The 72,089-nt window shown below is 38.2% G+C and overlaps 2 protein-coding genes and 4 long non-coding RNA genes across 11 annotated transcripts in view; 2 read left to right on the forward strand and 4 right to left on the reverse strand.

The window, feature by feature from the left end:
- Positions 1-13,920: 13,920 nt before the first annotated feature.
- On the forward strand, positions 13,921-14,865 carry LOC147517378 (uncharacterized). The gene has a single exon (XM_086593576.1). It carries the CDS (start codon positions 13,921-13,923, stop codon positions 14,863-14,865), a length of 945 nt encoding a protein of 314 aa, XP_086449702.1.
- A 5,432-nt stretch (positions 14,866-20,297) lies between these two features.
- Positions 20,298-21,710, forward strand: LOC147517379 (uncharacterized). Its single transcript, XR_015213851.1, has 4 exons — positions 20,298-20,539; positions 20,603-20,703; positions 20,785-20,871; positions 20,957-21,710. It is a non-coding gene; the product is annotated as an uncharacterized LOC147517379 (long non-coding RNA).
- A 1,022-nt stretch (positions 21,711-22,732) lies between these two features.
- Positions 22,733-24,114, reverse strand: LOC147517380 (uncharacterized). 2 transcript variants are annotated; one of them, XR_015213853.1, is made up of 5 exons: positions 23,871-24,114; positions 23,689-23,807; positions 23,506-23,583; positions 23,353-23,425; positions 22,733-22,951 (listed from the first exon to the last, which is right to left on the reverse strand). It is a non-coding gene; the product is annotated as an uncharacterized LOC147517380 (long non-coding RNA). The 2 variants fall into 2 exon arrangements; XR_015213852.1 differs by lacking the exon at positions 23,353-23,425.
- Positions 24,115-30,583: 6,469 nt separating this feature from the next.
- Positions 30,584-31,153, reverse strand: LOC147517381 (uncharacterized). Its single transcript, XR_015213854.1, has 2 exons — positions 31,015-31,153; positions 30,584-30,925 (listed from the first exon to the last, which is right to left on the reverse strand). It is a non-coding gene; the product is annotated as an uncharacterized LOC147517381 (long non-coding RNA).
- A 1,575-nt stretch (positions 31,154-32,728) lies between these two features.
- On the reverse strand, positions 32,729-37,227 carry LOC147517382 (uncharacterized). The gene is made up of 3 exons (XR_015213855.1): positions 36,968-37,227; positions 33,659-33,724; positions 32,729-33,144 (listed from the first exon to the last, which is right to left on the reverse strand). It is a non-coding gene; the product is annotated as an uncharacterized LOC147517382 (long non-coding RNA).
- Positions 37,228-65,799: 28,572 nt separating this feature from the next.
- Positions 65,800-72,089, reverse strand: part of LOC147517383 (protein ALWAYS EARLY 3-like) — a 15,859-nt gene continuing 9,569 nt past the window's right edge. For all 5 annotated transcript variants that reach the window (XM_086589601.1, XM_086589604.1, XM_086589603.1 and 2 more), the window contains exons 15-21: positions 71,794-72,076; positions 71,026-71,265; positions 70,194-70,256; positions 68,894-69,037; positions 68,174-68,389; positions 67,007-67,306; positions 65,800-66,477 (exon numbers count right to left, since the gene is read on the reverse strand). In XM_086589601.1, the coding sequence (XP_086445727.1) occupies positions 66,313-66,477; positions 67,007-67,306; positions 68,174-68,389; positions 68,894-69,037; positions 70,194-70,256; positions 71,026-71,265; positions 71,794-72,076 (1,411 nt within the window). In that variant the 3' untranslated portion in view covers positions 65,800-66,312. The remainder of the gene's footprint in view (positions 66,478-67,006; positions 67,307-68,173; positions 68,390-68,893; positions 69,038-70,193; positions 70,257-71,025; positions 71,266-71,793; positions 72,077-72,089) is intronic.

Raw genomic sequence — 72,089 nt, forward strand, 5'->3', positions numbered from 1 at the left:
ATTTGGAAGGTACGGGGGCATTACAAAGGCCAAAAGGCATTCGTTTATAGGCATATGTTAGAAGGGACATGTGAAGGTTGTCTTTTCTTGGTCATCAATATCAATAATAATCTGAAAATAGCCGAGTAGCCATCTAGAAAACAATAAAAGGCATGACCAGCCTAGACGTTCTAGCATCCGATCTATAAATGGTAAGGAAAGTGATCATTTTCGTGTCATAGCATTTAAACGTCTCGTAATCAATACTGATTCTCCATTTAAGTAGGACCTCGAGTGACAACATAGTCACCCTTCCCGTTACGTACCATGGTAACTCCCGATTATTTAGGAACTACATGAATGGGACTTACCCATTCACTATCGGAGATTGGGTATATAATACCCGCATCGAGTAATCGCAAGACTTCTTCCCTAACCACCTCTTTCATGGCAGGGTTCAAGCTTATTTGAGGTTCGGGCGAGAAGTCTTTGCGTTATCCTCCAAATAGATACGATGAGTGCAAACATTAGGGTCAATTCCCTTAATGTCGGCTAGGGACCAACCAATCGCAAACCGATGTTCCCTAATCACCCTTATTAAACATGTCTCTTCCTCCTTAGTTAACAGAGAAGATATAATTATCGGGTGACTACCATCCGGATCAAGTTGAATATATTTTAACTCCGGGGGAAGAGGTTTAAGCACTGGTGTGGACGGAATGTCCGTTGATGTTTCATAAGTGTCCTTATCTTGTGTAATGAAGACTTGCTTAGGTAGCAAGTCTTCGTAATCAGTATATGGAGCAACCGACGGGTCTACAATTGGTGTGGACTCCAGGATGGTGTTGACTTCCTCTAAGTAGGAGTCATTTACAAAATCTGAAGTTCCAAAAGAAAGGAATTTGTACATATTGTTTTCAGGAAACGTGTTGTTAAAATAATCTTGAGCTAAACTCTCGATCATGCTAACCTCCCCATCTACAGACGAATTTGGTAACTGTTTCATCATTTTAAAAACATTTACCTCGACAGAAAGATGGCCAAAAGATAAGGACATCTTTCCATCGCGACAATTTATAAGCGCATTGGCAGTTGCCAAGAAAGGGCCCTAAGATGATGATGAGTCATTAAGCGACTTACGTATCGAGGATAACAAAATCAGCAGGATAGTAGAAATCCACGAACCTTAACAAGCACGTTTTCCACTACACCTTTAGGATACTTAATTGACTCGGTCCGCTAATTGCAACGCGTTATTTTTGTAGGTTGCATTTTTGTAGACCTATTTGTTTTATACAAGTAATACGGGAGTAAGTTAACACTCGCCCCGTGTCTAATAAAGGCGTCGTCGTGTGGGAATCTCCTAAGGTGCATTTTACTGATGGGGCGACCGGGGTCCTTGTACTTAACAATTCCATTATTTTTCGGATAAAGTTGGGAACCTGCTCGGTAAAAAGGCGTCTTTAGGTATGTTGGTCTTACGCCTAGTAGTGCACAACTCTTTAAGAAACTTAAGCGTGGTTAGGTAGCTTTTTAATAGCTTCGAGAAAAGGAAGGTTTATCATTAGATTCTTGAAAACGTTCCTAATTTCCTCAAAGTTTGTATCCCCGGTTAGCATGGCTAATTTTTTAGGAACGGTGGTTTCGCTTCTATATTTCGTGATATGGCTCTACTTGTCGTGTAACCTTTGCTTTTCGGTTTCTTTGGTTGTGATTTAACCGGTACCTCTACCGTGGTAGGCTCCTCGGTTTCTATTGCGGTATCTAGTTCGATATCCGGTGTAGAGAGTCTTGATGGGGTAACTATAGCGTAGTTACTTTGTTATCAACCACTCTTCCGAGCGGAGAGTGGTGATGGCATTTAGGTCACCTACGATTGTAGTTTCCGTACTAGAATTACCGTTTACCTCAAAGGCTGTGTTTGCTGTTTTAGGGTTTGGTATCGCTTGTCCTGGAAACACGCCTTTTGGTTGGGCTTTCGCTTGGGCTAACTGTTGTATGCCCTGATTTATGGATTGTAAAATCTGTTGGTTTGATTGAGTCATTGTCTGGAAAAGTTGTTGGGTAACTTGTATAAAGGTGTCGATACGATCCGGTTGTGTAGGTGTAGTAGTCACGGGTGGTGCGACTGGAACTATCTCTCGTTGATTATTTATGGGTGGGTTGTGATAGATATTATTATTAACCGGAACGATACCTCTATTGGTATTATAATTATTATAATTATTCTGACCTTGTGCTTGACCTTGTCGTGGTTGCGCTTGGTTGTTATAATTATTATAATTCCCTTGACCTTGTCCTTGTCCTTGTCCTTGCCTAGGTGGAGCTTGGTTATAATTGTTTGCTTGCCTAACGTTTTGATTATTGTACCCTAGAGGTAGGGGTGGGCAATGGGCCGGGTCGGGCTAGCCCGGCCCTAAACATTTAAAGCCCTTCAGATATTAGGGTCGGGGTAGGCCCGCCCTAAAGTCGACATCGACATAGGGTCGGTCGGTCGGGTCACAAGTCTAAATCTCAAGCCACGACCGACCAGCCCTCTTTAAGGGCTTTAGGGCCGGGCCTATATATTTTCTTTTTTTTTACTACATCAGTTTTAAAACTCATTTATATTACAAAAATGTACAATAATCTACAAACTCAAAGTCCAACCAATCTAGTAATAATCCTGTATAAGTCCAAAAATTTAAAATGCACATCCACAATCTAATGAACTGAAGTACATCGAGAGTTCGGAATTTGTTCTTCCTTGTACTCAAACCTCACTAAAATTACATTTAACATTGAAATACATAGACAAATAATTATATTATCATTTTAAAGGAAGAAGTAATAGATATAAAGAAGAAACATAATAGTTTTGGTTAAGGGTCATGGAAGTTGTTAAACTATTTGTAATATCATAAATTATTTCTATAATAGATTCAAACAAATATAATATTACCTTTCTTCTAATTTAAAAGTTATTCAAGCTTTGTATATGGAAATGAAAATATTGGCTTTTGAACAAGTGATGGAGAAAAGTTTGAGATTATAAATGTCATTTTTCTGACAAAGGGTGTTTTTTGGTTTCTATGTTACAAATGTCTGCTTTGTATTTTGCTTTAATGGTGTGGAAGGAAACCTTTAGTTTTAGACTTGGCTTGGATGTGAATAAAAATATAATTTATAAGAAATAAGTGAGAAAAGAAATTGAGAATAATAAGTTATGGACTTTGACTTGATGATCAAAGGAATAAAGTCTTATTTTTTATTAGGCTAGTGCTCATTGTTCTTCATGGCTGCTAAGTTGACAAGTTTTTGTTATATAAAACAAGTTATTGGAAGTACCCTTGGGTGTAAGTGATAAATTACAAAGGACAATGTTATTTTAATTGAAAATATTTAACAAAGAGTTGGACAATTATGGTATGTGTATTTATAGTGAAAGTATGAAACAGGGCCGGTTAGGGCTTGGTTAGGGCTTGGTTAGGGTCGGGCCTATGTTTTAGAATCTTAGCCCTAGCCCTGCCCTAGAAAGCATTAGGGCCGGGCCGGCCCGGCCCTAAACTCTGTGAGGGCTTTTATAGGGCTTTAGGGTCGGTCGGTCGTAGGCGGGTTAGGGTCGTTAGGGCCAAATTCCCACCCCACCCGGAGGTGTTACTTGTTGATTATTTCTCCAACTGAAGTTGGGATGTTGTCTCCAAAGGCGTTAGGAATAGGATAGTTATTAATAGAGTAAACATTATCTTGTTCGGTGGTTGTTGTTCATAAGCTAGAGGACAATAATCGTCGTGGTGCTCTAGACTCAAACAGAAATTACATGGGTTGGAGTTTACATTCATGACGGGATAGGCTTTTGTTGAGCGAAATAGCCTCTACTTTTTAGTTAGAGATTCGAGTAAATTTTTAAGTTCGGATCGGTTTTCTTCTCAAACATACCGTGACCTTGGTGTTGAAGAAGAACGAGGCGGGGATATCATCACTACCCCCAATTATTATTCCGTTTAGTTTGGTCTTCTAAAAATTTGTAAGCCTCCAGGGCTCCTTTACTTAGGAAACTACCCCATTCATTATGTCAAGGACTTCTTTATGGTGGTGTAGAAGACCTTTGAAAAGGCACGAACTAACGTGTCTTTCGCTAAGTTATGATGTGGACACTCTATAAGGAGATCGGTGAAACGATTCCATGCCTCAAGAAAATGATTCATGAGGATTCCGCCGGAAAAAATGAATCTTGGAAAGCATCTCATCCGTCTTTAGGGGTGGGTAAAAATGTTCCATAAACGGTGAACAAGTTTAGCCCACGAGTCCACGTAATTAGGGCAGGGCGTTAACCAAGACGCCGCCTTATCGGCTAATGTGAAAGGGAATACCCTCAGTTTAATTTGTTCCGCACCTACCGTAGGATGATGGAATGTTGTAAGGACTTGTTCAATCCTACGCATGTGCTGATAAGGTTTTTCATGGTCTAACCCATGAAAAACGGGTAACAAATTAAATATGTTTGGGGATTGAAAATCCCCAATCGGTCCGCTAGAACGATGCAAGATTTAGGGCTATCGCTCAAGGCTTTGTAAAAGTCGGAGAGAGGAGTCTCTCTTTCTTCAGCCATTATGTCAGGTATGGTGTGTGTGATAGTAGCTAGAGGTGTCGTGGGTGGTGTACTAGATAGACTTGTTTGTTGCCGTGTAATTACGTTTGTTGTTTTTGTTCGACCAGACCTTAATCTCATGCAAGACTAAGTTGAGCTTAACTAAACATGCAACACTCCAAACAATTCCGATATACTAGTAGAAAACCTCTAACCGGAAATGCGAGGTATGGAAGAAAGGAATACCCGATAAGCGTCCTTGCTTCGCTTTACGAATAGCGTCTTGTGCGGCGTGTTGGTGCATATAAGAGATTAGAACATTGAAAAACTTGACAACTCGAAGTTCGAATCAAACTGTGGAAACCGGAAATTTCAGCTAAGGGCTGGCGCGCTGCTCCGTGCTGGTGTGGTCGCTTCGGTAAAAGTCGAGTTCATGTTTTAGCTGGTCGGTCGGCGCTTTGGTATGTAGCGCTGGCGATTGGTAGTAGATGAAATTCCAGTAACTTAGCGCTGGTCGCTCTCCTTGTATGCTGGCGTAGGCCCGCGTATTTTTTCGCGAATTTGTCAAAGCTGAAATGGGCAACCACGATGAAACAACCAAGGGTGGGTGGGTTTAATGGGACTTAAAAATGACTACTTCTACAAAGAAAACAATGCTAAAGTGCAACTAAGATGGCAGCGGCGCCATTTGATGAATGTAAAATGAATAGTTTACCTACGAAATGAACGATGAATTCAATCCGTAAGTAAACTAAAACTTATCTTTTAAATCTCAATTATCAAAGCTTCTACTCTCGATGCGAATTGCACTAAGTGGAGTAGGAAGTTCGTTCCACTCCTAGTTCCCTAGCATGGATTGTTTTCTAAGTCTAAGAAATCAGTCTTAAGTCAATGAGAGCTTTTACTTAAAATGTTATGCTAACAAGACGCGTTAATTTAAATAACAAGATATAATAAATAACAAGATAAAATATAAACTAAAGTCAATCTACGAAAACTACGGAATTACGATTGTTTGAATCTAGATAGAGAAATAGAGGGGAATTAAATCCACCTCGATTCCAACTTAATAACCTAGTATAGATTTTCGTATCTCGATTCTTACGTTTTCACGGCAAGAACTTCGAGTTCTAATCCCTAGTGTTCATGGCATTCCTACCGGATACTAACTAGCATGTGAGGTCGTCCACCCATTCTCATGGCGAAACACGACCTTCTAGAGTGGAATAGATTCTACAACCAATTCTATACTAACCACTAAGTTTTCCTCAAGGCTTCATCAACCCCTCTAATGGAGGTTTTAGCCTTGAGTCATCAAAACATCATTTCCCATATTATTATAACTAAACATAATATCAAGATTCGAAATTTACTTAATCTAACAATAATGAATCTAATTTAATGGCTGGAATGAAATAAGAACAAGAATTGAAATTAGATCTAGAATGGAAATAACCAAATTCGAAATTGACAAACTAACTATTTTATTTATCTAATCAATCAAGAACAATGATTCAAGAATTTAATCTAGAACAGGAATTGAAATGGAACTAACACTTAATTAATTAATAAAACTAGATCTAGAATTCTATATATTAATTTAGGTCTAACTAGCTACCATTAACAAAGAGTGAAGCTTTGGTTTTTATACATTCAGATCTAAAAAATCGTGCATGGGCTTGGAGCCATGTTTTGGGCCAGAGAATCAGGCCCAAAACTCAATTCTTTCAGTCCAAAAAGGCCTCTTCAGCTGCAGTTGGCTTCAGTAGACTTTTCGTCCACTTTTACTCCTCTGATTGGGTCAAGGCTTGGTCCATTGGAAAGCTCTTTCCGAGCCGGTCGTTTTGACATAAGGTAGGTCCAATTCCAAGGTCTGAGTCCAAAGATATGGTCTTGAAGTTCATTGTCTTTGTGCATTTGTTTACTTTGCGTGGACTTTGACTTTTCATCTTTTGACCAGGCTTTACAAAGGCTTTGTCTTCTTGAATCTTGGCCTTTAATCACCGAACTCCTTAGTAACCAACCATTGCTCCTTTATCTCATCAAAGTGGCACATTCCTGCACATAATTGACTTTGAAGCCTGAAATACATAAAAACACGTAATCAGTCTTAACTCTTACTTATTACTCACATAATTGGTCTAAAAGTATGACTGCTAAGGGGTTAAAACTACAGTTTTGGGCTCTTATCACCTCTGGAATGTTTTATGCATTGTAGTCTCGTCCCTCGAGGCATCATACATTGTAACGTTGGTTTTTTCTCTTGATCTCCGTTCGCCCGTTTTCTTGTGGCACATCTTCTTTTGTACAATTCACTTTTTTTGCTTGGCAAACTCAACACTAGTTCTCGCGGTGTTAACTCCGTTCCATCTTCTTTTTTCACTATCGCTATCGCCAAATATTGCATTTTTGAGACTCTTACTCTTCTTCGCCATTTCACTATGTGCCTCCTTGGACCTATCGGGCCGTTGTTCGATACCCCCATAATGTCGAAAATCAACGATATCATCAAAGTAGCTCGAGATCTACCAATCTTTCATCGAGCATTCATGAAAGAAGAAACGAAGATTGTTCTCCACTTCCTTGTCCAATTCAATGTGCGGTAGTGTACTTCTTCGTTTTTTCGTTAGACAAAAATAACTTCGTGTTAGTCAACGGTTTACTCGTAGTACAATTTTCAATACTTATGTTTTGGCTTACCTCGAAATTTGTTCGGCACTTTAAACTCGTCGGATTCCACTTCCCTCGCCAAAGTATGATAAATCTATCCCATCCGGTGTATACTTTTTGAAACCCTTTAAAACTTCGTTTGAATCCTTAAATTCAACTTCAAATTTTATGTACCCTTTTCGTCCAAGTATGGCTTTCGGTCGTATCAACGCGAAGATTTCTTGAGCCCGAACCTTCCCGTTAAATTCATTTTGTAAGCGGTGCGCTCTCGTAAAGATTAACGAATGATATTGGCGGTTGTCCCGGTGCAATTTGTCACCACTCCAAGTAATTGCGCTTATTTCTTTTGCTTTCAACGGAATTGCATTCCCGCAATTTAATTGTGTGTAAGCCATTACTCTTCTTCATCGTCTTCGACTTTTCGTTTCAAATTCGTGACACTTCATCCATCTCAAATTTTCGAGTCCTAGTATTTTACGTATTTCCTTTAGCGACCATCGACAGCGGTTCGGTAGTCGATGTACTGTCACCTTCTTTCCACCTCACCAAGTCGCAATCGTCATTGAGTTTTTCTTCGGTTATTTTTCGCCCGTATAGTGCGGTAGTTCTAAAAAAAAAAACAAAAAACGGGTCAGAAAGCAGAAAAACCGGGTTCACTGAGTCCACAAGGACGAACTAGGCCAACTCATTGGGACATAGGTACGGTGCCCCTCCTTGGAGGGAGTTTCACCGTATCTTGTTTGGTATTCACTCTTCCGCATGCACCGGACCAGGTTATTAAGTGTGGTTATGATTCCCTTCCTTAGAAGGCGTTGCACCATAGCATGTCTATTCAAATTGTTTTGCTTCAGCGCCATCTTCGTCTTCCCTCTTCAGCAGCTAATGCCGAAGTCGCGCACCACACCACACCGTCTTCCTTTTGTATCGCCACCACATGTTGAATACAGCCGACGTCCTAAGGAAGGGAATTCAACAGTTCAACGCCCATGCAAACAAAAACTAAAAAAAAAAAAACCACAGAACACAAAACAGCTTAACGCACAAAGTGTGCTTACCTCGTCATCCAAGTTGCGCTGAAGGGTGAGTATTACGCTCTCAAATCTTTCTGGAGCGAAAGATACAACCAAATCTTTTGACGCGCCAGTAACAGGATGGCTTTGTGGATGAGCCGTTTTTCGTGATCTTTCACATCACTTTTTACTGGTGCGTTCGTAAGAATAGATGAAGACAATGAGGAGCGGAGTTACCTGGAACAATAAGAATGTATATATAACCGGCAAAAACAATACTAACCTTTTCTGCGTCTCACGCAGCTTTTCTTCAGCGAGACTACCGCCGGCACAGTACGGAAACTCACTATAACAATGGTGTCGTACTGTTGTGAACACGGTGGTGTTTACTGTTTTTTATCGTTTCTCAGTGCTGGATCATGACTTCTCTCTAAGCTTTGTGCTCAACATGGACGCCTCTCTATTCTCTGTTTATATATTCTTTGCGCTGGTCCCGTATTTGAGTCCATGTGTAATTCTCTTAGCCAAACCGACTTCATGTGCAAGACTTGATGATAAGCATTATCCAATCCGGATTTGATTTTGGAGTCCTAGTTTCTGTAGTATTTTCATGTGACATCTTCTCGTTATTTCGGACATATATCGAATTCCTATTATTTCGTTCACCGTAATTCGCCGATTTATGTCCGTTCCGTCGGATAATTCGCGGATTTTTCTCCATAGTTTTCAACGGTCTAATCCTAGTATTGCTATTCCGCTGGTACGCATCATCGACATCACTTTCGCTTTGTTACGAAATGCGTTCGGTACAGTATTAATCACTCAATTTCTTTTTGATATTTTCGCTCGTATTTTATTTATGTGCATCTTTTATTTTATCTGTGCATTTTTTGCCATTTTTTCTTTAACTACGTCATTGCGTCCAGTACACGTTAATTTAACATTATTTCGTTTCCGATAATTCACGACTTCTGCCCGATTGTCCATTTTTCTTATCGTTTACGTTCACACGACACTTTGTTATACACTCTGCTTACTCTTTTGTTATTTCACGTTTTCCGTAATTTATCTTCTCTTCTTTGCCATGTGAACTTTGTTCGCCTGACAAAGAGGGGGCGGTGTTTCGACCCCCACCTACGTAGCAAACGTCCATTAGTAGGGGTCTCTATTTTATTCATTTAATCAACAGGGCTAAAGCCCAATTCGCAATATCATGGATCAATGTATGCGGGCCTATTAACTCATGTAATGCGAGGTGAACCTTAGCCACATGGCTTGCCACTAATATACGTTGATTTATGTCCAGATTCATTTCTTATCAAAGAGATAGTTATCAGTTGACAGTTATACTCTATCACAATTACTCAAGATACAAGATTACTTGAGCTACAAGGACTCTCTACTCTACCTCTATAAATATCAAACTATTTTTCATAAGGAACTACGTGGAAACTTGATCACTAGAAAACAGATCTTGGGTACGTAGGCAGCCATTATTTGGTTCAGTTTCATCTCCCCCAACATCAAATTCCTCTGTTTCTTAGTGCGTTCTTTACCATTTCTCTCGTTGTATTGTAGCGGTTCTTTGCCATTAAACAGACAAAGATTCTGTGGCTCTATCCCTCCCCATATATATATATATATATATATATATATATATATATATATATATATATATATATATATATATCCATCCATATTGAATTGTGGATGCATCAATGATAGAATCATTTTTTAGTGGACTGAATACAAATATAGGTCCTCTAATATATGAAATGCAATAAAATAGAAAAGAAATCAAACAAACAATGGAGACAGATGACTATGGATTTTTCTCATTTTATATGAATTGAAGAAGATTTTGCTCAACATGTTTTATTCGATACGGGTAGGAGAAGAACCCAACTCGGTAGTTATACAAATTGGTTGATGATTTTGAAGAACTGGAAACTAAAAAAGAGTCAACCGAGGATTGTGGTAGATCGTTCACGAAAAGCCAAACTTTTAATCATTTTTAATGATAACTAAGTTATAAAGTCAGTTGTTGAATTGGACTCCTTATGAACATTACCTTGTGTATCAATTCCCAAACCAATCTTTTGCAACACCTTCTCACTCAATGCATCAAAATATTGTCATGCAACCATTTGGTAAGTTTACTGTTATTTCGAAACAAAAAACAAAGTTAATATATAACACCTGACCACCACATCAAGACATAAATAGTACTATATACCTACTACAACATACATAATTTTGATGTCTAGAAATTACAGATTAATTTTATGAACAACACCACCAAAAGCACATCCAAACAAGTAGAAGACGAATCAATAAGCACAAGTGAATAACTAACATGTTGGGATCCTATTTTCTGAATAATAAGAAATAATAAATGGCTTCATATGCATAAGTGGACAACATGCAATGATTGATTAAGTGTAGTCAGAGCACGCAAAAAACAAAATCTACCTACAATTCCAGAAAAGTATTACAAGAGATTAGTTATTGCCTGTTCAATTTCAGAGAACTTTACAAAATAGTCCTCAGGAATCGACCAATCAAAGCAGTAAAGATTCTCCATCATCCATGCCTCTAAGGCAGCACACTGTTACCCATTTGGAGTCCCTAACTAAGAGCAATTTGTGCAGGAGTTTTCAACAATTTCTCTGACACCATACTTAATCTTAGATACTTATGCACACTACTCTTTAGCTATGCTGAACTAGGGGAACCTAATGGTAAATATCCCTGCAAAGGGAAGGCCATGAGATATGGAAAAAAGCTCTACAAAGAGGGGTATAATATTAAATTTAGAAGCTTAAGTTCCTTAAAACTTATAACTCCCGGATAGATGTACTTCGTTCAATTGGCAAAAGGCACGCAACTGAGATTGTTGCCAAGCTGGGTGGCATTCCACCTGATTGACAGCAGCAAGGACACTTGAAACTTCCAAAAGCTCTCCGATCCCAACTTTTTTGACAAAAAAATTCTAATACCAATAGCACGAGACTTGCCGAAATCATAAAGACCCTCCACTGCTTTCCAAGGTACTAGGAAATTTAGGTTGGAAATTCATGTGAATCTATTATAGTTTTCATACATGACCAATTGTATGTGGCGATTTTAAGAACAACATCTAGACAGGGATTGAGATATATATCTAAATTATCTGGACAATGTAGTTGAATCATTAAAATATGAGAATAAGACCTCATTAATGATTTGACCTTATTTTGGATGTAGAAACTGGAGCATATATACTGATTACTCAAAACAACATACATGCACATATACAATGATATACACTAATACAGTGATACACGTACAATTACACATGACCAAGTATAATAAAGATTGGAGAACAAAATTTTCTTTCTTTAGAACATAAACAACTTATCTAGCCTATTAGTTTAAAAATATCAACAAAAAAGAATGGGCTTCTCAGAACATCCATAGCATCAGTGTTACTTAAACAATTCAACAACCGAACCGTTACCTATATCACATTACTGTGAACTAAAATACTGGACAAGTTAAAGAGGTTCTAAGGTGGGATAGTCAATGAAGTAGTATATTTCCAAGGAAATAATAAACAATACAACAATATACTATACATTACTACAGATTTAATCAATTACCAATTCTCTAGAACGGATTTACTCATTGCACTAAAAAAATGTATTTAAAAACAAATATATCAAATAAATACATGTAATAACACTGTCAAGAACGAAAAAGAACTGTTGAAGGAGAGGAATGCAACTGATGAAGAACATAAAAGGAATTTAAAAATCCAAAAAGAATATAATAACTTAAAATTAATCCAAAGAGAAATGAAGTAATAACTTCATTCTAATAGTAAACCTAATAGTAAACCTAATCAAAGTTCATTCTTTTTTAGGTAAAATCCTTCACTAATTACAGTGAGAGTTCTTAAAAGCTTGATTTTCAATCTTCGTTTGTTCTTAGTGTGTTCTCAGTCTTTGGGTAAAATCCTTCACTTTCAAAAAGTGAGAGTTCCAAAGAGGGAGTTGCCTTCTGAAGTGAGTTTAGATCACTTTTGCTCTCTTCAGTTTTCTGTCGGTCTTGCTTTTAGATTCAGTTCTTCGCAGAAGTTGTTATGGGTTCTGTTCCCTTGGGGTTTGGAATGGATAGACACCATGTCACCTTCCCTAATCGCAATGATGCAGAAACATCCAGGCAGAAGGAGTGTAGAAATAGTGGAGATGATAATACAAACAAAGAGACTTATGCCAGCAAAACAAGAGGACGGATGAAACAAACTGTTGACGTTGCTTCTCTTCCTATTCCAACAAGAAAGGATGACAAACCTGCCATTAAGATTCCTTTAGCAGCTCTGGAAAGAGGTATTGATTCTTGTAAGCTTGCTCTGATTACAAGAATGGATACCAATATAGTGAACATTGATACAATCAGATCGGTAGCCAGAGCCGACTGGGGCCTTGAAGGAAAAGTAAAGATTTCACCTCTGGGTAAAGGGTTCATCATTTTCCGTTTCACTACTGAGGAGGAGCTTAACAAGATGTATTTCGGTGGTCCTTGGTATGTACAAGGTCAAATGGCAAGATTTTTTAAGTGGACTCCAAATTTCAATATAGATACTCACAGACAAACATCTGGTTTAGTGTGGGTTAAATTTCCAGGTTTACCTTTCGAGTACTGGGAAGTAGATATTCTTATGAGCATGGGAAGAGGGCTTGGTTGTCCTATTCGAGTGGATGTGAATTCGCTAGAAAGAACTAATGGTTATTATGCCAGTGTGCTGGTAGACATAGATTTGTCAAAGCCTCTTCCAGACCATATATCTGTTGAAGTGCCAGAACTGGGTATTGAGTTTTGGCAAAAAATTCAGTATGGTAATATCCCAAAGTTTTGTAATCAGTGCAACATTGTCGGACATTTAGTGGAAGAGTGTAGACAAGGTACTAAGAATAAGGAACAAGATACAGTGGTTCAAGAGAATTCAGTAGGAACAACTCAGTGCAATGTTACAAGAAAGGAACCAATGGTATCTAAAACACAAGGGGAAGGTGTTAGACTGTCTAAGAGTCAAAAAAGAAGATTAAAAAGAAGGAATAGAGAAACTGTCTGGAAGCCTATAAATGCTCTACCCACAGCAGAGGTTAGACTGGAAAGTAGGCAGGATCAGACACCAGTAAGGGAGTCACTTGTTGGTCCCAACCTAAGGGGAACTGAGGGAAGTCCTAGTGGTTGTGGGGTAGGTGAAGTCGAAGCAGTTATGAATATGGATGCATTAGAGAATGGTAATGAAGAGGAGAATATACTGGCAATTGTTCCTCATGAACAAATGTCGGATGAGATTCTGAATGCTAGATTGGAAGAAGACGGACTTATGAGGTATAATATGGAAACGAGATTTCATCTCTTAACAGATAGAGAAGAAGTAGAAGAGAATTCAGTGGAGGAATACTCTGACAAGGAAACAGAATACTTTCATGATCGTATCACGGAGGTAGAAGAGGAAGTGCATGTCCCTAGTACCCCAGATCCTATGAGAACAACGGGAATTGTTACAAGATCGGGTAAACAGTGTGGAGAGGGAAGCAATTTCTATAAAAGTAAACAGAAAACAGCAGCAGCTAAAAGTAAATCCAGCAGCAAGAAAGGGAGGGGCAGACCTAGAGGCTCCAAAAACAAGGGACATCGATGAGTACACCCATGTGCTTTTGGAATGTTAGAGGTGCGAATGAGGTAGAGAAAGCTAGAGAAATAAACAAGTTTCGATTGGAGAAGAAACTTGGTGTTTTTTGTCTTTTGGAAACTAAAGTGAGGCTGAATAAGTATGATCTTCTTAGAAACATTTGTTGTCCATCTTGGGAGCATACAAATAACTATGGGAAGGATCCTACAGGGCGTATATGGATTTGTTGGGATTCATACAAGATAGACATCAGCAAGCTACAAGATACTGATCAATTTATCCATTGCAGAGTAAGGTTCAAGCCTTCTAATGAAGAGATCCTCTTAACAGTTGTATATGCTAGAAATGTGAAGTCTCTCAGATTAGAGCTTTGGCAAGATCTTGTGAATATTCATAGTTCAGCTAATATACCGTGGTGTGTAGTAGGGGATTTTAACAATATAACAAAAGCTGATGAGAGAGTGGGGGGAAGACCTATGCATCCCAGCGAAGCAGAGGACTTTGTGGATTGCTTGCATATATCAGGATTATCAGATTTGAGCTATAATGGATTCTTCCACACATGGAACAATAAAGTGGAAGGAAAAGGTAGAATAATGTCCAAGATTGACAGGTGCTTAGTTAATAGCCACTGGAATGATGTTCTTTCAAATTCTAAGGTTGAATTTTTACCTCAAGGAGTATCCGATCATTCACCTATATTACTCCAATGGAATGATTTCAGTAGCAAGGCTATACCTTTTCGATTTAAGAACTACTGGGTAGAACAAGAGGAGTTCCAGAATATTTTGCAGGAAGTTTGGAATGTTGAGATCCTCGCTAACCCTATGTATGTGCTGATGCAAAAACTGAAAATGCTCAAAGTGAGAGTTAAGCCATGGGCAAGTAGTAACTTCTCTGATATTCATGGAAGGGTAACGCAAGCAAGAGAAAGATTGTATGACATCTGAGAGGCTAATCCATAATGCTCGATGGATCCATTCCCCGGGTCGAAAAGAGAAAGAGGCTTTGCAGAGGTATAGTGAACTAGTACGAATAGAGTTTTCTGAGATCAAGGGAAAGCAAGATAGTGATTGGATGCTTGAGGGTGATAAGTGTACAACCTTTTTCTTCAAATCTCTTAAAGAAAAGAAAGCGAGAAAAGGTATCTGGGCTCTAAAGGATACACAAGGCGGAAATATCACTGGACAGGCAGCTGTTATCAAGTCCATCTTGGATTACTACACTGAATTGCTTGGAGCAGATGCGGGTGAGATCTATGATGAGGAGTTTTTTAATAATTTGCAAGTCAGAGGCAAAGTAACTGATCAGATGGAACTTATTCTTGATAAAGAGATCTCAACAGAGGAAATCAAAGTAACTCTCTTCGAAATGAAGGATAACAAAACACCGGGACCAGATGGCTTTACTCCATTTTTCTTTAAGAGATGCTGATCTATTGTTGGTCATGACTTCATTGCTGCAATTTCAAATGCATTTGCTTATTGTAGATTTCCTCGAGGTGTTAATGCGACTTTTCTATGTCTTATACCAAAAGTCAGTAATCCCTCAAAGGTTGAGGATTTCAGGCCTATAGCACTGTGTAACACTACATACAAATGCCTTTCTAAAGTCATTTCAAATAGGCTAAAGCTTGTTATCAATGAATTGGTGCGGACTAATCAATCTGCTTTTATTCTTGGCAGATCAATACAAGATAACATTCTCCTTTCACACGAGCTACTCAGGGGTTATGAAAGGAAGAATGGTACTCCGAGATGTACCATCAAGGTGGACATTAGGAAGGCATATGACATGATCAGTTGGGAGGCTATCAAATCCATGTTAAAGATTTTCAGATTCCCTCCTAACATATGTAAATGGATTGAAATGTGTATATCAACTCCTTCCTACTCGGTATTGATAAATGGATCACCAGAAGGCTTTTTTGCTGGAAGACGAGGAGTTCGTCAAGGAGATCCCTTATCTCCATATATCTTTGTGCTTGTCATGGAGATCCTCAGTTGTATACTTAAGCAAAAGTTCGAGGAAAAAGCCATACAATATCATTCAAAATGCAAGCAGGTGAAGCTGTCCCATTTGGCATTTGCTGACGATGTTCTTATGTTCTGTAAAGGGGAGTCATCCTCTGTCCAAGCAGTCAAGGAATCTCTTGATATGTTTGGAAAAGCTACAGGGTTACAGATCAATAAGGCCAAGACATCTCTCTTAGTTGGAGGGCTAAATGAGCAAGATTCTGTATCCTTGGCCTCTATCATGGGGGTGGAGTTAGTTAAACCACCAGTGAGATATCTTGGTTTACCACTTATCTCGGCTCGGTTAGGTATAAGGGAATGTCAGCCTCTTGTGGAGAAGGTAACTAGCAAGATTACGAACTGGAAATCGAGATTGCTTTCTTATTCAGGAAGAGTACAACTAATCCAATCAGTGTTGTTATCTTTCCATACCTTTTGGGCTAGAACTTTCATCTTACCCAAGACTGTTCTGGAGCAAGTAGAAAGGATATGTGCCAAGTTCTTATGGGCTGGAAGCTCTACCCAGAAAGGCTATTATCAAGCAAGCTGGAGCACGGTGTGTCAGCCAAAAGAAGCAGGTGGATTAGGATTTATGAACTTACATAGATGGAATATTGGTGCGTATTGTGGTTTGATCTTTAGATTGGTGACTAAAGTAGACACCATATGGGTTGATTGGATGTGGAAGCAACATATCAAGTCAAGTCACTTTTGGACTATGAAGATGCCACAAGATTGCTCGTGGACATGGCGCAGTATTCTAAAGACACGAGCAGTGGCCAAAAAATTCATAAAATACACCGTTGCCAATGGGAATGACATCCTATTGTGGCATGATATATGGTGTGATCGATCACCTTTGATAGAAGATGAAGAAGCAAAAGCCGAGTGGGAGTTTCCTGATGACACAAAATTGAGTGCCATCATTGAAAATGGGAGGTGGAATGGAGAAGTTCATAGGTTACAATCTCTGTCGCTGAGAGAAACTATAAGGAAAGTGGAGATAAACCAGCATCTGTCAGCTGATAAAATAGTATGGACGCCACATCAGAGTGGTCTTTTCACATCACATAGTGCCTACGATGCTCTAACTCCGAGGAGAGAAAAGAAAGGCTGGCATAAACTGGTGTGGGGACAATGGGTACTGCCAAGACATTCATTCACTACCTGGCAATTGTTCTCAAATAGCATTCCTACTCAAGACAGGTTGGTACAAAGAAAAATCATTACTTCTTCAGTCTGTTGCCTCTGTAGTAACAGCAGAGAGTTCTCTGAACACTTGTTCTTTGAGTGCTCTTACTCGAGGGAGATTATTACCAGAGTCAAGCATTTGCTGGGTATAGTTACGGATAATAGAACAGCTAACAGAGAATGGTCCTCAATCCAAAGACTCTGTAAGAATGCGGAGGTGGGGGAAATCTACAAAGTATTCTTTTGTGCAGCTGTTGATAGTATATGGAAGGAAAGAAACTCTCGAAGATTCCGGCAAAGCTGTAAATCAGCTAGGATGCTATTTGACAAGATGGTATGTGAGATACGAAACTACTTGCAAGTTCTGAAACCGGAAATTAAAGAGTCCATCATAGCTAGGAACCTTGTCCACCGGCTGAATATAGACATTCAACTGAAGGCTTCAAGGTACACGGACTGTTGCTGGACTCCTCCAACTGAAAATCGTATAAAGGCAAATGCTGATGGGGCGTTGAGTTCTAATGGGCCAGGGTACGGTGGCATGATAAGGAATCAAGATGGCAGTGTTCTAGCTTGTTTTAGTGGAAGTGGAGGAATGCAATCGGTGCTCTTTCAAGAACTAAAAGCTATCGATGTTTGTCTACAGAGATGCTTGTCAGAGGGATACAAGGAAGTAGAGTTGGAAACGGACTCCTTGAGGGCAGTGAAGGCTATCAATAAGCTGGAGAAGCCACCTTGGTATTGCTGGGATATCCTGGAAGCTATTGATCAGAAAAAAGACAAGTTGCGCTTTGTCTCTTGCTCGCATGTGTTCAGAGAAGTAAACAGAGCGGCAGATTATCTAGCATCTCTAAAACAGGGTAGTTGTAATCTTTCCATTCATTTTGTCCCTCCATTAGATTATGTATTGCAGAGAATTGTAAATGAAGATGCGTGTGGACAAATGTATGTAAGAAAAGGTTAATCAATACAGGTGGAGGTCTGCCTAACCTCAGCTTAATTTTTTATAAAAAAAATAAATAAAAAAATAAAAAAAAAAAATAATAATAACTTCATTCTCAATTTCAAGTTTCAACTAAAAAATTGGACACGGGTTTCACGAAAAAAAATGTCGAAATAGGAGACATCAGGACACATGCTCTAACTCAAGAGACACGTATAGTACTCTTCACTCTAATAACAACTAAGTTTGGACCAATTACAATAGCTGATAATATAAGAAAATACGTTTCTACCCTAACGAATAGTGATTTTGCTAGGCATAAGGAAACTAAATTATTCTAGGTTTAGATCAAATTTCTACTCTCGATTATCATATAATAAACTTGAGTCAGAATTCGTTCCACTCCTAATTGCTTAGAACGTAAATAATTCTACTAGTGATTAACAATTCCACAAACATGATGAGAGTAATAATTCTAATATAACTAATATGGCAAAAACTATGATTTAATATATTGTAATTTTAAACTATGACAATTTAATAATAATATTGAATATGAGAAGGAATTAGCGAGATTTGATATCCACCTTGATTAATCCCTAACATGATAGTATAGATTTTTATTACAACCCTAATATTTATGTTTTCACACAAGGTTTAACAATAAGATTAGGTATTTTTATCCTTAATTATTCATGACATATCTAACCAACTAATAATTAGCATGAGAGGAAGTTTAAACTCATTCTCATGGTGAATGAACTACCCTCTAGATTCAAACTCTTAAAAGCAATTATTCTACACTAACACATCAAGTCTTCATCAAAGCTTCAATCAAATTCCTCTAATTGAGGTTTAGCTATGAATCATGGGACTATTATAAATAAAAGAATAAGAATAAGAAGACATGATAAAAGAATATAATGAACTTATTAATGGTGGCTATGCTAAATAACATAAACTAGATTTACTAAAAGAAAAACTAAGAGACAAGAGACTAATTAACTAATGGGTGAGAGTTTTTGAGTTTTGCCTTAGTCCTCTTTTTATAGGAGAGAACTAGGTTTACAATTTCGTGCATGGGCTTTGGAGCCATGTTTTGGGCCACTAAATCAAGCCCAAAACCTAATTACTTAAGTCCAGAAAAGGTTTCTCTGCTAGAAATTACTGCAATAGCCTTTTCGTCCATCTTTACTCCTTTGATTTGATCAAGGCCTAAACCATTAGAAAGCTCTTGCCGAGACGATCGTTTTGACATATAATAGGCCCAATTCCGAGGTATGAGTCCAAAGATACAACCTTTGGAAATTTTGTTGACTTTTATACTCTATTTCTACCTGCGTTGACTTTGACTTTTCAACTTTGACTGGGCTTTAAAAAGACTTTTTTCTCCTTGAAACTTGGGTTTTAACCATTGAACTTCTTAGCAGCCAACTTTTGTTCCTTTCTCTTGTAAAAGTGACGTATTTCTTCACATAATTGATTCAAAAACTTGAAATACACAAAAGTACGTAAACCGTCCTAACTCTTATTTATTATAAACATAATTGGTCTATATATAATGTTATTAAAGGGTTAAAACTACAGTTTTGGGCTCTTATCAATAGTCAAGCCCAAAACCCATTAAAGTACCAACTATTAAAGTCGGTTTATATGTAAGTCGAATCTGGTATGACTCTCAATAGTCTCAATTCAAACATATGAAATAAGTTGGTAGTACTAAAAAACTGCAATTGGAACAATATATACGTGCAATATTTTTGGGTTTGGAGGGATGGCATATCTGGCTACAGACTATCTTTCCAAGCAATGCAAGTCACAAGAATAAGCATAATTGTTTTGAAAGTTTTTTTTTTGTAAACTCTACTTCAACTTGGAAACTTCAAGTGATTATAGTAAAATTAGTAGTGGGTCACTGCCTCATGCCTCATTGGTTGGGTTAGTTGTTTATACTCTTAGGACTCTTACGCTAAGCAGTTAAAATTGGTTTTCGAAAATAATCGGTCTAGAAGCGATAGGCGATTAATCGGTGATTTAATCAGTTTTATATTATTATATACAATTATATAATAAAAAATTAGATATATAGAATAGCAACAACATTAAGTCCAATAAGTAAGAATTAAGAATCAATTTAGTAAAACATTGGTAATAAATTCTAATATATATCGCATTCCAAGTAAATGTTGCAAATACCAAGTACAAAATGACAAAGGGCGCGACTACAACACATGACCCAGCACAGAATTTTTTTACGAAGTCATCTCTTCTCTTCTCGTTTATCTCTCAAATTTCAAACCCAAAAATCAAAAATTGAAATAACTTAAAAATGAAACCCAAAATTTCCACCCCAAAATCAAACCCAGCTAAGTTGACACCAAGCGAAACCCATCTCCCATTCGATGTTCCCCGTCTTCAAAACGAGTCAAATGTGATAAAGATCAAGTCTTTGAACTCTCAAAGACGTGTCACCAGGTAAATTGATTTGTTGAGGTTTCGTTTTTTAATTTGATCTAATTGATTGATTGGTTGATGTAGTGTCGACAAAGAACATCCCGTTTGTTGGCTAACTGTAAGAACTAGAGAAATAATAAGAAGTCTTGTTGTATCAAATATTGCCAACAATGTCGCTTGAATAGGTTTGATTCCAACTTCATTGTTTTTAATTTCATTTCCTTGTTGCGAGATTTGTTTCGATTTATTTACATTCTGTCTTAAAGATATGGAGAGGAAGCAGAAGAAGTGGTGTGGTTGAATGAATGGAAATGTCCTAAATGTAGAGACATCTGTAATTGTAGTTGTTGCATGTAAGTAGTCCTTGTTTTTTTTTTTTACCCAAGCAGAATTAAATTTTAATATGTAGTGACAATGTATGTGTTTCTTCTTATATAGGAAGAAGAAAGGACAAAAACCTACTAGAATACTTGTGCATACTGCAAAGGCCACTGGCTTTTCTTCGGTTTCGGATGGGAAGATCTTTAAGAAGCCCCGTCATCCATATGAGGAGTGTTTGGATGCAGAACTGAAGCTTGTTGGAGAGTATGGGCTTCGATGTAAGAGAGAACTCTGGAGGGTTTAGTATGTCCTCAGTCGCATTCACCGATGTTGGAGAGACTAGTGAGGTTGCATATATTGCCTGAAAGATATGAGTACAGAGAACTTGTTTCTATGTCTGTCTATCAATGGAGTATAATGCTAAGGGGGTACTTGGTATCAATGGAGTTCAGATTACTGCACCGGATATTCTGTCGTTGAAGAAGTTTGTGATTCATGGGATTTCTCGACCCTTTAAAATGGTGAAGCTTTCTAGCACAATGAGTTAGGAGCATTTTCAGATCAATGGAGTGGTGTTGTTGCTATTTTCAGCTTGCTCTCTATCTTTTACTTGTTTGAAGGTTCAATGGCGTCCAGTTCAGATGAAGTTCCAGTGTGGGAAAGAAGGGCCTTTTGCAACATTCTTCCGGTGTGGGATAGAAGTTCTGTCAGAGTTAAGGATACTTATGCAAGCTGAGTTATGTCTGATCTTTGTATATGACTAGTAGAAAGAAGTTGATCTATTTCTGTTTGTTACCTATTTCTGATCTTTGTAACAGTTCACAACTAATGGTTTTCACTTAATAATATTTGGGATTATGTTTTCACTTAATGGTTTCTAAATTCTAATGTGAATACGTTGTTTTTAGTTCCTTGTCCTGGTTGTTTCTTGCAGCTCTTAAGATAGTTTGTAGCTTTCTATTCTTTAACTCGTTTTTAGCACATATTATTCACATTGTGTTTCCGATTTGATTTGATTAATAAGTTTTCTCTACAAGTCCAGAGAATTCCCTCTTTGCAACTAGAACTGACGCTGTTGGAATTGGAGTTGGTGTGGGGAACTGACTCATTTTTAGCACACATTATTCACATTGTGTTTCTCTACAACTCTGACAACACAAAGAATTGGAGTTGCTCCTTAGGCAAGGCCTTTCAAACTTGCAGTTAGGCAGCCTTTCAAAAAGAATCCCCTTATACTCCTTATAGTCTGATTTCCACTTTCATCCATTATCTTTGGATATATACTTAAAACATTCAATTTCAGCACAAGGAGTATAGGAGTTCAGGGGTGTGTGAAATGGACAGTACGTGCAGTGTGGTTGAAATGGACAGTACGTGTAATATGGTGGTTTTCTGCTGGGCTTAAGTTCTGACTTCTCAGAGAAATGTCGGAAACTAACATTGTAGGAAAAATGAGCAATCTTATAGGGCAGTCTTCATTTCTTCTTCCGGAGGGTTTCTTTTTCACAAACTCTGCCTTTGCATGGTTAGTTAAACTAGAAAAATAATTGTTGAAGATAGCTTGCATATATATGCCATCGTCCATAGCCTTGTGACTTTAATGGTTATACTGTTATCCTTTACATGGGACACTCATTTACTGCACTGGCATTCAATCATTACTCATTACTGATGCAATGATGTAGACAATTCCAATGTATTCAGCTCCTTCCTACTTCGGATTCTTTGAAGTTATATTGGCTCTCTTTTTTCAGTTGAGGCAGGATTTTTTTTTATCGGTGAGGTAGGATTGAAATGTTACATCTAACGTAGTCAGTGGAAAGTCTGATATTGCAAGTCCAAAGAATTCCCTCTCTGCAACTAGAACTGACGCTGTTGGAATTGGAGTTGGTGTGGGGAACTGACTCATTTTTAGCACACATTATTACAAAAATTATACTCAGACAACATCAACTATGAAACAAAAATTGTCATGAGTGCAGTTAGCCCTTTCCAGCCATTTACAAAAATAAAAAAAAACCTATGAACAAAATGTTATATTTTGATCCAAGACGAATTCGGTTGTCTTTTTCGCCAAAATTCCAAGCTATTTCCGCCATTTACAAAGCGCACCTACACATGAAAATAATAGAATCAGCATCATAGATACACCAGATTACACTAGCTATTGCGGTTAAGGGTGGAATTTGAGCTCAACGAGTCGAGCTTTACCATGCTCAAGCTCGGCTCGTTAATTACACAAGCTTTAAATTGAGCTCAAGCTCGGCTCATATAGTTAAACGAGCGAGCTCGAGCCGAGCTTAAACGAGCTGAGCCCGAGTGGCTCGGTTATTTTACACTATAAATATGCTATTTGAGCTAAACGAGCCGAGCTTCATCAAGCTCATTTGTTACACGAGTTTTAATTTGAGCCCGAGCTCGACTCATATAGTTAAACGAGCGAGCTCGAGTGATCCCGAGCCGCTCGGCTCGAATTCCACCCTTAATTGTGGTAATAGAAAAAAAACACATACCAAACAAAAAAAAAATTGATTCTTCTGGTTTTAAGTCAAGTGAATGCTAATTATAAAGTCACAACAATGAATCCTGAAAAGACGAAAAAAAAACATGGCGTAAGTAGACTTATACTGTGAACAAGTTTTACTGTAGAATACTAATATAATCACCTGCAACATATTATTGAGATCAATGCTTGCAATTCCATGAGGTTGTTGAGGCCTCAAGAAAAAATGTTCAAAAGTCCCCTGTATAATAACAAAAAAAAATAATAGTTACATATATGTTTGTATTAAAAACTTTGCCACATGCGAAGGTTTATTGATAACAAACGAATTTAGAACTTCAAATACCTGTTCAAGTTGGTGAATTCCTCTAGTGGATGTCGCAATATGTTGTTCACTAACGGGATGTTCTTATTATTTCTCTGGTTCTTACAGTTAGCCAACAAACGGGATGTTCTTTGTCGACACTACATCAACCAATCAATCAATTAGATCAAATTAAAAAACGAAACCTCAACAAATCAATTTACCTGGTGACACGTCTTTGAGAGTCCAAAGACTTGATCTTTATCACATTTGACTCGTTTTGAAGACGGGGAACATCGAATGGGAGATGGGTTTCGCTTGGTGTCAACTTAGCTTGGTTTGATTTTGGGGTGGAAATTTTGGGTTTCATTTTTAGATTATTTCAATTTTTGATTTCTTACATGTTATTTTTGGGTTTGAAATTTGAGAGATAAACGAGAAGAGAAGAGTCTCGCAGTTTTTTTCTTTTTTTTTCGAAATTTTTTTCTCACAGTGTTATTTCATTTTTTTTATTTTGTGCCACGTCATTCGAATCCAGCCAATAAGAGATAACTTCGTAAAAAAATTATGTGCTGTGTCATGTGTTGTAGTCGCACCCAATGACAAATGGGTCGAGTGATGGGAATTAAAAGTTTATTATACACATTTTTCAATCAAGTGGAGAACCCACATAAGATGGTCTAGATCTAAACGGTCAAAAGCCTACAAGGTCTCAACGTGTCAAGTCAAAATCATGTAAAGGGTCGAATTCTAATGGTGATTCCATTGGGCACTCATCAAATTGGATTGGGCAGCCCCTCAAAAAAAAAAAAATTTTACAAATTTGCCATATTACAAGTTTGCCATCAAAGCCCAAGTCCAGCAACTAATTCAACCGGTATCGCCAAAACGAACCCTCCGGGTCGTTTCTGTTTACACTCAAACGACATGGTCGACTTGGCCAAGTCGTTTGAGTGTTAGTTTGAGTTTGAGTTACACTCAAACTACATGGCCAAGTCGTTTGAGTGTTACTCACACTAACACTCAAACTAAATGACCAAGTCGTTTGAGTATACATTCAAACGATATGGCCATGTAGTTTGAGTGTTAGTGTGAGTAACACTCAAACGACGGGTCCATGTAGTTTGAGTATACACTCAAACGACATGGCCGTGTAGTTTGAGTGTACACTCAAACGATATGGCCGCGTAGTTTGTGTGTTAGTGTGAGTAACACTCAAACGACTTGTCCATGTAGTTTGAGTATACACTCAAACGACGTGGACACACACTCAAACGATTCCAAACGCACTCAAACGATTTCAATTGAATTAGAAAAATTGAAATCCAATTTAAAAAATTGGGTTAGAAACAACACAATTACATCAATAAAACTACATGCACTCTGCACTCTTTATCTGTTATGACATAGTATATTTATAACCAAGTTAAAACATATAATCAAACATGCTAAAATCTAAAATAATAATTTGTTTTATATCTAAACTTGTTATTATTATTATTTTTTCAATTGTTAATCATAAACTAGTTTGGGGTTTGGAGTTCAGAGTTCAGGGTTAAGAAATTTCGTGACATAGTATCTTTATAACAAAGTTAAAACATGTAATCAAACATGCTATAAAATCTAAAATAATAATTTGTTTTATATCTAAACTTGTTATTATTATTATTTTTTCAATTGTGAATCATAAACTAGTTTGGGGTTTGGAGTTCAGAGTTCAGGGTTTAGAAATTTCGTACCAACATATTTCACTTAATTATTTGAAATAATAATTTGTTTTATATCTAAACTTGTTATTTTTTATTTTATTTTTAAAATTGTGAATCATAAACTAGGTTGAGATTTAGGGTTTAGGGTTTAGAGTTGTTTACAAATTTCGTGCTAACATATTTTACTTAATTATTCAAAATAATAATTTGTTTTATTTATAAACTTATTATTTTTTATTTTCTTTTTCAAATTTTGAATTATAAACTAGTTTGGGGGTTTGGGGTTTGGGTTTAGGGTTTAGGGTTTACAAATTTCGTACCGACATAAAAAAATATTTAATTTCAAACATATTTCACTCAATTATCCAAATCTAAAATAATAATTTGTTTTATATCTAAACTTGTTATTTTCCATTTTTTTTATTCAATTGTAAATAATAAACTAGTTTGGGGGGTTTACAAATATATTTCACTCAATTATTCGAAATATATCAAAATTTCAAATATATATAGAATACTCATTCACTCAATTTAGAGTTTAGGGTTTACATAGAATACTCAAGTTTCTCTAAATGGAACATGAAGATGAAGAAGAAGTATTTGAGGTAATGTTTAAGGTACAACAACAAATTAGAGAAGAACAACAAATTAGAGAAGGAGAAAATAGAAGATATGTTGAAAGTGAAGAAGTGGAACAAAATGTTGAAGGTCAAGGTGAAGAATTTGAAGATGCGACAAGTCGAGCAAATGAAATGCCGAGAAATCGTCGACGACAAAGTGCAAACCTAAATAATGAGGTAACACTTGATTAAAATGAATACAAAACACTTGATTGATTGAATGAATGAATGAATGGATGCAAAATGAATGAATGCAAAACCCGAGCCCAAACGACATGGCTGGGTCGTTTGGGAACACTATCAAACGACATGGTCATGTAGTTTGAAAACACTACAGAACGACATGGCAGTGTAGTTTGAGAACACTACAGAACGACATGTCCGGGTCGTTTGATTACACTATAGGACTACATGGCTGGGTCGTTTGGTAAAACTATAGAACGACTTCTCCAGGTCATTTGGGGACACTATAGAACTACATGGCCGGGTCGTTTGGACCCTCTATGAAACTACATGGCTGGGTCGTTTGGACTAAATTTAATTAAAAGTTTTTTTTTTTTTTTTTTTTTTTTTTTTTGTGACTTTGAAACTAAATGCAAATTGTTTGAGACTCTTGTTTTATTCTTCTATATGTAGAATTCTTTGCCGCTATCCGGGAATCGATCCTCTGCAAACTCGAATGATGTGGATTGTCAACCGATTTTAAGTGATACAACAGAAATTTTTACTACGGAAGAGGTATGATTGAGTAGGCATTGATTTCATTTTTTTTAAAAAAATTTCTAAATATAATTTTATTAGTGTATTAATAATAGTTGTTGTTTTTTATGTGTTTAAGTCTTTCATACACGTAGCGAGGCAATTGGTTGGGCAACCGCTAGAGGAAGACAAGTTAATGTTGTTGTGGTCATTGAAAAGTCGGAGTGTGCCAAAGGAAACCGAGTAGCAAGATTGAATTTGGCTTGCGAGTGCTCGGGTGTGTATCGGTCACACAAGAAGGAAGGCGAAGAGAGGGCTAATAAGAGAAGGTCAGGAACCAAGAAATCGGGATGTCCATTTAAGTTAAAAGGTGTTTTCCAACGCGGCACTGTCGATAGTTGGAAAATTGTCGTTCTTAATGGTGTTCACAACCATCCATTGGCGAAGACCCTTGAAGGACATGCATTTGCTACTCGACTAACCGTTCGAGTTCGGTATTTGTCGAGGAGATGAGTAAGTGTGGAATAAAACCTAAACAAATATTGGATTCCATCAAGAATAGGTATCATGATAACATCTCTAGTATATCCCAAGTCTACACTGCAAGGCAGAAGGTGAGAAAATTGGATATGAACGGTCTCACACAATTGCAAAGATTGCGTGAGTTGTTAGCAAAAGAACATTATTTTGAGGAGTTGAGACAGGATGAGAATACCGATGAGATAACGGGATTGTTATGGGCCCATCCAGAAGGTGTTAAGTTGGCTCGGACTTTTCCAACAGTTTTCATGTTAGACGCTACCTACAAAACTAACAGGTATCGGTGGCCTTTCGTACAGTTTGTTGGGGTGACTTCAACGTGGAAATCTTTCACCGTGTGTCAGTCTTTGCCGGTCCTAAAACAACAGTCGACTATGAGTGGGCCCTGCATCATTTTAGTGGCTTGCTTGGTGACATAAGCCCATCTGTGATCGTGTCTGACAGGGACTTAGCCCTGATGAGTGCCGCTGACAGAGTTTTCCCTAACGCACACAAGCATCTATGTAGATGACATATCGCTACGTGCGTCCTTTCAAAATGTTACGATATTTTTCCAACTACGTAACTTTGTAGAAGGCAGTTCTCGTGGAACATCAGAGTCAAATCGAAGACAGAGGTTATTTTCCAGCATAGATGGGATGCTTTGGAAAAATATTACAGGGTTGAGTACTCCAATTTTATTTGTTATTTGCGAGAGACTTGGTTTCCTCACAGGGATTGATTTGTATGTTGTTGGACTGACCAACACATTCACTTTGGAAGTACAACGACCAATAGAGTTGAAGGGTCTCATGCTCAGGTGAAGCGTGTACTAGGAAATGCAAACTATCATGATTTTTTGAGTATGTTTAGCTTAATCCATCCGATTCTAGAGATCCAGATGTCCGAGATTAGAGCTACCTTCGAGAGAAGTATGATTGTAACTCAGCACCACCACCGGATTCCTTTGTTTCGTGAACTCAGAGGCCTTGTCTCACGCAAGTGTTTAGACTTGTTATTTGAAGAAATAGATACCCGCGTAAAGCGTGTTAAAGATGGAGAGATAAGGTGTTGGTGTTATTTGCGTACGAGCCATGGACTGCCATGTGCTCATGAATTAATTGAGTTTGAAGAGCAAGAGTGGTCCATCCCTTTGATCGCTATCGACCCCTTTTGGAAAACATTGTCTGCTTCTCCCAATGTGTCAGTGGGTGTTGGTCCCGATGTTGCACCTTCGATGGACTTGTTCATGAATAGGTTTGCAATGGTTTCTGAAGAAGAGCAGAGGGTTATGATTAGGAAGCTTATGGAGATTGCCGCACCGTAAAAGTACATGGCTAGTAATCGCCTTTGTGAGGAAGCAAAACCAAAGGTCGGCCGAAAGGTAGCTGCGAAGCAGTAAAAGCTTCAAACCGGAGATGATAACTCTTCAACGCGAGATCCATCTCATTTTGAACATTCTCAACGTGACCATGAAGAGTGGGTCTCGTCCACAACCAAAACACTACTCGCCCACCCAAAACACCCACACTACACCAAGAAAGAAGTCTTCTCCAAAACTACCAACCCAAAACATCCACACCACACCAACAAATAAGCCTTCTCCAAAAACACCAAAACAACCACACCAAGAAATAAACCTTCTCCCAAAACACCAAAACAACCACACCACGAAATAAGCCTTCTCCAAAAAAAAGCGGTCACACCACGAAATGTGAGAGATGGCTTAGACTTTGGAAAGACGAGGGTCCTAAGGATTACGGGTTGGATATTCCTGAAGAAATGCATAAATACATTGTTAGAGTCCATGACCCTGTTGGCGATGGCAACTACTGTTATAGAGCTTTCTGCATTGCATTAGGAAGAAGTCAAGAAGAATGGCCACAGATGAGAAGGGAGTTGTACGAAGAGCTTACTGACAACCTCCCCCTTTATTGTACTTTGTACAATCAAAGTGAGGTTTTTTATTCGATGAAGGAAATCCTACATGAAGAAGGTTACGCACCCTTAAATAAGTGGATGAGCATGCCTTTTGCTAGATACTTATTTGCTTCAAGATTTAATGTTGTCCTTATGCATTTAGGAGCTCGTCGCTGCTTCCTTCTCATGCACTGAGAACCCAAGCAAATCCTCGAGAGAGTGACCCAAGTGTTGGGGTAGCGCACATGTTGGTGGAAATCATTTTGTCAATGTTAAACTTGTTGAAGATTGTCCGGTTCCTCAATGTACCAATGGCTTAGAGCTCGATATGATATTCTTTGAAAGTTGGAATTTGGCCTTGACAAAGAAGGCAATTGCAATTTATGGCATTGAATATTCCCAATTTAATATGGGAAAAGGAGCTCGTTGAAGACCCAACAGTACATGTTATCGACTAAGTTGTTTGTATGTTGTCGATATGATATTTTGATGTAATTTGTATTTTGATGTAATTTGGAACAAGTGTAATTTGATTTGATTTTTATGTTATCAATGTTAGGGCTTTTATTTGATTTGATTTGGAAATCAAGTAATCGACTAAGTTGATTCGGACGGTAATCGAGTGATTTTGAAATCGAGCGATCGACTAAGTGATATATTGATGTAATTTGATATTTTGATGTAATTTGGAACAAGTGTAATTTGATTTTATTTTTATGTTATTTGGAAATAATGTTAGGGCTTTTATTTGATTTGATTTGGAAATCGAGTGATCGATTAAGTTGATTCGGACGGCAATCGAGTGATTTGGAAATAGAGCGATCGACTAAGTTGATTCGGACATCAATCGAGTGATTTTGAAATCGAATGATCGACTAAGTTGATTCGGATGGCAATCGAATGATCGACTAGTTGATTCGGACGGCAATCGAGTGATTTGAAATAATGTTCGTATGTTGTCAATAATGACCGAAACTACACGGTCAAGTCGTTTGGCTTTAATCCCAAACGACCAAGCCACATCGTTTGGGATTAAAGAAAAACGACATGAACAAGTCGTTTGGCCTTTAGACCAAACGATGTGGTCATGTCGTTTGGCCTTTAGACCAAACGATGTGGTTATGTCGTTTGGCCTTTAGACCAAACGATGTGGCCATGTCGTTTGGTATAAAGGACAAACGATGTGGGTGGGTCGTTTGAGATTAAAAGAGAACGATCTGCCGAGGTCGTTTGGTATAAAGGAAAAACAATCTACTGAGGTCGTTTGGCCTTTATGCCAAACGATGCGGCTGGGTCGTTTGGAAAAAAAAAATTCAAAATTCATTTTGTTTTTACAACACTTTCATATTCATCAAATTCCACTTTTCCATTCAAACATCAAATATCAAACACTCTTATTCATCAAATTCATCCATCCATATTCATCAAATTCCACTTTTCCATTCAAACATCAGATATCAAACACTCTCATTCATCAAATTCATCCATTCATATTCATTAAATTCCATTCAAACATTAAACATCATTCATCCATTCAAACATCCAACATTCATGCAAACATCATATCCATCAATTCATTCGAAGTTAACAAAATTACAAACCCTAAACTGAAACAAATTACATCCATCAAACTAAATTACAAAGTTACAAACCTTAAACTAAAACAAATCAACTATAGCGCCCACCAATGTACTTGCACCTAGTCAAGTTGTATGCCTGTTCGAAGGAGGACCTTGCTTCCTCTAGCATATCATTCCCAGCCAATTGCAGACCTCTCTCTAGCAAACGACTGGTTTCATCGATGACGTCGTTCTGTCGAAAAAAGGAAAATCAAGATAAGTTACCAATCGAATGCAAAAAATCACAGTTAGAGAAACTCAATTAAAAATCATAATACTTACAATTGGTGAACAGTTAGGCAGTGTCTCCAGGGAGGGATGAATAGGAAGAAGCTCAGGGTTCACCAAAACTACATGAGAATTCCTCGCATACCAAGTCATGTAGTTTTGATGACACTCCCATGGATAAGACGAAATAGGTCATCGGTTGCGAGAGTGGATCCGTGATTCCGCCACGACTACTCTAAATAAAAGTGGCCCAATATTGGTCCAGCTCACCTCATACCCGCGTCCTGCCACAGTTCTTGTTCTCCAATTGGGTATTGGAGGATCTTTAGGTACAAGCTACACGTGACCCAACTGATGCACCACCCTTGCGACAGTGTAAAGCTCGACAATGTTGAAAAAACATAGCAATCCCTTAAAAAATGCAATGTCATCGATCGGGTTTGTATCTCTGATATTTTTGTAGGGATGCCAAACAACCTGAAACAAAATCAAATGTGTCATTAACAACTCTAATGATCAATTACTAAAAAAAAAATATAAACAAACTTAAATACCAAATTGTCATTGAATTTAATACTTACATTAAACTCATTGAAATCATCAATTATCGCTCGATAAAACTGCAATGCATACGTTGTATCGTAATAGTGTGGAGCGACTGGGATGTGTCTATGAGCACGGGGCTGAGACGAGATATAGTTGAAGTTTGGGACTGTCATGAATACCGGAAAGTACTCATAGATCCATGCCTAGATATACACAAATAGTTAACATATTGATAGAGTAATAAAATTAACAACATTAAAAAAAATAAACTCTAAAATACTCAAGTTTTACCTGTAGAAGAGTCATATAGCCTGTAACCCCTTTCACCTTCGCACATGTGGCAGCCCCGAGACCTCTATATAAAAACACCAAAATTGCTGCACCCCATGCATACTCTTCTATCTCACTGAATTTCAACAACGGCCTCAGATAACATATAGGCACTCTAGTCCCAGACTTGTTAATAAAAATGGCACATCCAAAGAAAAACAGAATAAAAGCTCTAACAGTCCGTTGAACATCCTGGAAACTCGAGGCCTTCTCTACCACATTCCCAGCAGCGTCACATATAGGGCTATCATGAACCTTGTTCGCAAAATGCTTCCGGATGAATTCTAGCCTTACTTTTGAAGTGAACCTGCTAGCTTCCATCTCCGCCCTAATCAAATCAATAGGGAGCCCCAGACCAAGATGTAAGAGATTTTATCGATTGTTGTAAGTTCAAATTTCACTCGTCCCCTTGCACCGCTTCTTCCTCTAACTGTGACTCCACAGATTTGGACAACATCGTCCAAAGTTACAGTCATCTCCCCAACTGGCATATGGAAGGTGTTGGTCTCCGGATGTCATCTCTCCACAAACGCAGAGATCAATGGTGGATCCATATGCTCGTGATAACCTTCCACGAGATCAAACAACCCAGTCCTTCTCAACTGCACGGCAAATCTCGGAGACCTTTCACATTCATTTTTGAAATTCCATTGGGATAACTTCGCTAAGTGTGAAACACACTTCAACGCCGCCCGCGATCCTTCGAAACAACCGAAAGCACGCATTAGATATATATGAGCGAAAAACAAAAGATTTTGTAAAAGAAAATCAAAGTACACAAGAAAAACAAAATATTACCCTTCTCTCCCAAACATCGCGAAGCGACATGCACCGCTATAGTCATACAACAACTCGACTCATACGGGCCTCCCCATACACACCTCTTTGAAACTCCAAATCATCATTGGATTTTCTTACGAAATCCAATACCGGAGGTGCTTCTTCCACTGGTGCTACGTCTTCTACCACATATTCTTCAACATCATCATCCTGCTCATCCTCCTCCTCACTCTCCTCCTCACTCTCCTCTTCTACTATACTCTTCCCTTTGTCCATATTTACATCTAAACCTACATTAGTATCACTATCTACACTATCTACACTATCTTCACTAAACGAATTAATCAACCTCAGGAACCTCTTTTTCCAAATGGTCCCCTCTACGCGCTGATGCCGTTAAGCCGTCTGCCCTATGTCTTTTTCTTCCAACTGCGTCACCGCTAGAGGAACCGCCACCAAACAATTTCTTAACACCATTGAATGTAGTTTTCGCTACATTCTTCACATTCTTTGATCGAGGACCCATCGCTACAAAGAAAAATAAAACAAGTATTAGTAAACCATATTTAAATAAACAATGTACAAAGAAAACCACTAGAAAAAAGAGATCATCCCAGTCGTAAAACTAATATACTTATAAGCTTGCTATGGTAACTCCAAGTATATATGAAGAAATAGAATGAGGCGTTACACTATCCAAATTCTATCGAATTTTGGGCAGAGTTTCCTTTGTTTAGTCAACATTTCGTATACTTAAACATGTCATAACCTGGAAATCAATAATGACATCCTTCCAACAACCATATGTACATAACACCCTATAAAATATTTAACCCACAATACAATTTCTAGCCGCATAATAGGTGTCGCAAGTAGAAGGAAAAGATAGACTTCCAAAAGAGAAGTTTTTGTTCTTTCAAAACGCCATAGTTATATGTCTTGTAACTTGTTAACAATATTAACAGTATTAAGAAAGGACAACCACTACAAGTTTGATAACATACATTCAGTAAGTTTGATAACCAAAGAAAGAGCTTCTCACCTATAATGCTTTACCGCTTCAGTTTTGTTCCCCTGTATCCAGACCTTATGCAAGTACTCGTAAAAGCTGCATGTGATCAAGGTCATTACTCATTAGTTAAGACTCAAGAACATAAACATTACTCTAAAGGGTTATCAAAAAAATCACTTTTCGAATACTCAGTACAAATTACTAATCAGCTCTAGTTATACTATAAGTTTTCATGTCAAACTGATATACTTTGTCGAGACGTACGTGAAAAGGTAAAAAAAATACCAATTTCCGTATGTCTTTATACAATTCAAATATCTTATGATTTACTTAATCCATAATGTCAATTCTGGGAATCCTACATTTTGTGGTTTACGCCAACACTCGCACCAATATGATTTCGACACTAATATCTCACTTTACACAACACATACTGGGGAAGAACAAAAGCACGGTTACCAAAAAAGATAGTTCAAATGAAGTTCTATACCATCGGCGCCAAATGGATAGTTCAAATTGACACTCCTAACACATCCAAAACACTTTACGGATATGCGAAATGAAATGACATGATTATAACAAGCAAATAGATCATAGGAGATAACTAACAACAAAAAAATTTTTTTTTTGCTCAAAATAATGTCTTCGGTTTTCAAATTTCACTTGAACTATCACCTTGGTTTGACCTTCTTCGATGCCAACTTAGTACATGATGCTTTTTATATAACTAAACTAGTCGGTGCCAAACAAGAGAAAAATAAAATTTTACTTCTTTGTTACTTTATAATGATATTTGCTACACTAGCAAATGACCTCTTTCACTTTACTATCCAACTGACAAGTTTACGAGAAAATAAATTTTCTAAAGTACAGTTTGACATAGTATATCTTCTCTTTGCTACTTATTTCCTTTTTGTCGACAAGAACTCGTAAGTTTACACAAAATATTATGAGCCTTGTTCTTACTAAGTATAGACTCGCTAAACGTGAGTTTAACGTGAGTTAAAGCTCCCCACCGACTACAAATATCACAAAGAAAAGATTGATGAGAATCATCTCCGAAGAAGGATTATGCCAGAAAAAATAAAGCCTTCAAGAGTCAGCTGGTGCAATTTGAATACTTTAGGCAGTCTAGAGTCTGTTGAACTCAAAGCAATGAATTTTTCAGTCATTTGAGCTACGGTGTCACGGATGTGACCAAGACTAGTTCCTATACTCAGTCTCTGGAGAAGAATTTCTAGTGTTCCCTTTAAGTTTATAGTGGAAATAGTTTTCCACCTATATAAGGAGTTCAGACAAGCAATATATTGATGGCACAAAGAACAAGCCAATATGCATAGCGTGAAACGCTAGAACTTTGTCTTAGGAAACCTCGCTACCCCCAACATATCCAAGTAGTTAGGCTCCAACTGAGCTATGTCCAAGACCTATCCTAAAGTCGTTGGGAACCTATGACGCACCCTGGCCCTGGTATTGCACCAAGAAAGTTTCTTGATCTCTCATTCAATACTTTCAAATGCTACACTTGATCTCTCATTCAATACTCTCACAGGGGAAGTTCCTAACTTTGCTGCCATTTGGAGTTAGAAAAAACACTCAGCCATCCTAGTTTATGGCCTGTGCTTCATAAGTCATGACTACACGCTTTGATGTGCTTCATACTTGCACTACAACTATAAACAATTAATAAAGAACTTCAAGCTAAATAGGAGATCTGCTAAGGAGACATGGTAAATAATGGTAAACCTATAAGTCAAGCTGTGTTTCTAACAACACTCATAGACAATGCTCATCAATTACAATGGACTACAACTTGATTCAGCAAAGAAAAACTCGATGGCTCAATTTGATTGGGCGATTTTCAATTTGATTGTGCGATTCTCAATTACAATTGTATCGATTCTAATTGAATTGGGCGAGAATTGGAATGGTTTTCGGATTGGGCGATTCTAATTGGATTGGGCGATTTTAATTCGTTTTTGGTTAGGGTTCGAAGGCCGAGTGCGCGAGAGAGATGACCGGCTAGAGAAGGTTTTTCCGGTTTCGCGATGGAAGTGGGGGGTGTACTGGGCTTTTTGTTGGGCTTCGCGATTTAGGATTGAGCTGGAGGCTGCCCAATCCAATTTTGGTGGCGCCCAATACAGGACCCATTTTAAAAACCTGGTTGCTTGTCATTGCTCAGTTTACCCTGCTCTTACAACAGAGGCTGACCATCTAAAAACAAAAGTCAATAGCACGAAACAGAGCAAGGATTTTTGAAAGTACACTGGCGACCAAAGTTTCTAAGCCAAATTTAGCCAAGAACATACCCAAACTAAGGTATCATGTGACTTATGTCACACCAAGTATTTGTTCTTACTCAAGGAATAAGGCGCGCTACAGTTACACAGTTACCAAAAATAACTTAGTTAGCCTAATTACACTGATAAGCATTCCATTGGGGATAGAATATCCCAACACAGCAAGTGCATGAATTCAAGAATTTGTTGGTCTAAAACTCTAAATGCACACAGCCAAGAACGATGTTGGTACTTAGGTAGTCTAACTAATGCAACAATGAACTGTTACTCTTAATTGTAGCTACGAAAGTAAGAAGACGCCCACATACTCGAATTCAAAACGTTCGGTGGCACTGTGGCAGTGGCAAAATGGAGACTCTAATCATAATTACATTATCCAGATGACAAGCCAAGGATTCTGGCGCATGAAATCAATGCATATGGGTAAGACAGTTTCCTCAATAGGAATCTATGGTGGATGAATCTACATTTTCAAAGATCACCATTTTTAAGTCTTCCAAAAAAGTACATATAACCAAAGAAAACATGGCAAGGAGATTATCAACTGATAATGCACACTACACACCAACTAGATATTACTTAAAATTTCCAATAAACTGAAACCAAACAAATCCCAGGATTTCAATGAAACAAAAGTAATCAAGTCTCTCAAGTTGCATTGAATCAAAAAGACATAAAAGTAACCAGCAATAAGTAGACTTCTAAGATGAGGTAAACCAAACCATCACTGCAGGACCAATAAGTACTCAGTTAGAATGAGTTTCATCCAATATAACAAGATTCATCACAAACTTCATCTAAAAATAACAACACTAGTTTAACACTCAGTTCAAACACAAATAAATCAAAATGATAACTGAACCAAATCAAACACTCAGTTCAAACACAAGTACACTTGCATCTGTATTACCTCTTCTTGGACAGAGTCATAGAGTCATATTAATAATCCATATATAACATTTCAAAACAACAAACCATGATCATATCACATATATATGATTACATAATAAGAGAAACTCGCAAATTAAGAAGAACCAACCTGAATTTCAATTGAAGAACTCGCAAATTTCAAGCTTTCACCGCTCTTCCAACTTGCAATTTTGATAAAGCTCGAATTGAGAAACTCGAATTGAGAAACTCAAATCTAGTTTTCAGTGACAAACACATACAAACTGTGATCAATGGTGGATCAATGGTGGATCAAACTCGAATTGTTGGAGATTTTGATCAATGGTGGAGAGATTGTGTTGGAGATTTTGATCAATGGTGGATCAAACCCAGTCGAAGGCTTTGCAAACTCGAGTTTGATCAATGGTGGATCAAACTCGAATTGTTGGAGATTTGTTGGAGAAACTCGAATCGGGCACTCGAATTGTTGGAGATTTGAAATTCGAATTTGGGGTTTTTTAGTTAGGGTTTCGAAGGGTTTGGGCGAAAGAGACAACCGGTAAGGGTAGGTTTTCCCGGTTTCGATTTGGTGGGGGGGGGGGGGGGTGTATTGGGCTTTGTTGTTTGGGCTTGGGTTGGAGGCTGCTCGATCTAATATGAGTGGCGCCCAATACAGCACCCATTCTAATTTGAGTTGAAGGGATGCCAAATTGCCAACTAACTAAGTAACAACACATGTCCACCTTTTCAGCATGGTTTTGGAATTCACACCTTTCTCCTCTTAGGCTTAGTCCAATGGCTCCCTATCCCTTTAAAAGTAGAGCTAAAGTCAACAGATTTTACTCTCTATCATTAATTTCCTCTTTATATATACAAAGGATTCTACTCTCTATCTCTATTTTACTCTCTATATATAGAGAGTAAAATTGAGATAGAGAGTAAAATCCTTTGTATAGATACATAGAAAAATAATGATAGAGAGTAAAATATGTTGACTTTAGCTCTATTTTGTTGACTTTAGCTCTACTTTATTGACTTTAACACTACTTTTAAAGGGATAGGGAGCCATTGGACTCAGCCTTACCTTATTTCTTCTCCCAATTCTCACAATGTGCAACCTATTTTCTATCCTCTCTCTTACCTATTTCTCAGTCCTCAAACCAGCCTCTTGTCTTAAGTCATTCACTTCATAGTTGAAGAGGGGAGAAGAAAATTGTGGAAAACACCAGCTCTGGAATCTTATTTTTTGGTAGAAACAAGTCTGTAATCGGAAGTGTTTGATACTCTATTACTTTGATTACATTTTTTTTTCTCTTCATTATTGGTTTCAATAAAATCGGCGAGATTTTTTTACTAATTCGCCCGAGAAATCGGTTATCTCGGTTGATATGGACGAATATATCGTTAAGTGAGTAATAACTGAGAAACCGGTCAAAATATTATCGCTCCAGTACCGATACGCGATTAATCACCAATTAATCGGTGATTTAATCCGATATTAACTGCTTAGGTCTTACGTGAAAAAATCATACACATTTTGTGCTTGAATTAGACCATAAATTTTTGAAATATAAAAACTACAAGAAATCTATAGGACACGGTTTTTTGTGAGTAACCCACAAGGACAAATTTTAGAGAAAAGTAACTCACGACTCCACTATTTCCAAAATTAGTAACTCTCAAGGACAAAATAAATTGGTCTTGTCTTTTTACATTTTTTAAAATGCCAATTATACCCTTCCGTAAAAATAACCTTTAAGGACAAATAGCCCGAATTTAAAATAAATATTTTCTGATTTTACCCTTTCTGTCATTTTACTATAAACAATGAGGGTTCATACTTTCTGCTGGTGTATGAACAATGATTGTTCATATCCAAATAGGTGAATATACCTTATACAATATATTGATGTATGAACATTGAATGTTCATACCTAAAAGACTATGAACATTGAATGTTCATACCCAATCAATGTTCATATCCAAAGACTATGAACATTTAATGTTCATACCCAAAGGACCAAAGACTATGAACATCGAATGTTCATACCCAAAGGACTATGAACATTGAATGTTCATATCCAATCAATGTTCATACCCAAAGGACTATGAACATTCAATGTTCATATCCAAGGACTATGAACATCGAATGTTCATACCCCAAGGACTATGAACATTCAATGTTCATACCCAAGGACTATAAACATTGAATGTTCATGTATGGACATTGAATGTTTATACCCAAAGGACTATGAACATTGAATGTTCATACCCAAGGACTATAAACATTGAATGTTCATACCCAATCAATGTCCATACCCAAGGACTATAAACATTGAATGCTTATGTATGGACTATGAACATTCAATGTTCATACCTAAGGACTATGAACATTCAATGTTCTTGGGTAATACACTGGGTCGTTTCGTTTTGGCCGGAACGTTAATTATTTTGCGTCAGGGGTATACTTGACAATTCATCTACCCGATCCGTTTTTTATTTTGTGTCAAGGGTATACTTGACCTTTCATTTACCCGGTCCTTCTGAGTTACAAAAATAAAAAGGTGTCCTTGAGAGTTACTTTTTCAACATTTTTGTCCTTGAGAGTCACTCCTTGTAAAAACTATGTAATAAAGTATTTCTTTTACATCATAAAAGAATGAAATATATCTAAAAGATCCCGGGTTCAAAATCTAGTAGACAAACTAATAGAGACTGTTTTCCTCCCTCCCTCCCCTTTTCCTTTTCTAGAAATTTGATTACCTCTCTCCTCCGGCCTATGGCCGCCAACCCCTCCACCCCTCTCTCTCACACGCCTTCACTTCATCATTATCTATTACCAATCCCACCCCGCCACCCATCCCCTTAACACCAGAGACCATCTTAAACCCTGATCCTAACTTCTCCTCAAACCAAACTCCAAACCTCACCTTCCCAAATGGCCGCCTTGATGAATCTTTGCAAATCATTGAAGAACCGTCGGCCTTGCTAGCAAATCTGCTAATGGAAGAACAACCTCCCACTGCAACTGCCGGTTCTCAGGAATCCCCCAAAAATGTTAGAACTTAGTGCTCTTTACTCAAGACAAAACCCCCATCTACTAGGAAAGGAAAATTGGCTTATATTGAACCAATTTTTAATGATGAAGTACTTGAGATTGATTAAGGAAGAAATTCTAGAACATGGTGCAAAATAATGGGAGGACAAAGTTGTAGGCTTTTTCCTTGACAAAAAACTCCCATACTCCATCGTGAAGACCCAAGTGGAGAAGAAATGGAGTCTAAAAGGCCAGCTTGACATGCATCTCATTAGATGGAGACATATTTTATTTTGGGTTTCACAATGTAGAAGATAGGGATTATGTGTTGGATGAGGGATCTTTCTATATGATGGGGAAACTCTTCATCATCAGAAAGTGGACAAGGGAAATTAAGGATAGCAGGGGCTCCATAAAAAAATGTTCCTTTGTGGGTCAAATTTCACAAAGTCCCTAAGCAAATATGGAATGCAAAGGGACTAAGTAAGATTGCAAATACAATTGGTAAGCCATTATTTATGGACAAAAATACGGAAGAGAAGATGATGCTTTCCTTCACGAGGGTATGTGATAAGAGCCCAAAACTGTAGTTTTAACCCCTTAACCATCATACTTTTAGACCAATTATGTGAGTAATAATTAAGAGTTAATACTGATCACGTGTTTTTATGCATTTCAGGCTTCAAAGTCCATTATGTGCAGAAATGTGCCACTTTAGTGAGATAAAGAAGCAAAGGTCGGTTGCTAAGGAGTTCTGTGATTAAAGGCCAAGATTCAAGAAGACAAAGCCTTTCTAAAGCCTGGTCAAAAGCTGAAAAGTCGATGCGGGCAGAAACAGCACACAAAGTCAGCAGAACTTCCGAAGGACATATCTTTGGACTCAGACCTCGGAATGGGGCCTATCTTATGTCAAAACGACCGGCTCGGAAAGAGCTTTCCAATGGTCTAAGCCTTGACCCAATGTTTAGTTTAGATTATGTTTACATTATGTTTAGTTTAGATTCAATGGGAAATGTTAGTTTGATGAATCAAGGCTAAAACCTCCATTAGAGGGGTTGATTAAGCTTTGATGAAAACTTAGTTGTATAGTGTAGAAGCATTGTAGAATCTATTCCACTCTAGAAAGTCGTGATTCGGCATGAGAATGGGTGGACGATCTCACATGCTAGTTAGTACTTGGTAGACATGCCATGAACACTAGGGATTAGAACTCGAAACTCTTGCCGTAAGAACGTAAGAATCGAGATACAACAATCTATGCTAGGTTATTAAGTTGGATTCGAGGTGGATTCAATTCCCCTCTAATCCTTTATCTAGATTCAAGCACAATCATATTTCCATAGTATTCGTAGTTAAATTCAACATATTGTTTTTCACATTGCATCGTAGTTTAACACCCTTCGTAAAGCTCTCATTGACTTAGGACTGATTAATTAGATTAGAAAACAATTCCATGCTAGAGCACTAGGAGTGGAACGAACTTCCTACTCCACTCTATTGCGATAGATTTGAGAGTAGAAACTTTGATAAATAACATAGCATCATAAATAGTTTAGTTTACTTACGTTTTGATTTCATCGTTCATTTCGTAGGTAAGCTATTCATTTTATGTTTATCAAATGGCGTCGCTGCCATCTTAGTTGCACTTTAGCATTGTTTTCATAGTAGAATTAGTCATTTTTAAGTCCCATTAAACCCACCCACCCTTGTTTGATTCATACTGTGGTTGTCCATTTCAGCGTTGAAAAAGTTCCGCAAAAATATACACCGAGCGACCGCTTATAAGGAGCGCTGCTGCTCTATACTCGGACCCCGAAAGCGACCACCAGCCCTCATACCCAGTAGCGACCGCCCTCGATTCATGGACCTCGAGCGACCCACCATACCAAAGCGCGATTCGCTCCCTTTATCGACACGGAGTGCGACCGGCTTCAAAAGCGCCCGCCCTAAAGCCGAAATTTGCGGATTTCCACGCGAGGTTTGTTTTAATTTTGATTTTTCAAGTTTTTCAGTGTTTTAACTTGTTATATACTGAAAAACGCGTAAACAAGACGCTATTCATAAGCGAAGCAAGGACGCAATCAAGTATTCCTTTCTTCCACACCTCGCATCTCCAGTTAGAGGTTTCTACTAGTATATCGAAATTGTTTGGAGTGTTGCATGTTTAGTTAAGTTCGACTTAGTCTTGCATGAGATTAAGGTCTGGTCGAAGAAAAACAACTAACGTAATTACACGGCAACGTTAACAAACAAGTCTATCTAGTTTCCCACCCACTACACCTCTAGCTGCTATTTCACACACACCACCTGATATTATGGCTGAAGAAAGAGAGACTCCTCTCTCTGACTTTTATAAAGCCTTGAGCGATAGCCCTAAATCTTGCATCGTTCTAGCAGACCCAGTGGGGGATTTTCGCATCCCCCCAAATATATTTAATTTATTACCCGTTTTTCATGGTTTAGACCATGAAAAACCTTATCGGCATTACGCGTAGGATTGAACAAGTCCTTACAACATTCCACCATCCCTACGGTTGGTGCGGAACAAATTAAATTGAGGGTATTCCCTTTCACCTTAGTTGATAAGGGCGTCTTGGTTAGCGCCAAAGCGCTTAATTCAATGTGGACTCGTGGGCCAAACTTGTTCAAATTTGTTTATGGAACATTTTTACCCACCCCTAAAGACGGATGAAATGCTTTCCAAGATTCACTTCTTTCGACAGAATCCTCATGAATCATTTTCAGAGGCTTGGAATCGTTTCACCGATCTCCTTATAGAGTGTCCACACCATCACCTAGCAAAAGACATGTTAGTTCGTGCCTTTTTCAAAGGACTTCTACACCACCATAAAGAAGTCCTAGACATAATGAATGGGGGTAGTTTCCTAAGTAAAGGAGCCTCAGAGGCATATAAATTTTTGGAAGATCAGACTAAGCGTAATAATAATTGGTAGTAGTGACGATTACTCGGCTCCGCTAGTTCTTCTTCAACAAGTTAAGGCTACTAGTATGTTTGAGGTTAAATCGGATCCTCGAGCTTAAAACTCTAATTGAATCCCTCACAAAAAAGGTAGAGGCCATTTCTGTACAACAAAAGCCTATCCCCGTGATAAAAGCCCAAAACTGTAGTTTTAACCCTTTAACAGTCATACTTTTAGACCAATTATGTGAGTAATAATTAAGAGTTAACACCGACACGTGTTTTTATGCATTTCAGGCTTCAAAGTCCATTATGTGCAGAAATGTGCCACTTTAGCGAGATAAAGGAGCAAAGGTCGGTTACTAAGGAGTTCTGTGATTAAAGGCCAAGATTCAAGAAGACAAAGCCTTTCTAAAGCCCGGTCAAAAGCTAAAAAGTCGACGCGGGCAGAAACAACACACAAAGTCAGCAGAACTTCCGAAGGACATATCTTTGGACTCAGACCTCGGAATGGGGCCTACCTTATGTCAAAACGACCGGCTCGGAAAGAGCTTTCCAATGGCCTAAGCCTTGACCCAATCAGAGGAGCAGAAGTGGACGGAAAGTCTGTTGAAGCCAACTGCAACTGAAGAGGCCTTTTTGGACTGAAAGATTTGGGTTTTGGGCCTGATTCTCTGGCCCAAAACATGACTCCAAGCCCATGCACGATTTTTGGATCTGAATGTATAAAAACAAAAGCTTAGCTCTTTGTTAATGGTAGATTTTTTAGTAAAGAATAGTAGATTTTTAGGTTAGAAAATAAAAGTAGCTTAGAATAGAAAGTAGCCATTAAAATAGCTTCTAGATCTAGTTTTTCATGTAGATTAATTAAGTTTAGTTCCATTTCAATTATTGTATTAGATTAAACCTTTGAATCTTGTTCTTCATTTTGATTAGATCAATAAAGTAGTATTTTTATCAATTTCGATTTTTGTCATTTCCATTTCTAGATCTAATTTCAATTCCTGTCCTTATTTCATTTGAGTCATTAAATTAGATTTCATTATTGTTTAATTAAGTAAATTTCAATTCTTTATATCATGTTTAGTTTAAAAGTAATCGGAAATGATTGAATAATGATTCTCGGCTAAACGTCCATTAGAGGGGGTTGAGAAGCCTTGATGAAAGCTTGATTCCGATTAACGTAGATTCGTCGTAATTTCCTTTCCACTCTAGAAACGTTTAGTTCACCATGAGAATGGGTTTAATCGTTCACATGCTAGTTATTAATTGGTAGAAATGTCATGTGTAATTAGGGATTAGGAAGAACCAATTGTTCTGCGAAGCAGTTCAATTCGGATTACGACGATTTGTAGTTAATAGGATTAAGTCGAGTTAAGGTGGAATCAATTCCCCTCTAACTCCTTATCATCAAATCAACGTAGCATTCCCTTAGTTATTCCCATCGTCGACTAGTTGCAATTCGTGGGTAGTCGCATCATAGTCTAGTTGCCTTTTTCGTAAATCTCTCATTAGACTTTAAGTAGAGAGTACGAACACGTGAGAACACAGCATGCGGAAGGACTAGGAGTGGAACGAATCACTCTACTCCACTATATCTCATAGACTTGAGAGTAGAATCTTTGATAAATATAGGCATCATAATTTAGTTTAGTTTTACTTGCGTTTAGAGTTCATCGCTTTATTTCGTAGGTAAAGCTATTCATTTTACCATTATCAAATGGCGCCGCTGCCGTCTTAGTTTCACTTTCGTATTGTTTTTGTAGTGTTAGTACTGTTCTTAAAGTCCCATTTCACCCACCCACCCATGTTTGATTCATACTGTGGTTGTCCATTTCAGAGTTGAAAAATTCGGGCCGAAATTGGCCAGCGGCAGGCTTCCCTTGAGCGACCGCCCTAACTCACTGGCCCTCGAGTGCGACCCGCCCCCATGTGGAGCGCGACCCGCCCTTAAACTCTGGAATTCTAAGATACATTGAGCGTGACCGCGCCCTATGCGAGCGCGACCCGCGCCCTTAACAAAATTTTTCGGATTTCGACAGGTTTTATTCGAACTTTGATCTTTCATATTTTTCAGTGTTCTAACTTGCTATATACACTGAACAAGCGTAAACAAGACGCTATTCATAAGCGAAGCAAGGACGCAATCAGGTATTCCTTTCTTCCACACCTCGCTCTCCTGTTAGAGGTTTATACTAGTATATCAGAATTGTTTGGAGTGTTGATGTGTTTAACTAAGTTTGGTTTTAGCCTTGTATGAGATTAAGGTCTGGCCGAACAAAAACACCGAACGTAATTACACAACAACGTCAACAAACAAGTCTATCTAGTATACCACCCACTACACCTCTAGCTACTATTTCACACACATCACCTGACACAATGCCCGACGAAGAAGAGAGGCCTCTCTCTGACTTCTACAAAGCCTTGAGCGATAGCCCCAAATCTTGCATCGTTCTAGCGGACCGGGGGATTTTCGAATCCCTCCAAATATTTTTAATTTGTTTTCCGTTTTTTCATGGATTAGACCATGAAAAACCTTATCGGCATTATCGTAGGATTGAACAAGTCCTAACAATATTCCACCATCCCTACGGTTGGTGCGGAACAAATTAAATTAAGGGTATTCCCTTTCACCTTAGCCGATAAAGGCGTCTTGGTTAATCGCCCAAGTGCCCAATTCTGTGGACTCGTGGGCTAAACTTGTTCATTTGTTTATGGAACATTTTTACCCACCCCTAAAGACGGATGAGATGCTTTCCAAGATTCATTTCTTTTCGACAAAATCCTCATGAAACATTTTGAGGCTTGGAATCGCTTTCACCGATCTCCGTTATAGAGTGTCCACATCATAACTTAGCTTTAAAGAACCGTTAGTTCGTGCCTTTTTCAAAGGACTTCTACACCACCATAAAGAAGTCCTTGACATAATGAATGGGGTAGTTTCTTAAGCAAAGGAGCCCGGAGGCTTATAAATTTTCAGAGGACCAAACAAAGCAAAATAACAGGGGGGGGTAGTGACGATATCCACCGCTCCGCTAGTTCTTCTAATACGATTACGACGCACGGTATGTTTGAAATTAAACACGATCCCGAGCTAAAAACTCTAATCGAATCACTCACTAAAAGGTAGAGGCCATTTCGGTTCAACAAAATCCTATTCCCGTCATGAATGTAAATTCAAATCCATGTAGTTTCATTTGGAGCCCCGAGCATCCCGACTCCCATCGTCCCTATAGCCTATGAACAGGGCTTGTTCCATTAATAGTGAACTAACGCCCTTGGAGACAAAATCCTAACCGGTTGGAGAAATAACCAAAACGTCACACCTCAAGGGTACAATAATCAATATGTTAGGCTACGCACGCGGCTTTAACCAAGCCCCACTACGACAAGGGTGGTCGGGAATTTTAATAATTATAACAACCAAGTGCAACCTCGACAAGGTCAAGCACAAAGTCAAGGTAGTTATAATAATTATAATGCTAATAGAGGTATCGTTAGGTAAATAATAACTATCAAAATCCACCCATAAATAATTCCGTGAACTAGTTCGGTCACACCACCCGTGACTACTACACCCACACAACCGGATCGTCTTGACACCTTCATACAAGTGAGCAAAAACTTTTCCAAACCATGGCTGAATCTAACCAGCGGCTTCTACAATCAGTTAATAATTTAACCAAAAGCGGTTGGCTCAAGATAAAGCCCAACCCAAAGGTGTGTTGCCGTGTCACGAAATACCTAATCCTAAAATAACAAATACAGCCTTTGAGGTAACCGATAATACTAGTAGTGAATATGAAAATGTAGGTGAGCTAAAGGCCATCACCACTCTCCGCGGAAGAGTGGTTGATAACAAAGTAACTATGCCTATAGTTACCCCACCAAGATAACCCTACACATGCTATATTACTAGATACGAAATAGAAACTGAAGAGCCTACCACCGTAGAGGTACCGGTTACAACAAAACCTAAGAAACGAGAAGCCACGGTTAAACATCCGGGTAATACCATTGCTAAATATAAACAGAAACCACCGTTTCCACAAAAATTAGCCATGTTAACTAGGGATACAAATTACGAGGAGATTAGGGATGTTTTTAAGAATCTAACTATAAACCTTCCCTTCCTCGAAGCTATAAAAAAGCTACCACACCATGCTAAGTTTCTTAAGGAATTGTGTACTACTAGGCGTAAGACCAATATACCAAAAGGCGCTTTTTAACGAACAATTCCTAACTCTATCCGAACATAATGGAATTGTTAAGTACAAGGACCATGGTCGCCCCATCGCATAATGCACCTTAGGAGATTCCTATACTGACGACAGCGTTATTAGACTTGGGGGCTAGTGTAAACTTACTCCCATTTTATTTGTATAGACAAATAGGTCCTAGACGAGATGCAACCCACTAGAATGGCGTTTGCAATTAGTCGATCGGTCTATTAAGTATCCTAAGGGTGTCGTCGAAAATGTCTCGGTAAAAATTCAGGATTTTTACTATCCGGCTGATTTTGTCATCCTCGATACGAAGTCATTAATGACTCGTCCGATCATCTTAGGGCGCCCTTTTCGGCAACCGCCAATGCGCTCATTAATTGCGCGATGGTTCAATGTCCATGTCTTTTGGCCATCTTTTTGTTGAAGTCAATGTTTTTAAAACAAAGACCACAGTTACCCGATTCGATCTATGGATGGAGAGGTTAGCATGATCGAGGCGTTGCTTTCGAGATTATTTCAACAACACGTTCCACGATAATCATATGCCCAAATTTCTTTCCTTTGGAAGTTCAGGACTCAACATTTCCATCCCTACACTAGTCGATACACATATTACGGATGAGGATGAGATAGATGACTTTCTCAAAGATGTAGAGGACTATCATAGTAACGAGGATATGGCCAATCTAGATGAGCAATTCGATGAGTTTCTTGAGCGGTGATGAATCACCCTATCAAGAACTACTTTGCACAACAGCCACCTCGATTCCCCTCCTCCCACCCCTTTCAAAGGAATCCCGAGTTTGCACTCGACCCTTTTGTTTCTCCGTGCTACATAATTTTTAAATCCACCTAGTAAACAACTACTTGAGGAAGGACAAACCATTTGACACCTTCATTTTCAGAATTAAAAGCGACCCTACACACACAATGAATGAGTTTTGTGCTAAAACCACATCCTCATTGTTTACAGGCTGTCTTTCTACAACTTATCCATATCCACCATATTCTCCACAACCATTCACTTTTCCACACTTATTTACTAGAACACCCACTCATTCAAAAATGAAAAATAAGGTGCATGATAGGTTACATAATAGGGTTATCCGACTTCGCTTTCATTTCACTAGGTTGAGTTATAGGAAATCTTGGTGCTTGATTGTGTTTGGATATGTTTTCTGTGATATTTATTTATGGAATGATCCACAATTATTTCGGTTGTTGATATATGATAAACTGCATGTTCATACATACGTCTAGATAAAGTCTCGAGTATCTGACTATAAACGACTCAACTTTTGTGTTTGGTGCATTTCCTTTCATTTCCATATATTGATGAGTGCACCATTAAGGTAACCGGGCCCTCCCTATGGAGTGTGTGGCTGTAAGTACCGGATCCTAAGTCCACGTTTAAACATAATTCACGTTTTCCACTCTTACATGTTTTCTCGGATTTTTTGAGTCATGTTTCTCTATGGGGTGAATTATGTCTTTATTGTTTATTGTTTTTATTTTTAAAATTAAATATATATATATATATATATATATATATATATATATATTAAAGAATAAGTATAGTAACCTAGGAAGTCTCGGGAATCTGACTTTAAAAGACCCACTGCTAAAAACAAATTTTCTAAGCTTCGTTGTAAAAATTTGTTTGGGGGTGGGGTGTTCGTGTTTCCATACTAAATGTTTATGTCCCATTAGAGTTGCTTAGGCCGTTTTATTGTATTACGATTCGGGTTGACATAATCCATGAATTTAGAGTTCAATTGTTCGCATAACGTACGTCATGCACGCACTTCGAGGCGTTTTCCACTATCTTATATGTCATCTACGGTCAGAATAGAGTGTTTTATGGATCATTGGATTGGAAATTCTCTCCTGATCATTTCCATATCTCATTCGCAAAAATCGGACCGGTAACGAAGCGGCAATTTTGATTTGAAGTTTCGCGAAAAATCGGAAAAAAATCACAAATTTCGATTTTGGGCTGGGCCCAACCACCCCGACGGTAGCGACAGCGACGCCTTTACCTTAACCAACAGTTCGATCTTCTTCTCCATCCGCCATTAACGCCCAAGCTCCAAAAACCTAAAAAACAAAATCAAAATAAAAAGAAAACGAAAATTAACCCACGCCCAAAATCAAAACCCAACCCAAATCGACTCCAAACACCACCGACCACCACTACCACCAAATTACATCACCAAAAATCCACCAAAATAACAAATTTTGGTGCTGTCGCGCCACCACTCCACCACCACCACCGTTTGCTTCAACCGGTCTATTAAAATCCCACCACCACATCACATTTAAACCCCCACTGCATTCCAACTTCCAATGGCTCAACAACGCCGAATTTTACCGGAGCAAGCTTTTACTGCCGACCACTTCGCGCCGTTCTACGGTGATGAGATGATCAGTCGAGACTGGAGTAGCTTGTGATACTCGACTGAAGCCTATTACCACGAGGACTTAGTCCAACGGTTCTACGATACAAGGGAGTTGGAAGGGACGAGGATTTTTGTAGTTGTGGCGAAGAGGCGGAAGGAAGTGAAGGACGGGTTGTTGGTTGAGATTCTAGGCATTCCGCCTAGAATCCATCTGGATGTCACCCCTGCGGGGAGTCCCAACATAATGGGGTAGAGCCATTGATGCGCGAGGACAGTTATTGGGCGACTACAATGCGAGAGATCGCGTTGTGTTCGACGACTTTCCTTAGGACCAACCCGGTTGGCTCTGACCCGGTGGATTGGTCCGGAACGCCCGAGGAAAGGGAAGGTCGGCGACATCGGCTGAACTGCCTCCACATCTTATGGATACTCGGGAGCGGAAGTATGACTTCTCGCATCTTAGAGTTTTTTCTTGAGCATGATTAGGGGAGTAGGGAGGTCTGTTGCCCCTCCCCCGTGTTGATAACAAAGATCATCTTTGAAGTTGAGAGCGGCTCAGCGATCGATCGGACATACATCACCCTCCACCGTAACCCTCGCATCTATAAGGAGTTGTGTCCAACGGGTTTGGAGATTGGCTGAGGATAGAGAAGAAGAAGAAGAGGATGGTGGAGCTGAGAATGAAGAGGAGGCTGGGGGAAATCAGGATGCCTCGGAGGATGAGGAGGACTTGACGTGTTTTGACGCGGATGCCTTGGAGAGTCTTTGGTCGATCTGAACGCATGGCTGTGATCCATCGTGGCATGCGTCCGCTCAACACTATCTGTGAAGACCTCCGGACTTGACAGGCAATGATGCATCATAACTTCGAGGTCCGTACCCAGAGAGAGGGCGAGAGGTGGGAACAGATGAGCGCCGAGCTAGAAGCTTCGGCGCCGATTCAGGGCGAGATCGACCACGATTCCCACGTCCACGGGGACTCTCCTTCGAGGATACACCCTCGAGACGGCGCCGTCGCCGAAAAGGCGAATGGTGCCGGTCCATCGAGCTTCAGGAGCGATCTCGAGGCGTGTGCCTTCCGCCACCGATTCGGAGTAGCTAGGGATAGTATAGTTTGATGTTTTATGTTTTATTTGTAGTTTCATTCTTGTCATTTATTTTTATGTAAGTTTCTTTCCGTAAGTTGAATTTTGTAGTGAAATGTACTCCCCATGAATTATTTTTAATATAATGGGTTATTTTCATTATGCGTGGTTGTTTAATATTGACCCCACCTTCCCAACTTGTTTGGGGGTGGTTTTATCTATTCCAGCATGATTTTTATATAACCCTCGTGTTAGAATTTATTGCGAGTGAAGGTGAAAATATGGCTGTTTAGGCATATATATGAATAAATATCATGGTAGGATGAAATCTAGATTAAATAGGTACATTCTATCATAAAATCAACCTAAAAAGATTTGGGTTTGAATTAGAATCAAGAAAATGAGTTGTTTCGTTTTGGGTTTGGAAATTTTAGGATTTCGAAAACCGCCGTAATTAGTTTTGGCAACTTCCCGATCCATTTTAGCAACTTTAAACCTATATAAACTTGATACAATCTATCCTCACAACTCACACTACACCTAAACTCCATCACTCACCTTTCACTCCCCGCGATTCCCTCGTTTGGCTCATTTTCCGAGTTTACGCAACTCCGAAGACTTCAAGGCTTCTACAGAGCGACTTTCGCTCATCTATATTTTTCTGAGTTTTTGTCGAGGCGCTTTGCGCCCAAGTTGGAGCGACGCGCTCAAACACTGGAAATTTCAATTTCTTCAGAAGGCCTTTCAGCCTATCTATCGAAGGAGCTCGGCATACGACTTCCGTGGACCGTGAAATTTCGGTTTTCGCGTAGTATCCGGATCATTCGCAGCTATTCCAAAGCGTAATTTTGAGATGACATCCCCAACATTTGATACCGAACAGTCTTTGAAGATTTGTTCCAAAGCACTACTTATGGTGCTTGGTTTGTGAGGCGATCACATTCGTTGGTGGGAGCCGCTTTTATGGTAAGATCTCGATGCACTTTATTCTCCGACTCTAGCATCTTATTTTTACGATAACTGCATTTTCTTTGAAAGACCGGATGGAGAACAAGTGTTCTCCATCAACATTGATAATGAACCAATGGAAATTACCGGATTCTTGCTAGCATTTGTTCTTGGACTTGCTATGCCATTTGAAATACAAGACCCATGGTGCTATTGGGTAGATAATATGTATGTCTACACTTATGAGTTTTTGCATGAGTCGTATGGGCGGGCATTTTCCCTATCGAGGACCAAGGGGAATATAACGTCGCCTTTGGTAGCCTTGTCCATGAACATATGAACTGTTATGTTTTGGATCATGCTAAACATTTTAGGGAATGGTGTTTTTCTTCTGTGAATGATGCCACTTGCAGCGTCTTCCTTGCTTTAGCCACGGGACGTATGTGTCATGACCTTCCCTGAATCTTGATGTCTAGTTTAGCTCGATCCCATAGCATGAGGCATAAGTACCTTCTTATGCCTGTCTTAATTTGACGTATTATGCTATGTTTCTTTCCTGTTTTTTGTACACGTTTCACGGATTGGATTACGGATAATCGCATGCGACCCACCAATAGTATTATTCGATCTTTCCGTGCAATGACTTGGCAAGGGTGGAGGATACAACCTCATCGAGGGTTGCACCCTACACCCGTCCGCAATAAGTGGCTCTTACTACGTTAGCAATCATAGATGATAAATGGCGAGAAGCCCGGCAAATTATCATGGCATGGCGGGGCTAAAGGAACCTCACTTCTTTATGGAAGAAGAGGATGAGTAAGATAATGAGTAACGCGGGGGATAAGGTAAGTTTCATTCTAGTTAGTGTGCGCTTATGTCCCAAGCAATTTCATTCTTGTTAACCCCATAATAGGTAGAACTTCATTATAGAGTTGTGTGGTCAGCTTTTATTTCCTATATTAGTACGTTCTAACCTTGTTTTACAAATGTTCCCGAATTTCACGCTTCAATGGTATTTTTCCTACCCTCTTTATTTAATTGCTTTGAGGACAAAGCATGCTTTTTGTTTGGGGGCATAGAAACCGTGTAATTAAGGCATCTGATAGGATATAGATATGTATAATATGCATTTGTTTCTAGTTAAAATTTCAAAAATTCAAAAATATAAATAAATAAGTTATGCTATACACTTAGGAATATTGGTATTGTTTCTTTCTCCATGCTCTTAACAATCTAGAAGTCTCACGTAGCTGTTGCATCAGAATAATTGTTAGAAACTTAGGTTAATATATAGGTAATAATCTTTGCATCTATCTATAAATATATTACATGAGTATCTATGATTGTTAGTAGTAAGTTTCTGAAATCTAGGCTAGAGTACTTATTCTATAAATCCTGTGAGAATATAGCCTAAAGCCTTATATGAGCGAAACATTTGAGAAATGACACAAGGGAGAAGTAAAATCTGGATAGAGATATCACACGTCCACTTGCTTGATCACTATGCCATATCCTAAGCGAGAATTTAGGCCCTCTTTGGATCGATATAGCCAGAAATTCAAGCCTATGAATTATTTTCCGCTAGTCGCCCCTCTGAGCCTTTCTTTAGCCTTCCATAAACCACAAATCCTTTACCCTGTTACAAAAACAAAACAAAATAAAAAAAAAAATCAACCCACCCAATTTAGAATAAGTCTGAGAATAGAATGAGGAAGAAAGAAGAAGAGAAAAACCTATGTAAACAAAAGTTAGTTAATTGCTTCAGAAAATAAAGAAACGAAGTTTCCATCCAAGGAAAAGAAAAATAAAAATAGAAATAAAATAAAAACTCCAAAAATAGAATAAAAATGAGTCAAAAGCCAAAGAAAAGAAAAAGAAAAAAAATATGGCTAAAGATGGAAACAAAGTGTAGAAGCAAAAGTAAATAACAAGGTTTTCTCTAGTTACATAATATGAAGACTCTATTATCTCAGACTTATCCTTTTTGAATATCCATTTCCTTCCTTCTTAAACCATCTCCTAATCCGCGTAACACCTAATAAAGACCTCTAGCTCAATTAGGAATAGGTTAGTGTGATAGTAAGTGGCAGATGTGTTTGATCGACTCCGGCTTCCTTCTTGTCATTGAGATTGTAAGGTAAAGTGTGCCCACTGCAAGACTAGAGTAGCTTAAACTTGAGTGGAAAAATCAGAGTGTTGTATCTTGACTATTATTGTGAGAACCTACTTAAGGGCTTATTCCGAAGTTTCAAAACGGACTGCTAGACATTTCATAGTATTACTCATTGTATATATGTTTATTATAGATGGTGATTATTATGCATATATTAGCTTAGGTTTTTGACTTGGTTATTCTTGTTCATAGCTAGTGAGATGTATAGATAGTTTGGAGCATGAATAAGGAAACAATAGTTTTATTTCTTAGTCGTTGTAGTATAGATGAAGTTTGTGAGTACCTAAAAGCCCCTTGACAACACGTGGACGACCTTCTTTCTCAAGTCTTTGTGACAACAAAACAAGTGTGTTGTCATTTTTCTTGCCAAATTTTTTTACCAGTTTCAAAAAAAAAAAAAAATTGGTAATTTCAGTTCAATATTGTTTTTCATTATTGAGGATTAGCTAAAAAACTTACTCACTTAGTCACTTGGCTCATTTAGTAGACAAGAAAAGATAGAATCAACAGTTTTGGCTTCTTGTTATATACTCCATTGCCCACCTTGTCTGCTGTTTTTGGTTGGGGAGTGTTTTTTTTTGTTGTGTTTCATTCAAGTTCAATTCTTTTCTTCTTTTTTGATTGTTGGGCTTTCAGAGTTTGAGTTTTTCAATCCGGGTTTTGTGTTTGGAGAGGTTTTGAGCTTTTTTTTATTCTCTCACTTTAATTGGGATTTGAAATTTGAGGTTTGGTATTAAAACAGGGAATCTTTTAAAGTGGAAGATTCATTTTGAAGGTTGGTATTATGAAGGTAATTGTGTAACTACACCATGAATGAGTTTTGTGCTAAACCCACATCCTCATTTTTTCCATGCTTTTTCTCTAAAACTTATCCCAATCCACCATATCTTCCACAACCATTCACTTTTCCACACTTATTCACTAGGACACCCTCTCGTTCAAAGTTGAAACATAAGGTGCATGCTCGGTTATTTTATAGGTCTATCCGACTTCGCTTTCATTCCACTAGGCTGCGTCGTAGGAAATCTTGGTGCTTGATTGTGTTTGGATATGTTTTCTGTGATATTTATTTATAGAACGATCCACAACTATTTCGGTTGTTGATATATGATAAACTGTATATTCATACATATATTTAGATAAAGTCTCGAGTATCTGACTATAAACGACTCAATTTTTGTGTTTGGTGCATTTCCTTTCATTTCCATATATTGGTGAATGCACCATTCAGGTAACCGGGCCCTCCCTATGGAGTGTGTGGTTGTAAGTACCGGATCCTAAGTCCACGGTTCACATAATTCACGTTTTCCACTCTTGCATGTTTTCTTGGTTTTGAGTCATGTTTCTCTATGGTGTCAATTATGTCTTTCTTGCTTATTGTTTTCCTTTATATTAAACCTAATTCATAAAAAGTAAAAAGTTTAAAGCTATAAAAATAGTAATCTAGCAAGTCTCGGGGAATCGATCTTAAAAGACCCAAGTTTTCATACAATACCAACTTTCGGAGTATAGGCCAAACAAAAATTTCAAACTTAAAAAGAGTTTTCCATTTTTTGTTGGGGGTGGCGATTTTGGTATTCATTTCAAATCTTGTTGCCACCCTAAGCCTGTCATGTTTACTCCGGTAGAGTTTGTGTTAGTTAGCACGTGAAACAGGTTTAATTGTGCTTCATATTATCATATCATCTTTACAATATTTCTATTACAGCAGTCGCCAATTTTGCCACGCGTTTCTATGGTAAATTCTTTCCTTTTCTCTTTACACTTTGAGGACAAAGCGTTCGATTGTTTGGGGGTGGGATAGAAACATTTGCAAAAATTAGACACTTTTAGGATGTAAATTATGCACTTTTATTTATAAAATGTTAAAAATTATAAAAATTAGTTAGTTACATAATTTAATTGTGCTATTGAATTGTTTCATGAACCCCCTTCTCCCAAATTGTTTGGGGGTGGTATAGAAACACGATGTAAATGTTAAACACATATTAGGTTGTATATTACGTATTATTTGTCTTAAAAATAATAAAAAATAAATAAAAAATAAAAAAATAAAAATAAAAATAAAAATAAAAAGTTTATGCTATACACTTAGGAATATTGGTATTGTTTCTTTCTCTATGCTCTTAATAATCTAGAAGTATCATGTAGCTTTTGCATTAGAATAGTTTTTAGAAACTTAGGTGAATATGTAGGTAATAATCTTTGCATCTATCTATAAATATATTACATGAGTATCTATGATTGTTTGGCAAGAAAAGTTTCAAATCTAGGCTAGAGTACTTATTCTACAAATCTGTGAGAATATAGCCTAAAGCCTTATATGAGTGAAACATTTGAGAAATGACACAAGGGAGAAGTATATTCGAATAGAGAAATCACACGCCCACTTGCTTGACCACTATACCATGTCCTAAGAGAGAATTTAGGCCCTTTTTGGATCGATATAGCTAGAAATTCCGACCTAAGTATATTTTCCGCTAGTAAGCCCTAATCGAGCCTTTTATTAGCCCTTTCATAAAACCACAAATCCTTTACCTGTTACAAAAAAAAAAAAAAAAAAAAAAAAATCAACCTACCCAATTTAGATAAGTCCGAGAATAGAATAAGGAAGAAAGAAGAAGAGAAAAACCTGTGGTAAACAAAAGTTAGTTAATTGCTTGAGTAAAATAAAGAAAAGAAGTTTCCATCCAAAGAAAAGAAAAATAAAAATAGAAATAAAATAAAAACTCCAAAAAAAATAGAATAAAAAGGAGTCAAAAGCCAAAGAAAAAAAGAAAAAAAATATGGCTAAGGATGGAAACAAAGTGTAGAAAAAGTAAATAACAAGGTTTTCTCTAGTTACATAATATGAAGACTCTATTATCTCGGACTTGTCCCTTTGAATATCCATTTCCTTCCTTCTTAAACCATCTCTAATCCCCATGAACACCTAATAAAGACCTCTAGCTCAATTAGGAATAGGTTAGTGGGATAGTAAGTGGCGAGATGTGTTTGATCAACTTCGGCTTCCTTGTGTGTCATTGAGATTGTAAGGTAAAGTATGCCCACCATTTGGAGTAGCAAAACTTGAGTGGAAAAATCGAGTGATTTTTGTCTTGACTTTTATGTGAGAACCTACTTAAGGACGCTTATTCCAAAGTTTGAGGAAACGGACATTCATCGCATTTCATAGCATTACTCATTGTATATATGTTTATTAAGTAGATGATTGATTATTATGCATATATTAGCTTAAGTTTCGACTTGATTACTCTATATGCATTGCTAGTAAGAGGTATAGTTAATTTAGAGCATGAATAAGAAAACAATAGTTTTATTTCTTAGTCGTTGTAGTATAGATGAAGTTTGTGAGTACCTTCATGGAAAACTCTCACGAGGCTATAACTTCGCCCACTAGGGAATTCCTAGTGGTTTAAGCGCCTTGTTGCATATGGTCAATGCAATCGCGACTCAGTAAACGAGAGTAGATAGAACTCCATTTTTTTTGTCACTTATTCTAATTTCTCATCTTTGCTTGAGGACAAGCAAAATGCTGTTTTGGGGTGGTTTGATAAGAGCCCAAAACTGTAGTTTTAACCCCTTAACCATCATACTTTTAGACCAATTATGTGAGTAATAATTAAGAGTTAATACCGACACGTGTTTTTATGCATTTCAGGGCTTCAAAGTCCATTATGTGCGAGAAATGTGCCACTTTAGCGAGATAAAGAAGCAAAGGTCGGGTTGCTAAGGAGTTACGTGATTAAAGGCCAAGATTCAAGAAGACAAAGCCCTTCTAAAGCCCGGTCAAAAGCTGAAAAGTCGACGCCGCGTAAATGGAAAAGACACAAAGTCGTGAGAACTTCCGAAGGACATATCTTTGGACTCGGACCACCGGAATGGGGCCTACCTTATGTCAAAACGACCGGCTCGGAAAGAGATTTCCAATGGTCTAAGCCTTGACCCAATCAGAGGAGCAAAAGTGGACGGAAAGTCTGTTGAAGCCAACTGCAGCTGAAGAGGCCTTTTTGGACTGAAAGAATTGGGTTTTGGGCCTGATTCTCTGGCCCAAAACATGGCTCCAAGCCCATGCACGATTTTTGGATCTGAATGTATAAAAACAAAAGCTTAGCTCTTTGTTAAGGGTAGATAGTTAGACCTAGATTAGATTTAGATTAGTTAGCCTCCATTAATGAATTCTAGATCTAGTTTTTCATATAGATTAATTAAGTTTAGTTCCATTTCAATTATTGTATTAGATTAAACCTTTGAATCTTGTTCTTCATTTTGATTAGATCAATAAAGTAGTATTTTTATCAATTTCGATTTTTGTCATTTCCATTTCTAGATCTAATTTCAATTCCTGTCCTTATTTCATTTTAGTCATTAAATTAGATTTCATTATTGTTTAATTAAGTAAATTTCAATTCTTTACATTATGTTTAGTTTAGATTCAATGGGAAATGTTAGTTTGATGAATCAAGGCTAAAACCTCCATTAGAGGGGTTGATTAAGCCTTGATGAAAACTTAGTTGTATAGTGTAGAAGCATTGTAGAATCTATTCAACTCTAGAAAGTCGTGATTCGCCATGAGAATGGGTGGACGACCTCACATGCTAGTTAGTACTTGGTAGAAATGCCATGAACACTAGGGATTAGAACTCGAAACTCTTGCCGTAAGAACGTAAGAATCGAGATACAACAATCTATGCTAGGTTATTAAGTTGGATTCGAGGTGGATTCAATTCCCCTCTAATCCTTTATCTAGATTCAAGCACAATCATATTTCCATAGTATTCGTAGTTAAATTCAACATATTGTTTTTCACATTGCATCGTAGTTTAACACCCTTCGTAAAGCTCTCATTGACTTAAGACTGATTAAATAGATTAGAAAACAATTCCATGCTAGAGCACTAGGAGTGGAACGAACTTCCTACTCCACTCTATTGCGATAGATTTGAGAGTAGAAACTTTGATAAATAACATAGCATCATAAATAGTTTAGTTTACTTACGTTTTGATTTCATCGTTCATTTCGTAGGTAGGCTATTCATTTTATGTTTATCAGTATGCGTGGAGATTGATGAGACGAAGGAGCTTCCAACTACTCTGCAAATCAGAATTAGATCCTTTGAAATTGCTACTATGGAGTTTCAATATCCATGGAAGCCATTGATTTGTATTGAGTGCAAGATGTTCGGTCATGCTATAACAAAATGTAAACCAACATCACCTCCACCGTACAAACCTAGAGTTGTGCCTAGAGCTGAACCAGACACCAACAATGTAAACAAACCCTCAGAGTGGAGACATGTGAAAACCATATGGAGAAAGAAAAGCTCAAACTCACATGTTGGTGTTGATCAAGCTTTGAATGGGAATATGCAAGAAATGCATGCGCAAGTTCGTGGAAGCAGCTCTAAGCCTGCAAATGGATCCCACGCTAGGCCATCAACTACAATTATAAGTACACAAGATAACTGATTTGCTGCACTTGCTAATGACACAACTGCTGTTGAGGTCCAACCTTCTGTTGCCATATTAGGAGACTGTAACTATTGTAGAAACCGAAGGCAATCTCTTTGAAATTCCACCTGTTTTTGAGAACCAACGTCATCATATGTATAAAGCTCTTGTGGATACAAGTCAAGATGATTATACACATGCCATTGATGATGATGATAGTAATGAGAAAGAGATTGAGAGTGTCTTCAAAGACCACATTGTCCCAGATACTACTAACACAGTTGAAGGCATTAGTTCTCAAACTATTGAGGTTGGATCTGAAAATATGCTAACAACACCTTCGATTCAAGGTGATAAATGGAGGACTGTTGAGAAACCAAAGAAAGCTAGAAAGCATATTCAACGCTCTCCTGGTGAAATTAATGATCCTACCATCGCTCTGATGAAAAAAGCTTCCTCTTTGGCAAGAAAGAAGGTTAAGCATCTTGATGGTTACATTTAGGAAGTTTGGGATGACTCAATGGGATCGACATTTGCTTGCATCCATTGTTGCAGTTTCTTCTAAGACTGAAAAAACCTAAAGGCATATTTTGAAAGATCATCCTACTTTAGTTAAGCAATTTAAAAAATGAAGTAGTTATGATGTACTTTCATTATAATGTTATACTTTGAAGAGTGGATTGTGCTAGGCTCGAAGCCTTAGAATTTGTTGTATGTCGTACCTTCCTCTAATGACTACAATCTTAGAGACAGGTAGGTCTGCCTTAACCCCAAATCTTATTAAAAAAAAAAACTTTTAGCAAGCTTATTGTTATGTACTACCAAACATTTGGATAACAAATTATCAATAAAGAACATAAACATATATGGGGAAACTTTTTTGCTTCAACTAAAGACCAGAGCCTCTCTTCTTTTCTTTTTTCTTCTTGTCTGTTTTTCTTTTCCTCTCTTTTAGTACATATATCTCTCGTCCTTTTTCCCTCTATGCTAACAACCTGAAATTATCTAAGCCATCCATGTGGTAGCATCTAACAACGCCTCACTCTACAAGATAGAAATACCAAACTATCCTAATATAGATAAAGGAAGACACCTAGACCCTTTGTCCATGTCCAGGGACATGACAATACCTTCCCCTCAAAGCATCTTTGCCCTCAAGGATGAAAGTTTGGGAACCTTGTTGTTAGATGGGTTAAATCCTCCCAAGTAGCATCCTCAGACATTGAGTTGGACCATTGTACCAAGAGTTGAGTAACGGCTTTGTTGTGTTTGGGTACCATTCGTCCCCCCAAAACTGCAAATGGTTCAACTACTATCTGTCCCTCATTGTCCACCATTGGCAAGTGTGACATTGGGACCATGGCTTCTCCTATTTTCTTTTTTAGTTGTGACACATGAAAGACAGGGTGTATGCGAGACCCAATAGGAAGTTGTAGTTTATAAGCGACATCGCCAATCTTTGTTAGAACTAGAAAAGGGCCATAGCATCTGGCAGACAGCTTGTAGTTCTTCCGAAGTGCCACGAAAGTTTGCCGATACGGCTGAAGCTTAAGGTAAACCAAATCAACAACATTAAAGGTCCTCTCAATACGTTTTTTGTCTGCATACCACTTCATGTTCTCTTGAGCTTTGAGAAGCCCCTCTTTAATTAGCTCCACCATAACTACCCTTTGTTTCAAGAATTTTTCCACAGTAGCTACCGATGTACTGATTTCAACTGGAATGGCAAGATGAGGTGGCGTGTATCCGTATAAGGCTTTGAAAGAGGGAATTTTCAAACTTGTGTGATAGTTTGTATTGAACCACCATTCGGCCAGAGAAAGCCATTTATACCAGCTCTTAGGTTGATGACCTATCATGCAACATAAGTAACATTCAAGGTAGGAGTTCGTTCTCTCAGTCTGCCCATCAGTTTGAGGGTGAAATGAGGTGCTAAGATGGATGCCAGTGCCCAGGATTTTGAACAAGTCGCGCCAGAAAGAGCTAGTGAACACTTTATCCCAATCAGAAATAATCGAAGCCGGAAGTCCATGAAGTTTGTAAACATTGTCCATGAATACTCTTGCTCTGATTGCGCCGGTATATGGGTGGGACAATCCGATGAAATGGCTATACTTAGTGAGGCGATCAACCACCACCATTATCACATCTATCCCCTCAGACCTTGGTAGTCCTTCTATAAAATCTATGGTTAGGTGTTGCCAAGCTTGTTCTGGAACGGGTAACGGTTGTAAAAGACTAGCAGGAAAAACATGCTCCCCTTTGTTTCGTTGGCAGGTATCACAAGAACTAACAAACTCCACTGTACTCTTCTTTAACCTAGGCCAATAAAAATAAGTTTTTGCCCTTTGATAACTTGCTTGAATACCTGAATGTCCACCTACTGAAGAAGAGTGAGTCGCTGCCAACAATCGTTTTTTGAGATAATTACCCTTCCCAATATAAATTCTCTGCTTATAGCGTATGATACCTGCGGTGAGGGTGTAGTTCGGGGTACCTTGAGGTGCCAATAAAAGTTGAGAAATAAGTCGTTGAGCGACTTCATCCTGCTCATAACTTGAAGCTACTTCTTGCATCCATTGTGGTTGGATGGTAGAAATAATATTGCAAGTGGCCTGATCTTCCATCACTCTTGAGAGTGCATCTACAGCTCTGTTTTCATGTCCTCTCTTGTACTTAATTTCGTAATCGAATCCCAACAGCTTGGTAAGCCATCTTTGTTGCAATAAAGTGGTAATCCTCTGCTCCATAAAGAATTTGATGCTTTGGTGGTCGAGGTGTGAATGACAAAAGGATGACCAGCCAAGTAGGGCTTCCACTTGTTGACTGCCATAACAATTGCTAACAATTCTTTTTCATATGTGGAGAATCCCAATGCTTTAGGTCCTAAAGCTTTGCTGAAAAAGGCAATTGGTTATCCTCGTTGCATTAATATAGCACCGACACCTCTAGCACAAGCATCTGTCTCCAAGATAAATGGTTGTGTAAAATCTAGTAACGTAAGTACGATGGTTGTAGTCATGGCTAATTTGAGGTGCTCAAAAGCTGCTTCAACTGCTGGATTCCACTTAAAGTTATTTTTCTTTAGCAATTCTATTAGTGGCCTGCTGATAGTACCATAACTCTTGACAAATCTGCGGTAATAGCCTGTGAGTCCCAAGAATTCCCTTAGTCCCTTCAAGGTCTGAGGCTTAGGCCAGTTAACCATGGCCTCTATTTTTTATGGATCGGCTGCGACACCTACTGCAGTGGTTAAATGACCCAAATATTCCAACTGTTCTTTAGCAAAACTACATTTAGAGAGCTTAGCAAACAACTGGTGCTCTCTAAGAACAGTTAAGGCTTGTTGTAAATGAATTAGATGCTCGTCCAAGTTGGAACTATAGATCAGTATGTCATCAAAGAATACTAGGACAAATTTCTGGAGAAATGGGCGGAATACCTCGTTCATAAGTGCTTGGAAGGTCACTGGGGCATTTGTCAGGCCGAACGGCATAACTTTGAACTCATAGTGCCCTTCATGTGTGCGAAATGCAGTCTTATATATGTTTGCTTCGTGGACTCTAATCTGGTGATATCCCACTTGAAGATCTATCTTAGAGAAGACTGTGGCACCATGTAACTCGTCTAACAGTTCATCGATAATTGGTATAGGAAACTTATCCTTGATTGTGAGGTCATTAAGTTTCCTATAGTCCACACAAAATCGCCAAGTCCCATCTTTCTTCTTGACTAACAAGATTGGGGAAGCAAATGGACTATGGCTTGATTGTATTATGCCGGCCTTTAGCATTTCATTGATAAGCTGCTCAATGACAACCTTTTGAACATATGGGCACCTGTAGGGTCTTTGGTTGGTCGGTTCAGCATCAGGTTTAAGAGGGATACGATGATCCAGGACTCTTGGTGGTGGTAAGCCTATGGGTTCAACAAACACATCGGCATATTCTTGTAGTAAGGTGGTTACAGGTGGAGGGATTTCAGGTTGTACTTGTGTAGCGGTGATGGAGAATAACTGTCCTACCAATCCATGGGTGTTTTTTCTTAAAAATCTCTTTAAGGCATGCCCGCTCATCATCTTTAATGTTGCTTCCTCTTTACCTCTGGGCAAGGTGATTTTCTTGCCATTTCTTTTTGAAACTAAGTTGCAACTTGCTCAAATTCATCAAAGACATCACCACATTTCTTAAGCCAATCCCTCCTAACACCATATCACCCCCAACAACAACAACGATATCATCTTCGAATTGGTGCCCTTGCATCTCCCATTTCAACTGTGGGCAGTTGGCTTTACTAATCGTCCTCTCTCCATTTGCCACTGTCACTAACATGTGGGCCGTAGGCTCCACTTTGCACCCAACTTGCTTTGCAACCTCCAGATCTAAGAAATTGTGCGTGCTCCCCGTGTCAATCAAAACAGTAAATTGTCTTTTCTTAATGTGACCTTGAATCCGAATAGTATTTTGACTTACATTGCCAGTTAAAGCATGTAAGGAAATTTCCATATCAGTCTCTATTTGTTGTAACAACTCTCCTTCTTCACTCTCAGTGCCACTTTCCTCTTCTTGATTCTCTCCTTCTTCACTCTCAGTACCACTTTCCTCTTCTTGATTCTCATCACTGCCAATCGGCATATATAAGTGCTGGGTTTTGCAAAGGTGTCCAGGCTTATATTGTTCATCGCAATTGTAGCATAAGCCCTTTTCTCGTCTGACCCTCATTTGAGCTGGGGTCAATCGCTTTATAGGTGGTGTTGTGGGTGTTGCTTTGTTGAGGGTCTATTGAGGGGGTGCATATTTAGAAGGGGTAAGTGGTTTGGTAGGTGGGATACTTGTATTCTTGACTGAAAATGAATTGGTTGGAAAGTAAGAGCAGGTAGATGTAAATGGTTTCTGAATCGGCATAGGTTTTTGTTGTTGAGCTGCGAAAGCAGCTTCTTGCATTCGGGCTAAGTACAACGCTTGCATTAGTCGAGTAGGTTTGAACATTTGAACGAAAGCTTTTAGTTCGTCCTTGAGGCCACTCAAGAAACTAAGTACGAAATAATCTTCGGTGAGATGCTTATTATTACTGACCATCAAGGTTTTTAGTTCTTCAAATTGTTCTTAATATTCTTCTACAGTGGAAGACTGAACCAATTTGTTGAAGGTTCCTATGTAGTTTTCTTTTCCCACCAATTCGAATCGCACAAATAAATCTTCAATCATATCGTCCCATTTAATTAAATCCTTACCCGCTTGATACTCTAAGAACCATGAGTCTGCCTATCCCTCAAAATACAAGGAAGCCATAGTCACTTTTTTATTCTCTTCAACAGGATGAAGTAGAAAGAACTTTTCACACTTACGGACCCAAGCTCTAGAATTAGTACCATCAAACCGAGGGAAATCAATTTTCGGGGGTCTGAGAAAATTACCTTGAGCTTCCATTGATACGTGGAACTGATGTCTAGGTTGCGTTGCCGAAGTGCCGATGTCAGTGACGATGGTGGCCGACTCTCCCGCACTAACCCCATCTCCCCCATCTACTTGTTTCTCCTTCCCTTTCTGTATTCCCTCATTGAGTAGTTTAAAGAGTTGTTCAAATCTGTCTTCTGTTCTCTTGCTTGAGTGTCTTTCATCATTCTCTCTGATAACTTAGAAATATTTTGTTGTAGTTCCATCATTTTTGTCTAAGCTTCTACATCTTAGGGATTGGGAGCCATTGACTCAAGCCGAGGATCAACTGCTCTTGATACCAATTGTTATGTACTACCAAACATTTGGATAACAAATTATCAATAAAGAACATAAACATATATGGGGAAACTTCTCTGCTTCAACTGAAGACCAGAGCCTCTTTTCTTTTCTTTTTTCTTCTTGTCTGTTTTTCTTTTCCTCTCTTTTAGTACATATATCTCTCGTCCTTTTTCCCTTTATGCTAACAACCTGAAATTATCTAAGCCATCTATGTGACAGCATCTAACAACGCCTCACTCTACAAGACAGAAATACCAAACTATCCTAATACAGATAGAGTAAGACACCTAGACCTTTTGTCCATGTCCAGGGACATGACACTTATACAGGAGCAAGTTGAACAGAAAAACTTGAAGAAGTGTGACAAAGGCAGTTTCTCCACATTTTAACCTTCTCCACCATTTCCCACATGGAGTAGCTTTTAAAACGTGTTTTGGAGTTCAGAGTCTTGTCTTGAAAAAACAAAGAATAAAACAAAAAAAGGTGTCCGACCCTGTATGCCTCTCTGGAGAAATTGTTTTGATCTTGTACACACGAACACTTCCTGAGCTTGAGCTGGCCATTGCGTAGATAAGAGAATTGTGACCCCGCCCTCAGACATCTTGTTTTGCAAATCCTGAAAAGGAGCTAGGGGAAAGTGCCCTTGGTACTGTACTCAGCACCCACTAAAACTTTGAGCAGATACATGCTCGAATAGAAACATTTTGGATGGTACCAATTACAGTATACAGTTTGAAATTAGAGCTCTTATAATTTGGCAATTATAGATCCCATTGGTATCAATAAACAACCAGTGATAAAAATGAACAAGAAAAACCGCTGGAGTGTCAAAACGGCAGACTGGCATGATTGCATCGGTTATCAAAATGCAAACCCATGGAACTGCAATGGTCTTAGAGACTAGTCATATAAGAACGAACCATCTGGGATCCCAACAATACCTTGAGAGCTAATGCATATTTGTCAGTCTTCCCTTACTCTATAAGAAATTAAGAACCCAGATAAAACCAGAGCAGTAGTTCCAGTACACGTTAAAATACTAATTCCAAATCAGCGTCCCCGTATTTCGATGTTAACAGTAGCAAAAACTATGATGCAACAATTCAGACCCAACAAACAACAAAATGGTACAGAACCACACATACATACACGACTTCAAATAGTAATCCCTCACTCTTGCTGGCTACATTTTTTTTTCTCCCCACAATGAAACCACCTTCTGTTCTAGAAACCAGGTCCAATACTGTCAAATAGTAGGCTCCAGAGATTGAAATCAGAGCTCAATTCACGTATCATACAATCTCAGTCTAAGCGAGCAAAATGCCAGTCCGGGAAATATTTAGTACAACAAGACGGGCTTCAAATTTTGGAACCTCGGAATAATATTAACATGGCTAAAGGGGCAATAAGTTACAAATGGGAGACAAGACGACCGAGCTAGAAAAAAGGATCGGCTTACTTAATACATTCTGGGGTATATTTACAATGTCGCCAGATTTCTCCTAAAGTTGAGAACTTTATATAGGTATAAGTGACAATATTTGGTTCTTGACCATTCCCATGCACATCTGTATATCTCTATAGATTGGAACGTTCTGAGAACAGCATGGCTGTAAGCTTCTCATAGCAGAATCCAGTATCTGGACAGCTTCACCTGGTGGATATTGTCTATCTGTGCATGTCTGTGTTTCAATAATAGAAATATACCATCAGGGTAAGCAGGTTGAAAAAACGAGGCCTTCTGTTATACAGCTACAGCCCTAAGACTATAATAAATAAATCATTTATAGAGATCTAAAAACAATAGCCTAAAAGACTTGCTGAATTGATTTCCCTAGCCAAAACTGGGCATACACAATGATCTCCTCAACAACATGGAGGCCACTTTAGATAATTTTAGGTACGCTTCGAAAATGACATCCCTTGAGGCCTTTATGCTTTTCAAATATGACAGAAAAAGAACCCCTAAATGCTCCTCAATGTGTTAAAAGCCATTCAAATAAAACTTGCAACTGGTTAAAAATCATAAAGTTCTACTTAAAATCTTATAAGAACAGATAGACCGAACACCTTGTTTATAAACAAGGTTTGCAGGGGCCAAGACCGGATAAGTTACCAATCGAAGATTCACTAGTTGAACTAAGATACTTAAAACGTGCTAATGCTATATAGAACAATCTAATGGTTCATTTAATAAATTGACTAATTTACCTGAATCATGAGCAAAGTGGCCACACAGGAGGAGATTAGTGCAGAGGGAATTTGAATTTTGCTGGCTTCAGATGCGTTGTTCAGCTTTGAACCAGTCGTTTGAACTTCCGTCCTTTGCTCTGCCATGCCAGGAGTTTCTTGCTTTTGATAAGTCAAATCAAGATCACATGAATTTGGAGGGTCGAAAGAACTTGTAGCTGGTGCACTAGAGTACACTCCAGAGTACCAAATATCAGCAAAATTTATAGCTTCCTCTATCTTCACGTAAACATCTTCACCTTCTTCTAAAGAAGACATTGCCTGAGATTATCAAGAATGCAGAGCTATAAACAGGATAAACATAAAAGGCATGAGTATGCCTATTCCATAGTTTTACATGATGAAATTAGTAAGGTAGGAAGTTAGCAGTAGTTTGAGACTGCCGAAACGTACACCAAATTGAACTTCTAGATCTGAAAAGGTTTGGGTGATTATTAATCACAGGGAACTTCTAGCTTAGTTGGTAAAACCTTTGGGTGATGATACCAGAGGCCTGGGGTTCGAACCCCGCTACACACTATTGAGTTACTGATCTCTTTAAAAATAGGCTTGCCCACACATTTTTGTAAGTGCCTTCTAGTTTAGTTGGTAAAACCTTTGGGTGATGATACCAAAGGTCTGGGGTTCGAACCCCGCTACACACAATTGAGTTACTGATCTCTTTAAAAACAGGCTTGCCCACACATTTTTAAGCAGGTGCCGACTAGCAAAGTCGGTAAAACCTTTGGGTGATAATACTAGAGATCTGGGGCTCGAACCCCGCCAGCATCAAAAGAGTTACTGATCTCATTTAAAACAGGCTTGCCAACCAAACAAAAAAAACAATTCTGATCCGAGTTTCTTATAGATCATAAGACAGTGAGGCACTGTGGCCCAACCATTAAATTGTAAATTGGTGCCTACTTTGTCTTCCTCAGCTTAAACAAAACCAGAAAGATCATCGAGCATACAAAACCGAGCTATAATCCCGAATCCATCTAGAAAACTATCTAGAACTAATGAAGAAAGAAAATTAACAAAACAAAAACGTAGGTCATCGCACCAAAAAAAAAGTCCGTCATTTTCCAGAAAGGAAAAGAGGGAATAAAATCAAAATAGATCCAAAAGGTAAAAAGGTCATTTCCACACCTGCACAGCTGCATCTACCATTCTCCGTGCTTTCCATCTTGAGCGTGCAACAGTTTCAACCACATGACACTCTGATTCTTGAGCACGAAATGCACAGTGATCAAAGAAGCTATGTGGCTCAGCGGTGCCACTTGAGCTGATCGGCTTCAGCCCCAAACGAGTTGCATTTTCTTGGTGGGTATTACGCTGCCTCAAATAATCAAGAGCACAAGAAACCTGGTGAAATTAAAAGTTACTTGAATATTTAAGCAAACATATCAAATAAAAGAACAGAAAAACATCCATGTGGCAGTGAAGTGGACATGTTGCTAATGACAGACTAAATACGACAAGTCTATACGGACTAATAGATATGAGGAGGTTCAAAATGCCAAGATAAATGTGACTTGTGACACATTTTAGTGTAATATTCATGTTCATTGTACATAAAAGAATTCTGAATTCTCAAATGAAAACAATGAAATTTATGAAGGTATGCACCATAATTATCAAAGCTGTTAAGATAATTCATAATAAGGACAATTAACCAAGTAAGTGTCCTTGGAAACTTAATTAGTCTATTCTCAGTTAAATAATGAGAGGAAACCATTTATCAAAATAAGGAAGCATTGCCATAAGTAGACATAAGGATGTCCATATAGAGATGTTGACAGGTGTACTAATAGAGGTTGATACAGCTGAAATATGAAATTGGCAATGACTTCACAAAACAATACATGCCTGATCATTAGTTTCCTTCAGCTGTAAGAGTACGGAAGCATATAGCTTCTTGAAAATCTCAGAATCCTTCAAAGAATCTTTTCCAACATTTTGACTTTTCAACACTTCACAGTTCATGTATCTCAGCTCAGAAACCAGCACCTCCTACAAATAAAAGAAGCAAATCGTTACACTTCAAGAGACTTAATCTTGCCAAAAAGTTAATGACCAAAATGGCTCTTATATTCAAGTGAGAATAGATATACATTGGGGAGAAGGGGGAGCATTAGATTTTGGGAGGATAGATGGCTAGAGTTTCTATCTACCAGCTAAAAATATTAAACTCTTTAAATAAGCTGATAAAGACCTCAAAACCTTAAAATTATAAAACTCTAACAACATCAGACTAGAAAGGTCAAAGGTGAGTTGAACCTGAAGCAAATCATGTAATGTACGTGTCCAAGGTCAAGCCCATGTCTTCATTTTATTATTCTTGTTGTTTTTAATTTATTTTAGTTGTTGGTCCACGTGTCATTAGTCTATTGGCTTGATTTCTTGTCAAGCAAACCCTACGTCATGAATAAGGGTTTGTAATATAGTAGAAAGTTGGTTGTTTTTAGACTAATGAAAGTGGTATCAGATCCATTCTTTCTTGGGCAAGAAAAGAAAGAGGAAAAAGAGTGTTGGGATTTTTTTAAGTGCAGGATTTTACTTCGTCAATCAACTGGTTCAGGAAGAATTAGCAGATTTGCAAGGTATTGCGTCAAAAACAATAGAAGTGCTAAAGTTTGTTGTTAGGATGTCATTTTGTCTTAACGAGTTAGACACAAATGAATCTCTTTTGATTGAAACTTCTAGTCAGTTTACAAGGGTTTACCGTCTGACTCTTTGCAGATAACTACAGGAAGATGTCATAAAAATATATCAATGAGAACAGTGGCTTGATGTCTCAAAGCCAATTGCCCGGATGAAAAAACCTAATCTAAACTGATGCTTTATACAAGAGAGAGAGGAAATAGAACCAAGGAAAATGGTTTCAATAGGTGAATCCCTAAAAAAGTGTCAAATTTGAACAGTTTAAGATTGAAAGCTTCTTAGTTAGACATTGTCTATTAGTCTTGTGAATACCTAGATTGGCTAACAAAACCTGATGCATTGATCAAAATAATAAGCCAGAGAATATTAAAGGAGAAAATTACCTAATTAATTAGGCAAACACCGCTAAAAAAACCAACTCTACAAAAAGATATGGCCCAGATAGATTCATTGGTGTAAAGTAGTTTGTAACACTTATGTTTATGTTGATAATATGTAATATTACCTTTTTGTCAAGAGCACGACTCAAGTCGGAAAGAGCTTGTATATCAGCATCCCTAGATTTGATCTGCACCAGAATACAGGAATTAGTTGTGTCAATTTTCGTGCATTAGCAGAATCTTTAGATTGTGATCTGGCATCTACATGCCCCATTTCTACAAAGAGTTTCAATTTACCGTTTCAGGTACATTTCTAACTTCACATGCAATTTCACACTACCAATGAAAATTGATAAAAGAAAACAATGTGTTAATTTCAAAAGGCATTGTTACACTTAGTTATTCTGGTGAATACATTTTACGCCGTCCACCTAAGTCCTAACTAAACCTGAATACGCTTTATGGCCATCAGATTCCAGACATGAACAAATCACAAATTTTGGGGCACAGGATTAAAAGAGCACAATCCTTCAAAAGTCAAAGTGTCAACATTTCCATTATTCAGCAATAATAGTGCTTCAAGGTTAAATCAAATACCCCACAAAACGTAGACCATCTTCGTCAGTTCAAAGATATTCAGTATGTAATAACACGGTCATAATATCATCAACACCTTATTATTTAGTGGTCTCAGATTTTTAAAGGGTTTAGGAGCTTTCCCTAATTTTGTGGTGAGGTGAGATATTCTATGAATAGTCTGACACACACCTCTCTTTTGGCTCTGGTCTTCTAGGCTTCTTCCGGCTTATTTTCTTTTACTTTTAACAAAAGTCACTTCTACCGAGCAGTAAAGGAAATTAGTACATCTTCACAGTTCATGGGCATCAACACTATCAAGAATGACTCGTCGTAACGAAAACTGCTTGCACATTTGAAATGATGATGAGAACTACAAACCTTTGCCAACATCAAATAAGAGTTTGCAGGATGAGTTGGTGAAGAAAAGAAGGATGGGCTAGCAGTGCACTCCAGATTCTCACCAGAAGCACATCTCGGGTGTCCTCCAAATCTCCAACCTTTACTTTGACTGTTTATAGACTCACTGAAGTTATTGTGGTTCTTAACAGCAGATATGTTCTCCCTTCTAACAGCTTCAGGAATACTTTTGAGCAGATTTGAAGGCATGCAGTCAATATCCTGTGATGCAAAATTGTTAGTCAACATTTTTCCAGCTTTCCAATAATAATTGATAAATGCACACTTCATTGAAAAGGGAAAAATAATTGCAGCAAACTCAAGGAAAAGATTGAACTCGTCAATATTTAACCCAATACGTCTTGTCCAACAAATCCTCTGAGAGAACACTGACTTTTGACTAATGGAAGACTGGCAACCAACGCGGAAAGAGATAATATCACCATAGTAGAATATCAAATTAATGAGTTTCAATATATCCTTTATTAACAATATCTCCTCTGAAATAATAAAGTTAACATGGATACTCTTGGACGTTATCCTTCAGAATCATCCACATGAGTTACGAATCTCATGCCCTCTTCAGGAAAACTGTGAATTTAGGAAGGGAAGACACATTTTTTTGCTAAGGCCATCATTGCATCTTTTGGAGCTTAACTGTAAGACCTTGTTCAGATGAGACCAAAAGAAGAAGAAAAAAATTTGTTTGTGTGTCAGAGAGAGAGAGAGAGAGAGAGAGAGATGCATTACCATGACAAGCTCAACTCCTAGTTCAAGACGGTCAAACTGAACTCTACACTTGTTACGCTCAACAGTTAGTATGCTCCCATCATAAATTCCTTTTGTCTTGGGATGACAAGCAATAACACGCTGTCCAACACGTAAAGGCCGAGCTAGATCTGATGGAGTTACGTCCCTAATCCCAGAGCGTAGTTCAGCATAATGTCCTCTAACAGAATCGCGATACCGTTCAAGTTTATCCTTTTCTTCTCTTAGAAACTGTTGTGATAACCTTCGAGGCTTGCCAAGAGAACTGCAACAAGAAG

The sequence above is a fragment of the Coptis chinensis genome, chromosome 2 (assembly GCF_015680905.1).
Source record: "Coptis chinensis isolate HL-2020 chromosome 2, ASM1568090v1, whole genome shotgun sequence".
NCBI classification, from domain to species: Eukaryota; Viridiplantae; Streptophyta; class Magnoliopsida; order Ranunculales; family Ranunculaceae; genus Coptis; species Coptis chinensis.

What these genes read in the sequence shown, in the direction of transcription:
- LOC147517378 (XM_086593576.1), top strand. Translation starts at nt 13,921, where the DNA reads ATGAGTACACCCATGTGCTTTTGGAATGTTAGAGGTGCGAATGAGGTA.